Raw genomic sequence first — 72,089 nt, forward strand, 5'->3', positions numbered from 1 at the left:
GAGCTTTGCTGGATAAAGAATTCTTGGTTGGCAATTTTTCTTGCTCAGAACTTTAAATATGTCATGTCACTGCCTTCTCACCTCCATGGTGGCTGCTGAGTAGTCACTACTTAGTCTTATGCTGTTTTCTTTGTATGTGGTGAATTGCTTTCCTCTTGCTGCTTTCAGAACTTGCTCCTTCTCTTCCATATTTGACAGTGTGATCAGAATATGTCTCGGAGTGGGTTTATTTGGATTTATTCTATTTGGAGTTTGCTGGGCATTTATGATTTGTGTATTTATGGTGTTTAGAAGATTTGGGGAGTTTTGCTCAACAATTTCTTTGAATACTCTTCCTAGACCTTTACCCTTCTCTTCCCCTTCTGGAACACCAATGAGTCTTACATTTAGACGTTTTATATTATCCTTCATATCCCTGAGGTCCATTTCAATTTTTTCAATTCTTTTCCCCATTCTTTCTTTTTTTCTTTCATTTTCCATTCTGTCATCTTCCAGGTCACTGATTCGTTGTTCAACTTCCTCTAGTCTTGTACTATGAGTATCCAGAGTCTTTTTAATATGGTCAACAGTTTGTTTAACTTCCATAAGATCGTCCATTTTTTTAATTTACTCTTGCAATTTCTTCTTTATGCTCTTCTAGGGTCTTCTTGATGTCCTTTATATCCTGTGCCATGCTCTTCTTCATGTCTTTTATATCCTGTGCCACGGTCTCATTGTTCATCTTTAGTTCTTTGGTTAATTGCTCCAAGTACTGTGTCTCCTCTGATCTTTTGATTTGGGTGCTTGGGCTTGGGTTATCCATATCATCTGGTTTTATCATATGCTTTAAAATTTTCTGTTGTTTTTGGCCTCTTGGCATTTCCTTAACTTGATAGGGTTCTTTTAGGATTTGTAGACCAATTAAAACCCTTATCTCTAATTTGTCAGATCTACAGCTTCATGGAGTCCACTTTCTCTAACTAACCAGCAGGTGGCATCCACGAGCCACCTGTTCCCCTCAGGCCAGTTCTCCCCTGCTTTGCCTTTGTGGTGAGTGGGGATGTGAGTCTTGTGGGGCCCAATTGGTGTACCAAGCTTGCGTGTGTATTTGGTATTGCCTGCCCTGTGTATGGGGCATGTGTCTGGGTGGTCGGGGGGGGGGGGGTGCAGCTCTAACAATCAAATTTCCCAGGTGTTCCTGGAGATTTAAAGCTGCTGCAATAGTCTAATCCTTCAGTTCAATCCTGCCGCAGTTTGTCTCTGCTGCTGATCCACAAGTCCTTGGTATCAGCATATGGCCCCTGAGACTTGAGAGTGGGTCCCTCTTCCAGGCTGTGCACCCCCAGGTCCTCTGTTGAGGGATGACTGTGCTATGTCACAGGTGAGCACTGTCCCCCCAGGGCAGTTCTGGGCTGCAGGACTGTGTAGGGGGGCTCCCAGTCTGCTGAAAGGATGGCTGACTGGGGCATGTTAATTCACATTGCTCCACATTCCCAACTCTGGGACAACCAGCTGAGGATGCAGGGAAGGCTAATGTCCACACCCAATTTTGTGGTGTGTGAGTGTGTTATTGGAAGTACTTCCCATCCCACTGGGTTATCTGGGGCAGCTCTGGGCTGTGGGGCCAGCAACAGGCAGGAGTGTTCCCTGTCCACCGGGAAGATGGCTGTGAGAGGATGCCCCCCTTTTCTTGGGAAGTTGTGGTGTTTAGTGAATTTTCTCAGCCACTGGACTTATTGCCTTGTGTCTCAGAGCTCTCTTAGTTCTGCTCTTGTCTTGACTTGCCCAAATTGCAAGTCTTTGAGGCTTCCTGTATTGGGCTTCTTAGAGTAATTGTTTTAGAAAAAGAGAAAAAGATAAAAAAAAAAAAAAAAAAAAGGGAAAGGCCCTCCTTGCAAATCTAATGGGTTATTGAAGTGCTAAGAGACAAGGCAATTAGGGCCATTAAGGAATGGTCCAGGGGGCAGAGAAACCGGTTTTTCTTCTGGATTTGCATATGAGCCTGACTCTGCCTGAGCTCTGCCCTTCCCCGCTGTATGTTCACCAGAACTCCAAAAAGCCTCTGCTTTTATTTTTGGATTTTTCTTGCTGTTTTTGCTATCCCTATCTCCTCTCTGCTGGGCTGGCTGCTCCCAGATTCTCTGGTGTCTGGTATCAGTCTATCTGTGATTGGAGTTTGGATCAGTAGAATGAGTTTCTGATAAGAGCCGCCACTGCAGTTCTCCCTTCTCCTTCCCAGCGCTGAGGGCCCCTCCTCCCACGGGACTCAGCCTGGCAGGGAGGGGCATGGGCCCTGTGGTCATGAAAACTGCAGATTTCTCTGATCTCAGCAGTTCCACGTGTTCATGAGTGTTGTATGAATTATGCCCAAAGTCAAATTGCTCTGCCGTGTCCGGTCCACGCAGCTCCTGGCTTTCTACACACTGCCTTGGAGGAGTAACTAAAATGTACACCTCACCACTCTGCCATCTTGCCCTGCAGAGTCAGCATGAACTATCATATCAAACTGATTGGCCCAAGGCCTCAGGCATACAAAAACACTCTTATCGGGCAGGATATTCTGAGGGCTCAGAAATTATATCCCAGGTCATAGGCCAGTCCTGAAGACAGGCTTTTCTTTGCAACATGCTTGGCTTATCAGCCAGGCCTGTTGAGCTAAAACTTTACAGCACAGGGTTGTTTCCACATTGGGGCTATTATGAATAATGCTGCTAAGAACATATGTATACTTACGTGTAATTATATTTTTAGAGGTGGCCTAATTCTTCTAATTTGACTCCCAGAACTCTGTTTACCTTCCTGTCCTTGATACTGACATCAGCTACTAAGTTAGGTCCTCCTATAATACACACCCCATACTTGGAGTTGTTTGTTTAAGGCCTACAAGCTTTTCACAGGTTGAAAACTCCATCAGAGAAGAGACCATACCTGTATTGTTCACTCAGCACTTAACACAATGTGTGATATGTTATTACCCCAATAAATACCTGAATAACTTTTTCCTAAGAAACACACAAATACACAAGATATATTTAGAAGGATTTAATTGCAGCACTATTGGTAATAGTAAAACTAGGTGCAAACTAAATGCCCATCAATGGGGAAAGAGTTAAGTAGATCAGATATCTCTGTGCTAAGGAATAATATGCCTGAGCAAACCAAGAAGGGGAGAAAAAAACCTTACAATTTATTTCAAAGTCAAGCTTGGTATTAATGCTGGATTATGTCCTGCCTTGGATAATCAATGCCATTGCCCCTCTCTCCATGTCACACAGATAATAGTTGACAACTATCTTTGGAGGCTCAAGCTCAAAATGTGAAATTCACCACACTCTAATGAATTCTTTCAAGGGACCTGATGTGCATTGGATTATGTAACCCAGTTTGGACATGGCCGTGGTCTTGGTCCTCACTCTGGTGGGTGCAGACCCATTTTAAGGTGTGGCCCAACTCAATCAGGCTGGCGTTTAATCTGGATTGCTAGAGACCTTTATAAGCAGAATGAAAGTCAGATGGAGAGAGAATTCATAGGAAGTAGCTAGAAGATAGAAGTCAGTGGAACCTGGAAGAGAAAGGAGAAGATGCTTCCACATGCATTGCCATGTGATGGAAGAGTCAAGGAATGCTAAAATTTGCCAGATACTGACCCTGGGAGGAAGCAAGCCTCTGAAACCATGAACCAACAAATTCCTGTTTTTGAGCCATCCCATTGTATGGCATTTGTTTTAGCAGCCAGGAAACTAAAACAGAACCCATGATTTAAGAAGACGGTAGGAATGTACTGCATATCCATTGGCCATCATCATCATCGTCTCTTACATTTATTGAATGCTTACTATGTGCCACTCACATGCAAACACTTGACATAAGTTATCTCATTTTGCATCCACACAACCACCCTGTAAAGTAGGTATTTTTATGCCAATTCTACAGACTAGGCTCAGGGGGTGTGGCAGACAGACCCTAAGGTAACCCTCAATGATCCCCAATTCCTAGTGTTCACATGTTTGTGTAATCCCCTTCCCTGAGTGGGTGGGACCTGTGACTTGCTTCTGATACAATATGGCAAGGCTGATAGGATGTCATTCCCATGACTATATTATAAAAGATAATTTCATTTTATCAGACTGGTGCTAGAGACTCTCCTTGAGGGTTTGTTGAAGCAAGTAGCTATGTTGGAGAAGCTCACATGACAAGGAATTGCAGGAAGTCTCTAGCCAGAGGGAAGCCAGCAGCCAACAAAGTGGAGACCTTCTGTTCTGCAACCTCAAGGAAATAAATTCTGCCAACAACCTGAATGAACTTGGAAGCAGAGTCTTCCCCAGTCAATATTCCAGATGAAAACCAGCCTAGCTGACACCTAGATTGCAACCTTGTGAGACCCTGTGCAAAGGACCCAGGTAAGTAGTGCTTGGAACCTGACCCACAGAAACTGTGAGTTCCTAAATGTGTGTTGTTTTCAGCCGCTAAGTTTCTAGTGATTTGTTATGCAGCAAACTAATACAGGGAGGTTAAGTTTCTAACCCTAGATCTGATAGAAATAAATTGTAGGACTGGAAATCCAAGTTTGTTGATTCTAAAGTCCATGCTCATTAGGGCCATGCCCTGCCCTGTTGCTCTCAAATAGTACTTGCAAGATTGTTTTAGGTCCAAGCCTTCATTCAAAAACGTGATACCACTGAGTCTTTCTAATTGCTCAAACCAAAACCTCTTCCCTGATCTGGGTCATCAGCTCTTACCCAATCTATCTTTTCATGTTTCCTTAAGCTGCCTGATAAAGCAACTCTAATATGAGTCCATCTTGGGATCTACTTAAGAAGTTTCCATCACCAATAGCCCTGGAAGGACCTCTTTAAAGATGTGTGGCTCCGACACATAGTCATGATGCCCCTCAGTGGGTTTGATGTGTGGATGCTTAGTTAGTTTCTCAGTGAACTGGATGGCAACAGACAAATTGTAGCACTTTGCTTTAGAAGATTTGCAGCTTGGTGGCATCAGTATAATATCTACTGGTATCCTATTAATCAGGATGGGCAATCACATAGTCTCAGGTTCCCAGAATTCCCTGAGGATATCAAATTATGAGAAATAATTATGGCATTTAGATCTGGTGCTGTGCCCTTCTATTTCTCTCTGGTGAAGGCATTTGTAAACTACACGAATCAATTTACTATTACAGTGAAGGCAGAATATAGTTAACAAACAGATGAATATCTCTGTCATACATCACAAAGGCATAAAACTATGGTACCCACTACCCAACATCACATCAGTAACCAGGATTTTCAGATTTATTCTTTTACAATAAGCATTCAGGAAAATATTTTCCTTATTTCATTGTCATCCTGTAAACATGGATTAAAAATTCAATAAGCAGGCATGCAAAAAGGAAAAGGAAATAAATATATGTTGTACTCTGTCATTGATCTCATTACATTGGGAGCATTTCAAGAAGCAAATGTGAAAAATAACATTAAATAAGCACCTACTTTATGGCTTATTTGTAAATACTTTCATTTGTTAACTCAACCCACATTTTTCATATGTTTGCCAAGTCCGGAAGTTTACTAGGTATCTGGGAGGAATATAGAAGAAATAGAAATATGGTTGCTGCTTCCACAAGCTTTCAACAATATGGATCTAACAATAACCACGGGGGCAGAAGAACAGAGAGCTACCAAGATGTGTCCATGTATTCTTGCACATACATTTCATCAACATGTGTGGGCATAGAAAAATCCCTGAAGGATGTACATCACAAGGTTAACTGTGGTTTCCTCTGGGGGTATGATTATATGTAATTTTTAAAAATTATTTGGATTGTTAAAATAAGAATAGCCCTTAACAATGAAGACAATAATGTATTATCAGTTAATGATTTTTTAAGCCATTTGATCCAATGTTAACTAAGCAGACCAGGAGAACAAGGAACCCATCAAAACAATAATGCACGTCTTCTTTGAGCAAAGAACCAATTAAGGGAAAAATAAAGACTATATTCAATCCACCTTCTTTCAAAGGAATTACGTCTTCTTAAAATTGAGCTATACCTATGATCATGCTTAAGTATTCCTTCATTATTTTCCTCTCAGTGAAAGTTTCAGTTTCTTTTGTTTTTGTTTTTTGCTTTGAACAGTTTCAAAACTTTATAGCAGTGTATGTTCTGAAATATCTGATTGTAATGCAGCACGTTTGAATTAGTTTACATGAGATGGACCCCAAGAAAGCTGGAGGAAGGGGTTCAGGGGATTGAGAGCTGAGGAGATATCTGGCTCCAGAATTCAGCCACAGATTTAGGGCACACCTTGTAGACCCATTAGATACTATTGGAAGAAGTGGCAGTATAGAGTGTGAGAGAGCATGAATGAATGCAAAATGCTCTGTAAATGACTATTTCTTTCTCTGCTGTCTGTGGATAAAATAGCAAGAAGGGGATGTTCTTGCTGCAACAGTCTCCAGAGGAGAAATGGAAGGGGGGCTTTGGTCAGTCTTCTTGAGTGTGCAGATGTCTAGCTCTCCCCCATGCTGTTACAGGCTATGTACACTCTGTCTGGATGCTCCAGCCTTGGTCTAGACTTTGGCCAGGAGGGTTGACTGGAATTAGCTAATCCACAGGTTTTTTTTTTTTGTTTTTTTTTTTTTTAAATTCAGTTTTATTGAAATACATTCACATACCATACAATCATCCATGATATACAATCCACTGTCCACAGTATGATAACATAGTTATGCGTTCATCACCACAATCTATCTCTGAACATTTTCCTTACATCAGAAAGAACCAGAACAAGAATAAAAAATAAAAGTGAAAAAAAAACACCCAAATCATCCCCTCATCCCACCCCATTTGTCCTTTAGTTTTTTTTCTTTTTTTTTTTTAATCTTCATTTTATTGAGATATATTCACATACCACGCAGTCATACAAAACAAATCGTACTTTTGATTGTTTACAGTACCATAACATAGTGGTACATTCATCACCCAAATCAATCCCTGACACCTTCATTAGCACACACACAAAAATAACAAGAATAATAATTAGAGTGAAAAAGAGCAATTGAAGTGAAAAAAGAACACTGGGTATCTTTGTCTGTTTGTTTCCTTCCCCTATTTTTCTACTCATCCATCCATAAACTAGACAAAGTGGAGTGTGGTCCTTATGGCTTTCCCAATCCCATTGTCACCCCTCATAAGCTACATTTTTATACAACTGTCTTCGAGATTAATGGGTTCTGGGTTGTAGTTTGATAGTTTCAGGTATCCACCACCAGCTACCCCAATTCTTTAGAACCTAAAAAGGGTTGTCTAAAGTGTGCATAAGAGTGCCCACCAGAGTGACCTCTCGGCTCCTTTTGGAATCTCTCTGCCACTGAAGCTTATTTCATTTCCTTTCACATCCCCCTTTTGGTCAAGAAGATGTTCTCCGTCCCACGATGCCAGGTCTACATTCCTCCCCGGAAGTCGTATTCCACGTTGCCAGGGAGATTCACTCCCCTGGGTGTCTGATCCCACGTAGGGGGGAGGGCAGTGATTTCACCTTTCAAGTTGGCTTAGCTAGAGAGACAGGGCCACATCTGAGCAACAAAGAGGCATTCGGGAGGAGGCTCTTAGGCACAACCATAGGGAGGCCTAGCCTCTCCTTTGCAGCAACCGTCTTCCCAAGGGTAAAACCTGTGGTAGAGGGCTCAACCCATCAAACCACCAGTCCCCTATGTCTGTGGTCATGTTAGCAACCATGGAGGTGGGGTAGGCCAATACCCCTGCATTCTCCACAGGCTCCTCAAGGGGGCACTACATCTCTTTTTTTTTTCCTAGTTTTTCTTTTTTTTCTGTTTTTTTTTTTTTAACTTTCCCTTCTTTTTTAAATCAACTGTATGAAAAAAAAAAAGTTAAAAAGAAAACAAACATACAATAAAAGAACATTTCAAAGAGACCATAACAAGGGAGTAAGAAAAAGACAACTAACCTAAGATAACTGCTTAACTTCCAACATGTTCCTACTTTACCCCAAGAAAGTTACCTAATATAGCAACATTTCTGTGAACTTGCTCCTACTATATCCATCAGAAATTAACAGACCATAGTCATTCCTGGGCATCCCCAGAACGTTAAATAGCTTATCTGTTCTTCTTGGATTATTGTTCCCCCTTCCTTAATTGCTCTCTATTTCTAGTTCCCCTACATTCTACATTATAAACCATTTGTTTTACATTTTTCAAAGTTCACATTAGTGGTAGCATATAATATTTCTCTTTTTGTGCCTGGCTTATTTCGCTCAGCATTATGTCTTCAAGGTTCATCCATGTTGTCATATGTTTCACGAGATCGTTCCTTCTTAGTGCCGCGTAGTATTCCATCGTGTGTATATACCACATTTTATTTATCCACTCATCTGTTGAAGGACATTTGGGTTGTTTCCATCTCTTGGCAATTGTGAATAATGCTGCTATGAACATTGGTGTGCAGATATCTGTTCGTGTCACTGCTTTCCGATCTTCCAGGTATATACCGAGAAGTGCAATTGCTGGATCGAATGGTAACTCTCTATCTAGTTTTCTAAGGAACTGCCAGACTGATTTCCAGAGTGGCTGAACCATTATACAGTCCCACACAGGTTTTTCATTGTGGGTTTACTTGGGTGAGAAAGGCTATTTGTATGTTGACTTTGATACATTGAGTTCTCTCTTCTCCAAATTAAATCTCACCAAGTGGTGAAGAAGGGAGGGCTCAGTATCTCATGCACAGACACAAAACTGCATGCTCCATACAGCAGGGTCTATGTCTATCTTAGTCACCACTGAAGACTTTCAACACCTCATGCTGTGCTTGACATATCACAGGGGCTTGATAGGCAGTTGGGAAATGGTGCAAAAGGGAAAGAATGCAAACTTTCCTTTGGTCACTTTGAAAACTTCTCACCTGGATAAAATCAGTAGTCTCCTAACTGGTCTGGTCCTTTCTACTTTTGCCCCTTATGATGGTTTGAAGCTGTATGTACTCCAGAAAAACAAGTTCTTAAAGCTAATTCCTGTGGGTGTGGACCCATTTGTAAGTAGGATCTTTTGGTGAGTAGCATCTTAACTTGAGATGTGACCCATCTCATTCAGGATGGGTCTTAATCCTCTTACTGGAGTTCTCTGTAAGAGGTGAAAGACAGAAGACACTGAAAAAAAAAAAAAAAAAAAATCCCAGAGAAGCACACAGAAAAGCTAAAAGAGAGAAAAGCCAGAGAAGCTGAGAGACAAGGACACACACAGAAGCTCAGAAAGGAAGCCACTGAAGCTAGAAGCTGGAAGCAACAAAACCCGGTGGGGGGGGGGGGGGAGAGAAGGGAGAGACCAGCAGATGTCACCATGTGCCTGGCTGTGTGACGGAGGAGTTGAGGATCACAGGTAGCTGGTCTTCAGGGAGAAGGTACCTTCCTGTTGATGCCTTGATTTGGACATTTTCAGAGCCTCCGAACTGTAAACTTGTAAGCTAATAAATCCCCACTGTAAAAGCCAACCCATTTCAGGTATATTCCATTTCGTCAGCTTTAGCAAACTGAAACACTCCTCTACGATCCATTCTCCAAACAAGAGCCAGACTGATCTTTCCAAAAACAAATCAAGGCTAAGAGCATGGTGATGGCTGCATAACTCCAAAGTACACTAAAAACCACTCAACTGCACACTTCACATGGCTGAATTTTATAGTATGCAAATTATATCTCAAAAAAGCTGTTAGAAAAAGAACAAAACTAGATTGTCACTCCCCTGTCCACTGGTCTGCGCCCCCACCTCCCTTGCACTTACAATTCTCCAGACTTATTGTAACCTGCAAAATCCCACCTAGTCCATTCAGGTTTGAGTTGAGAGGTCATCTCACTTTCATTCATGTTATTGTGTATCACCACCCACAACTCTACCACCTCAATCACTTTCTATGACATTATTATAATTTTATAGCACTCTCACTATTGGAAATTATCTTATTGATTTAATGCTGTGTTGTCTCCTTCAGTAGAATGTAAACTCTATGGTGATAGAGAATCTTTCTGTTTATCACTGAATCCTTAGACCTGGAAAACTACCTGACACATAGTAGGTACTAACAAATATATGCTAAATGTTGACTGCCCAGTGCCTGCATAGAGTTTATTCTGCCAAGTTTGTCAGGAAAGATTAACATTTACCTTAGCAAATCTTTACAAAAAAAAAGAAAGGCTGAAAAAACCTACTGCTTTTAAATGATTTTCCATTTTCACATAGCGTGGCAAATGTAGTGAGCTCCTAGCTCTGAACAGCTGGTTTCCACAGCTGGGAGATTAAAATAATGTTCATATTCCACTGTACAAGATGCATTTTAATGCTGCTACAGTTTTAATCATGCTCACTTTTGGTAGGGAAACTGGGGAGTGGTCTTCTAGTCCAGACCATTGCTAAATGGCACTTGCAGACTTACAAGCATTTGAATACTTTTAAAAGCATCTGGGCCAGAAGAAATGTTTCCTCATTCAAATCTAAACATGATTGTTTAGAACTCTTAAAAAACCAAGGTATTATTTCTAAAATGCATACTTAATCAAGAAATTTTCCTTTTAATGACACACTCTAGGTAATTATAATTTCAGGAATGATCTGGCTCAATTGTAGCCACCCATTCTGAACCATTTTTCGTAACACCTAATATTCACATAGGCCTTTGCTACTTCAAAGTACTTCCATAAGAACCATTTCACGTGACCTGCACAACATACGGGAAAGGCAGGTGTTATTATTAGTACTTATTTTAGGGAGGAGGAAGCAGAAGTTCAGAGTTGAAGTGACTCACCCAAGGTCCCACCACTATTAAGGAGGGACTAGCCAAGTATTTCTGACAAATCACTTGTTCTTTCTTCTTAAGACCTTCTTGGGAAACCATACCTGTTCTTACAGATTAGGCAATAAGAAGTGGCAGCAATCAAATCACTCCAAGTAATTAAGAACCAGAAATAGGATTAAGAGAGATTAAGGATAAAGAGATTTGCTTTCATTTAAAAATAGTTTATCTCACTTTAATAGTCAATATATTCCTGAAGTCATCAGTTTGACCTTCAGTATCACAAATAACACATATACACAATCTGATGCATTTCTTGTTGGCATGGAAAATCACTAATGCTTAGCAGAAATTGCTGTTGTTGATATTTTTAAGGTTTGTGTTCTTGCAGTCTTACAAGTCATCAGTTCAACTTTTAAAGCTTTTCAGAAGGAAATCAGTGTTTTAATAAGTAACATTTTACAACAGGAAAAATGCCTTTACTCTAGCATTTAAGAAGTTCTTGCTTACTTTCAAAGAGTTAATAAAATACATTAATTTAGGGGTTTTTCAAGATTTTACATTTTAGATGGAACCTCTTTGACATTAAATAATTGGCAGCTTTTTCTATGCCCACAGGATGCCTGAGAGTGATTTATGTTCTAGTTCTTACAAAACACATTCATTTCTCAGAAAGTCTTCAACAAATCTATGAAACTAATCTCCAAGAATTTTTCTTTAAGCTCTAAATATTCAGCATTCCCATCCCCTTATCCCACATAGTTCCCCAAAGCAATTCTAAAAACTATATCCCTACATAGATTAATCTTTAGACACACATTTTGGGCTGCTATTGCAGCTAATATTTTTATGTATAAAAACTTCACTAGAAACTATAACAATTTGTCCCTTGAGAGTTCTTTTGAATACTTGGGATGAGAAAAACCTTCAACTGGTTTATTCACTATTCATGTTTTATTCCTATTCTTGGTAACCATCATTTAGGAACCAAGCAATAACCTAAGTAATATGCATTTTCCCAATCTTTGTATATGCTTCTTTTTTAGTCCCTATCTCTGCACAGGTCCATCACTCACCTCACTCCACCCCACTCCCGAGAAACAGGAACAAAACCAAACCTTTAATTTCCATGAATGAAGAACATGTTCCCGTTATTGTAATGACCAGTTTTATCTATTCTATGCTTTTTAAACTGGAGAGCTGCTGTAAGTATCATTAGTCCAGTATCTGATTTTCCTAACTAGAATCCAAGAAGCTACCAGATCTCAAACTGCCCTCTGAATCAAGGATTTAAGGATGTTCTGTGGAATTTTTAGGTTAAATATACTTTATTAGGTTCTAACTGTTTGAAAGTTTGGAACATATGTGTCATAAAAATCATGTGCTAGTTCACCAGAATAGGTATCTTCATTTAGTCATCTCATGGCTACTTTGTGTGTGCCATATATAGACACAGATATATCTGTTCAATAAACCGTGAGATGCAGCAGACTAAAACACCCATACTCTGTGAAAGCATTAATCACACAACATGTGATTTCAATAAACTGACAATGACTACATTCTCCCAGAATGGTTTAATTATAAGCATACCAGCTAATCAACTTTGGATTGGGCACCACCTAATGGCAGAATTTTTTTTTTTTTTAATTCTACTTTTCTTCTTGGTACTTGCTAATTTTTGTATTTTAGCTTATACCGATTTAGAAGATGTCTGCTCTTTCTTGGTCTATTTTAACAGTTTGCTCTTTAAGTGTTCAGCTTTCTTAAAAAGATTAAGCCTTTCCCATGCCTACTTTGGAATAATAAGCTGTCTTTTACAGTGGGAAAATATACCAACGAAATAAATTCTCTTAAAAAAAAAAAATCTATTCTACCCTTAATTATTTAAATTTAGCCTTAAATTAAGAAACACATTTTAATTAAAAGTTCTCAAACTCTTCTGCACTGTATGTGCCTGTAAACTGTCACAAGAAAATAATGTATCTTTCTGTAAACATGGTGCTTATTAGAATTCAGTAATTTATCATACCTAATTAGTTGCTAACATTAATTCTGAATGTAAAGCGACACACATACTTTTAAAACCATACAAATTTAATTCTTTTCAAGAGGTCCTTACCTGAACCTGAAGTTTGTTTTGTGATTCAATACAGAGGCAAATATTTGGGATAATACAGAGCAGATAACCAACATTTTAAGAAAAGGTATTTATTATTTACACAACTGAAATAGTCCCATAAGAACAATATACCCCATGTTTATTTGAAAGGCTCAGTTTCCTTTCAAATACAAGAACTGTATAAAGCAATACTGTAAACATTAACAGTGGTCATACCACATATCTACAGTGCAGGCTTAAGAACTGCATTTTTTTTTTTAATCTTATGGCTAGACATTTTCAATGAAACGGTGTTTGCAACACAGACACGGTATAGCTGGAACAGAACAATAACTTTCGTTCAGGATTTTTAGGAATGAATCACTGATATGTTCCATTGAAATATTTACAGTGCCTTTATTTGCTTTTATGACAAAAGGTTTTAGGCAGACGTGCTTCTATTTAGCCATGAAAAAGAGACACACTCTTGTTCCTTAGTTTTATTCTTCAGTCTTAAGGTTTCTATTTCCCATACTGTAGTTGTATCGCAGCTGACATTTTCCAGTTTTACTCAAAGAACACGGATACAGATACAGACCAAATTGAGACAGTTTAGAATTCAGAGATCTAAACAGTAGAGTACAGAAGAGAAATTGTGTGCATGACAAAGGGATAAAAAAATTCTTGGCAATTTTAAGCATACTGAACTAGTTTCCTTACTTAAAAACTTTTGTTTTTCCTTTTGGTTTTAAAAGGAAAAACACTAGTTTTAAGATCGGTTTGGTCTTAGACCTAGCGAGACAAAAACACAGTGAGACAAATATAAGAAGTAACTTGTTTCCAAAGTCAGAAAATGATAGTGAGTATGCATTTTTCCCCATTTTTTTTTTTTTTTTTTTTTGTGGAAAAAACTCAGTAATCAATACTGGAGAAAATATTTTTCAAGAGTAACAGTATATACATAGAGGGAAAAAATGGATTTTTTTTTAGCATATTGCTATGACCTTCAAAAAATATAAAATTAAATTTACAAAAAACTGGAAGACCAAGTATAAGCAGTGTGGCATTTGCTTCAGTGTCCAGCACTATCATAGTGATTTCTAGCATAAAAGCAAGAAGTTCATGGACCTTAAGTTTCTTCAATAACTGCCAGTATAATTTACAACTACTGTCCTTGTTTCTTTGAGAGATACCTGCAAGAAATAAAGATGTTAAAGCTGTATCATGCTAAAATCATAACAATCTAACTCTCCTCTCAAAGGGAAGTAGTTTATCTTAAAGATACAACCAAAGTTTCAAGATGAGTAATAACTGTTAATGATCACTAACACCTGGTGATTGCTTGTGCCAAGCACTGATCTAAGTGCATGTATGAATTGATTTAGTCCTCACAACAGCTCTATGAGTTTTCTATTATAAATTATTCATCTATTCTATGATAAATTATTCATATCTTACAGGCATAAAGAGGTTAAATAATTTGCTCAAGTTCATACAGCCAGAAAATGGCAGAGCTGAGATTCAACACAAGGCTTTCCGGCTCTAGAAACCGCACATTTTAACCAACCCTCTGTATTGCCTTACTTGCAAATGTGGAAGTAAATATAATAAGTAGCATTGTAATTCCTAATATAACTGAAACTCCCTTCAAGGATCTTATTTTTTATGCTTTACTGAAAATAAGCACAGATAAGACTGTGGGCCCAAGATGCTAAAGGACTTTGAACAAGAGTGTAAAAGATGAAAAGATGCAAATTTACTACGCAAACTTTTCTTCATATTATTTAATAGGAATCTAACACTAAATTAAAGCATTTATTTCTCTATTGTTCACATTTACAAACTACTATAATCAGTGTTGTGGAGGTGGAGAAAGAGTTCTTCATGTCAGGAAACCTGGACAAAGTCTGATGGTGCAACTTGCTCACTTTGTGGCACTGCATTAAGCATTTATTATTTCTATGATTCAGTTACACCATCTGCAAAATGGAGATGGGGATAAAAATACCTGTCTTAGCTTCCTAACAGATTATGAAATTCAAATAAGAAGCTATATGTCAAAGTGATCTGAAAAGCCAAGTGTAATTTGAAAATCCAAAATATTATTACATGAACAGTTTCTTTTGTTGCTATACAATTGGAACTAGATTACAATGCAACATTTTCAACTTTAAAGAGCTAATTCCAAAACGTACCTGCAGTACATAATAATCCCTTCCACTTCTCCAGAGGTTCACCTCCTCTGAAAATCTTGATGTCTATATGCAGTCTACATATAGACTTATGCATTGAGTTTGTGTATAGATTTGTTTAGACAAAAGCATGGAAGACTATACACAAAGATGGTAATCATGGTTATTTTTGTGTAGGAAAACCGTGAGTAATTATTTCCCTAGCAGAATAAAATTTTCTAATTTTTCTGCCACCAATATTAGATAGAGTAATTTTTAACATTTTTCAGGAATTTTTTTTAATGTATCTTATTTTATCCTGATATTTCAGTTTATGAGAAGAGGGATTACATTCCCATATGAAATAGTGACCTACCCTAATGTCACAAAATAATTAATATGTAGTGTCACAAATATGTATCAGTCTTTAAAATCCTTTCTGTTAAGAGTATTAAAGAGCATAAGAGAAGTGGGTTAATGTACAAATTAGAGGTTAAGACAAAAGGGAATAGTACTTTCGAGGGGGATGTCATTGGATTGGGCTGGAAAATATTTTTAGAACTTACCATTTTAAACCAAAATTTAAGAGTTATGTGTATACTGGGGATACCATTTTTTTCCTATTCACTAGCGTAAAGAGGAAATCAATAAGTAACTTACTACTTACCTTTCCCAATATTTGTGATTTAGCTCCAGGAAGTCATCTAATTTTGCTATTTCCTTGAGGTACTGAGTTAATTTTAAAAGTTCTTTGTCTTTATCTCGATTTAGGTGAGCTTTCATAAAAGGCCTTATCTATTAGGAAACAAACATTATTCAACACATCACATTGCAATAAGGAAAACTTGTGCAAATCTAAACTATCATTCAAGTTAGAGTTAATGAGGTTAAAAGATCAGCAAGGTGGTCAATACTAAAAATTACTTTTACCTTAGCCTTTGCTTAATAAATTGACAATCATGGTGTAATGTTTACATAACAAATTAAGAGTTCGTCCACCAGTTTTTACTTTACAGTAATCTTTTCAGTCAAACCTTACACCAACTTCCTTTCTTATGGCACTTGACTCCCAATGTGGCTATTCTACTTTGCAAAACTGCTTATACTTTCCCCTTCTATCACTCCAGTTAATTCTTACTAATTAAACAATTTCATTCATACCACTCTATTTGCAAAAAGTTAGCCCAAATACAAGCTGGACCTTATGAGGAAGTAAAATAAACACTGATGAATTTCATTTCGGTGTTTTTCTAGGACATTTTTACATAGCTGAGATATCATTATGTATTTATTTTATCTGTTTTTTCCACACATTTTGTCATAAGCATTTTTACTTTTAAAGTTTCCATTAAAAAAAATCGTTTTTAATTACATAAGTTTTCCCATAAAAAGGAGTTATATTTTCCAAAATTTTAAGATTGATATATTTTATAGTGAAAAGCATAACTTAAAAAGCATTAACTCAAAGAATAAATGTCAGGATAGTAGACAGGGCTGGGGGATTGTAATTGGAAAGAGGTATTATTTCTTGACTTGGGATGTGGGATGTAGTTACATGTGTTATTTTTACAATTTGCTAAACTACAATATAAGTTTTATACAGGTTGGGGCCAGAGACCTCCACAAGTATTAGTCAGCTGGGTTCTCATGCTGTTTTCGTTTTTTTTTTTTCTCATGCTGTTTTAAGAGCAACAATAAGAGTCCTCAGGGTGAGTCTACAGAAGATTGCACAGAAGCAAGCACATTGCCCAGTTGTCTGAGGTCCCACTTTCAAACAGGTAAGTGAAGGCAGTGCCATTTCACAGCAGCAGTAGTGAGTGGAGGATCAAGAAGATACTCTACAGGGCCCTGCTTGCATCCTGGTGGTGGGAGGAAACAGATTATCACCATTTAGTGACATGAGTTTCTGCATTATCCTGGGGAATGCTGCAACGTTTTGATGTAGTCCTTCAAATTTCTAATGATTTTAAAGTAAAATACATTATAAATTTTAAGTTTTTACTATATGTGATTCCAAGTATAAACAGCAGGAAGGGATTTAGAACTGAAAGGGAAAGTACAGTTTCAGCGACTGGTAAATAAGATTTTCAATCCAAGGTCTTGCTTAAATTTTAGTTCCAACCATTTTGGCCGTAAGCACTATTAGACAACAAAAGAAAAATACTCCAATGATTCTGGAACTAAATGTTAAACTAAACTCATAAAGGAAAAAAAAATCTATTAATCATCTAATTGACTCTACTTGTTCCAGTACAATGATTGCTTACAGCAGAGCATGCAACCTATATGACCAATACCTTGTCCCACATCAAAGAAACATATTTGTAGGAACTTAAAATTGTTTAGATTAGCTGAATTCTCTTGCATAATCATTTCCTTATATATATAATAAAAATAAAGCTTTCAGAACATCAATTGATTCATTCAGGACACTCAAGTTCTTTTAATTCAATGCTACATTCATAATTCAGTATCTTCCATATGATATTTCAAACCTAAAGACTGGTCAACTTAATTTTATTAGAAGTTAACTACTTTGAAATAAGCAGTCTTATTTTGAACATCTCTATGAAATCTTTTTTGAGATTTCTACCAAGTGCCTTATGAAACCAAGATAACAAAACACAGTATTTAAGAATATTTCTAGTCTCAGGAGCCATACGCCAATACCAAGGACTCTGGAAGAGGGGCCCACTTGCAAGTCTCAGGAGCCATACGCCAATACCAAGCAAGGACTTGTGGGTCAGTGGCAGAGACAAACTGTGGCAGGACTGAACTGAAGGATTAGACTATTGCAGCAGCTTTAAAACTCTAGGATTACCAGGGAGATTTGATTGTTAGGGCCACCCCCCCTCCCTGACTGCCCAGAAACACGCCCCATATACAGGGCAGGCAACACCAACTACACACGCAAGCTTGGTACGCCAATTGGACCTCACAAGAATCACTCCCCCACTCACCAAAAAGGCTAAGCAGGGGAGAACTGGCTTGTGGAGAACAGGTGGCTCATGAACGCCACCTGCTGGTTAGTTAGAGAAAGTGTACTCCATGAAGCTGTAGATCTGATAAATTAGAGATAAGGACTTCAATTGGTCTACAAATCCTAAAAGAACCCTATCAAGTTCAGCAAATGCCAAGAGGCCAAAAACAACAGAAAATTATAAAGCATATGAAAAAAACCAGACGATATGGATAACCCAAGCCCAAGCACGCAAATCAAAAGATCAGGAGAGACACAGCACCTAGAGCAGCTACTCAAAGAACTAAAGATGAACAATGAGACCATAGTATGGGATACAAAAGAAATCAAGAAGACCCTAGAAGAGCATAAAGAAGACATTGCAAGACTAAATAAAAAAATGGATGATCTTATGGAAATTAAAGAAACTGTTGACCAAATTAAAAAGATTCTGGACACTCACAGTACAAGACTAGAGGAAGCTGAACAACGAATCAGTGACCTGGAAGATGACAGAATGGAAAATGAAAGCATAAAAGAAAGAATGGGGAAAAAAATTGAAAAAATCGAAATGGACCTCAGGGATATGATAGATAATATGAAACGTCCAAATATAAGACGCATTGGTGTCCCAGAAGGGGAAGAAAAGGGTAAAGGTCTAGGAAGAGTATTCAAAGAAATTGCTGGGGAAAAATTCCCAAATCTTCTAAACAACATAAATACACAAATCATAACTGCTCAGTGAACTCCAAATAGAATAAATCCAAATAAACCCACTCTGAGACATATACTGATCACACTGTCAAACACAGAAGAGAAGGAGCAAGTTCTGAAAGCAGCAAGAGAAAAGCAATTCACCACATACAAAGGAAACAGCATAAGACTAAGTAGTGACTACTCAGCAGCCACCATGGAGGCCACAAGGCAGTGGCATGATATATTTAAAATTCTGAGTGAGAAAAATTTCCAGCCAAGAATACTTTATCCAGCAAAGCTCTCCTTCAAATTTGAGGGAGAGCTTAAATTTTTCACAGACAAACAAATGCTGAGAGAATTTGCTAACAAGAGACCTGCCCTACTGGAGATACTAAAGGGAGCCCTACAGACAGAGAAACAAAGACAGGACAGAGAGACTTGGAGAAAGGTTCAGTACTAAAGAGATTCGGTATGGGTACAATAAAGGATATTAATAGAGAGAGGGGAAAAATATGACAAACATAAACCAAAGGATAAGATGGCTGATTCAAGAAATGCCTTCACGGTTATAACGTTGAATGTAAATGGATTAAACTCCCCAATTAAAAGATATAGATTCACAGAATGGATCAGAAAAAATGAACCATCAATATGTTGCATACAAGAGACTCATCTTAGACACAGGGACACAAAGAAACTGAAAGTGAAAGGATGGAAAAAAATATTTCATGCAAGCTACAGCCAAAAGAAAGCAGGTGTAGCAATATTAATCTCAGATAAAATAGACTTCAAATGCAGGGATGTTTTGAGAGACAAAGAAGGCCACTACATACTAATGAAAGGGGCAATTCAGCAAGAAGAAATAACAATCATAAATGTCTATGCACCCAATCAAGGTGCCACAAAATACATGAGAGAAACACTGGCAAAACTAAAGGAAGCAACTGATGTTTCCACAATAATTGTGGGAGACTTCAACACATCACTCTCTCCTATAGATAGATCAACCAGACAGAAGACCAATAAAGAAATTGAAAACCTAAACAATCTGATAAATGAATTAGATTTAACAGACATATACAGGACATTACATCCCAAATCACCAGGATACACATACTTTTCTAGTGCTCATGGAACTTTCTCCAGAATAGATCATATGCTGGGACATAAAACAAGCCTCAATAAATTTAAAAAGATTGAAATTATTCAAAGCACATTCTCTGACCACAATGGAATACAATTAGAAGTCAATAACCATCAGAGACTTAGAAAATTCACAAATACCTGGAGGTTAAACAACACACTCCTAAACAATCAGTGGGTTAAAGAAGAAATAGCAAGAGAAATTGCTAAATATATAGAGACGAATGAAAATGAGAACACAACATACCAAAACCTATGGGATGCAGCAAAGGCAGTGCTAAGGGGGAAATTTATAGCACTAAACGCATATATTAAAAAGGAAGAAAGAGGCAAAATCAAAGAACTAATGGATCAACTGAAGAAGCTAGAAAATGAACAGCAAACCAATCCTAAACCAAGTACAAGAAAAGAAATAACAAGGATTAAAGCAGAAATAAATGACATAGAGAACAAAAAAACAATAGAGAGGATAAATATCACCAAAAGTTGGTTCTTTGAGAAGATCAACAAGATTGACAAGCCCCTAGCTAGACTGACAAAATCAAAAAGAGAGAAGACCCATATAAACAAAATAATGAATGAAAAAGGTGACATAACTGCAGATCCTGAAGAAATTAAAAAAATTATAAGAGGATATTATGAACAACTGTATGGCAACAAACTGGATAATGTAGAGGAAATGGACAATTTCCTGGAAACATATGAACAACCTAGACTGACCAGAGAAGAAATAGAAGACCTCAACCAACCCATCACAAGCAAAGAGATCCAATCAGTCATCAAAAATCTTCCCACAAATAAATGCCCAGGGCCAGATGGCTTCACAGGGGAATTCTACCAAACTTTCCAGAAAGAACTGACACCAATCTTACTCAAACTCTTTCAAAACATTGAAGAAAATGGAACACTACCTAACTCACTTTATGAAGCTAACATCAATCTAATACCAAAACCAGGCAAAGATGCTACAAAAATGGAAAACTACCGGCCAATCTCCCTTATGAATATAGATGCAAAAATCCTCAACAAAATACTTGCAAATCGAATCCAAAGACACATTAAAAAAATCATACACCATGACCAAGTGGGGTTCATTCCAGGCATGCAAGGATGGTTCAACATAAGAAAATCAATCAATGTATTACAACACATTAACAAGTCAAAAGGGAAAAATCAATTGATCAACTCAATAGATGCTGAAAAAGCATTTGACAAAATCCAACATCCCTTTTTGATAAAAACACTTCAAAAGGTAGGAATTGAAGGAAACTTCCTCAACATGATAAAGAGCATATATGAAAAACCCACAGCCAGCATAGTACTCAATGGTGAGAGACTGAAAGCCTTCCCTCTAAGATCAGGAACAAGACAAGGATGCCCGCTGTCACCACTGTTATTCAACATTGTGCTGGAAGTGCTAGCCAGGGCAATCCGGCAAGACAAAGAAATAAAAGGCATCCAAATTGGAAAAGAAGAAGTAAAACTGTCATTGTTTGCAGATGATATGATCTTATATCTAGAAAACTCTGAGAAATTGACGATACAGCTATTAGAGCTAATAAACAAATTTAGCAAAGTAGCGGGATACAAGATTAATGCACATAAGTCAGTAATGTTTCTATATGCTAGAAATGAACAAACTGAAGAGACACTCAGGAAAAAGATACCATTTTCAATAGCAACTAAAAAAATCAAGTACCTTAACCAAAGATGTAAAAGACCTATACAAAGAAAACTACATAACTCTACTAAAAGAAATAGAAGGGGACCTTAAAAGATGGAAAAATATTCCATGTTCATGGATAGGAAGGCTAAATGTCATTAAGATGTCAATTCTACCCAAACTCATCTACAGATTCAATGCAATCCCAATCAAAATTCCAACAACCTACTTTGCAGACTTGGAAAAGCTAGTTATCAAATTTATTTGGAAAGGGAAGATGCCTCGAATTGCTAAAGACACTCTAAAAAAGAAAAACGAAGTGGGAGTACTTACACTCCCTGACTTTGAAGCTTATTATAAAGCCACAGTTGCCAAAACAGCATGGTACTGGCACAAAGATAGACATATAGATCAATGGAATCGAATTGAGAATTCAGAGATAGACCCTCAGATCTATGGCCGACTGATCTTTGATAAGGCCCACAAAGTCACTGAACTGAGTCATAATGGTCTTTTCAACAAATGGGGCTGGGAGAGTTGGATATCCATATCCAAAAGAATGAAAGAGGACCCCTACCTCACCCCCTACACAAAAATTAACTCAAAATGGACCAAAGATCTCAATATAAAAGAAAGTACCATAAAACTCCTAGAAGATAATGTAGGAAAACATCTTCAAGACCTTGTATTAGGCGGCCACTTCCTAGACTTTACACCCAAAGCACAAGCAACAAAAGAGAAAATAGATAAATGGGAACTCCTCAAGCTTAGAAGTTTCTGCACCTCAAAGGAATTTCTCAAAACGGTAAAGAGGCAGCCAACTCAATGGGAAAAAATTTTTGGAAACCATGTAATGAAAAATGTTCAGCTTCACTAGCTATTAGAGAGATGCAAATTAAGACCACAATGAGATACCATCTAACACCGGTTAGAATGGCTGCCATTAAACAAACAGGAAACTACAAATGCTGGAGGGGATGTGGAGAAATTGGAACTCTTATTCATTGTTGGTGGGACTGTATAATGGTTCAGCCACTCTGGAAGTCAGTCTGGCAGTTCCTTAGAAAACTAGATATAGAGTTACCATTCGATCCAGCGATTGCACTTCTCGGTATATATCCGGAAGGTCGGAAAGCAGTGACACGAACAGATATCTGCACGCCAATGTTCATAGCAGCATTATTCACAATTGCCAAGAGATGGAAACAACCCAAATGTCCTTCAACAGATGAGTGGATAAATAAAATGTGGTATATACACACGATGGAATACTACGCGGCACTAAGAAGGAACGATCTCGTGAAACATATGACAACATGGATGAACCTTGAAGACATAATGCTGAGCGAAATAAGCCAGGCACAAAAAGAGAAATATTATATGCTACCACTAATGTGAACTTTGAAAAATGTAAAACAAATGGTTTATAATGTAGAATGTAGGGGAACTAGCAATCGAGAGCAATTAAGGAAGGGGGAACAATAATCCAAGAAGAACAGATAAGCTATTTAACGTTCTGGGGATGCCCAGGAATGACTATGGTCTGTTAATTTCTGATGGATATAGTAGGAACAAGTTCACAGAAATGTTGCTATATTATGTAACTTTCTTGGGGTAAAGTAGGAACATGTTGGAAGTTAAGCAGTTATCTTAGGTTAGCTGTCTTTTTCTTACTCCCTTGTTATGGTCTCTTTGAAATGTTCTTTTATTGTATGTTTGTTTTCTTTTTAACTTTTTTTTCATACAGTTGATTTAAAAAAGAAGGGAAAGTTAAAAAAAAAAAAAAGAAAAACAAGGAAAAAAAAAGATGTAGTGCCCCCTTGAGGAGCCTGTGGAGAATGCAGGGGTATTGGCCTACCCCACCTCCATGGTTGCTAACATGACCACAGACATAGGGGACTGGTGGTTTGATGGGTTAAGCCCTCTACCATAAGTTTTACCCTTGGGAAGACGGTTGCTGCAAAGGAGAGGCTAGGCCTCCCTACATTTGTGCCTAAGAGCCTCCTCCTGAATGCCTCTTCGTTGCTCAGATGTGGCCCTCTGTCTCTGGCTAAGCCAACTTGAAAGGTGAAATCACTGCCCTCCCCCCTACGTGGGATCAGACACCCAGGGGAGTGAATCTCCCTGGCAACGTGGAATATGACTCCCGGGGAGGAATATAGACCCGGCATCATGGGACGGAGAACATCTTCTTGACCAAAAGGGGGATGTGAAAGGAAATGAAATAAGCTTCAGATTCCAAAAGGAGCCGAGAGGTCACTCTGGTGGGCACTCTTATGTACACTTTAGACAACCCTTTTTAGGTTCCAAAGAATTGGGGTAGCTGGTGGTGGATACCTGAAACTATCAAACTACAACCCAGAACCCATGAATCTCGAAGACAGTTGTATAAAAATGTAGCTTATGAGGGGTGACAATGGGATTGGGAAAGCCATAAGGACCACACTCCACTTTGTCTAGTTTATGGATGGATGAATAGAAAAATAGGGAAAGGAAACAAACAGACAAAGGTACCCAGTGTTCTTTTTTACTTCAATTGCTCTTTTTCACTCTAATTATTATTCTTGTTATTTTTGTGTGTGTGCTAATGAAGGTGTCAGGGATTGATTTAGGTAATGAATGTACAACTATGTAATGGTACTGTAAACAATCGAAAGTATGATTTGTTTTGTATGACTGCATGGTATGTGAATATATCTCAATAAAATGAAGAGTTAAAAAAAAAAAAAAAAGAATATTACTCTGTTTCAGAGCCATTCTATATCAATGTGGGCAGATCATTAATAAGTACCTAAAAGGTTTTCAAAAGGAGACATGCAAGTGAATCACCTAAGGAATGCTGAATTAGAATTTCTGGAGGCGAAAGCATATGTATTTTTAGGAATTCCTTCAGTGACTGTACTGAGTACCCCTGGTTTAAAAAATCTCTGCTCTAAATTAACTTGAAGAGCTAGAAATTTACATCACCTTTCTCTGCATTAAAAGATGAGTAGGGTCTACATGTTGGCTGGAAAAATAAAGTGTCTTTTAAAACATACAAAACTAATGATTGTATATTAAAAAAAATCTAAAGCTCTGTTCAAAAATCATTCCTTGAATATCATGACTTCATCTCTTTGCCAGAACAGGTAGTAACCATTAGTTGCACAGAAAATAGTTTTACATCAATCATATCTTTTCTCTAGGCTGAAGAACACATTTTGTACTTGTACCTGGGTGAACCACCCACAAGAAAAGTACTTTCCCAAAGCCTCAAACAGAAACCATTTTTGAAGAGGAACATGACATCAATTTATCCCAAGTACTCTTTTTCCAAGTCACATAGCTTTTATATTTGTGCTAATCTGCTAAGTTAGCATTGTGGCCCTAAACTATTCTCATTCCACACTAAAGACCACATCAACAGTCTGTAAGGAAAGCTTCAAAAATGTACTTCATCAAGACTTTTTCTTACTTTTTAAAATTACCAAGAACCTAACTTGCTGGGAAAAGTTCAGGATCAAGAATAAAAATATCTTAGTGTCAGGATTTCCAGTTCAAATGGAGACTCTTTTCCATAAGAAAGGGCTATCTTTTCTATTTCAATATTGTGCCAACACATAAGCAACCACAGGTACCAGAAATTTTAAGTTTCAAATTTCTCCCATACCTATTTTATGCTGCAATAGGATTAAATGTCACTATCATGTCTACGCATATGACTGCATACTGAGATCATCACTGGTCTAGGAACCAAATTCTGTTCGAACCCAAATTCTGTTATTACTCAGTTACACACACGATCTTATGCAAGTCATGAACTATCTGATTCTTGGATTGTTTCTATAATGAAAAGAAAGTGGACAAGATGACTGAGTTGGTTTCTAGGTCTGGCATTTTATGATTCTAAGATCTCTGCTGCCCCAAGTGAATTTTCAAAAACTTCTTACTGCCAGCTCTCCAGATAGCCAAAGCATTAGATATTCCAAGATTTGTATCCCTAATAAAATATCTGATGATTTCACTTTTGATGCTAAAGTTCAGTAAGTCCACATTGCTCCACAGAACTAATTAAAAATAAAACACATGGATGAGTTGGCTAACCAAAGAGATATCAATGCAAAGAGGAGAGTGTTCAATTTTCTATGAGTTTTTCTAACACTAAAGCTTTTCTTGCCAGTGACCATAAGAATATGGTACCTTCAAAGCTTTATGAAATTCCGTCAGTCTTTAAAGTTCTACAACATCTTTCAAATTACATAAGCATACAGAAAGCAAAGTTGTGTCTTACCTTTAGTCCATTCTGTGGGTTCATTAGAAAATTTCTTCCTATGTCATCAAACATAATGGTATTTTTTTTGCTGTAAAACTCCGAAAACTTTCCCCATATAACACCAAGAGGTTTTACCTTAGAATAAGATTTAAGTTTAATTCAAAATTTATCAACAGTTCATCCTTTCTTAAAAGGCACAAATACTGCAAAACTATGTAAATATGATTTCTCTTATACATTGATAATGGCTGGCAGGTGCTGGGTGAACTGATTATAAATGAGTTGCAATACACATTAAAGCACTATATATCTCAAGAGGTTAACTTTGGAATGGTTTGTTCATGTTTAAATGATTAAGACATTCCATAATTTTAACACAAAGATTTCCGGTCCAATAAAGAGCAATTAATTTTAAAAGTAAGTATTGAAAGTAGCCATCTAAAAAATTACTTTACTGAGCTAAAACATACACCCAAAGAGCTTGAGGGTCACAAGCGGTCTGTTTTCAAAGCTAGAAAAAGCCTTAAGGGAGGGACAATGCACCTGGTTCTTTTAATTCAGAATTAAAATATTTTGCAAAGGAAAGATGATTTTTTCTTTACTTCAGTAGCACAGATATATAATTTCTAGGGTAACTGGTTGCTTAAATCAAAACCAGAATTTGTAAATTAACTGAATCCTTAAACTGAGGCTTCAAAAAAGTAATCCCATATATATATTCATATTTGTTGGTACTTGCATCAAATATCTGTAAGATCACAAAAGAAATAACAGTGATTGCCCATGGGGAAAAGAATAAGTAGCTGTGGGGCCCAGGTGAGAGGAAGACTTTTCATTACGTCTTTATTTTATTTTGAATCATGTGAATGTATTACAAGTTCAGAACATTTTTAACATAAACTAATTTTTAGAAGAAAATTACTTTTTGCTGAAGGCAGGAATTTCATTTATTAATTGGTAATAAATAAATGGTGACAAAGTCTTCTTGATGAATTTCTATTGACTTCCTTAAAAATGTTAAGTTTTCTTTTTCTCCTTTCATAACTTATTTTAATATGGAGAAAATCTCTTTTTTCCCCCTCGTATCCCATTTACTGCAAAAAATATCATTGAAAAATTTTACTTTTACTAAAATGTTATTTGCCTGCATTTGTTTTCACGATTTATTACTGAAACAAACTCCCCAAAAACTTGAAGGTAAAGCCTATGTCCTCTTAAATAGTGCTGCCATGTTGTAATTACGACAAGTACAATTTCTTCCCCCAAACATGAACTACTTTGTTCTTAATTATAAAAGTGATATTGCTAACTGTAGAAAAATGTGAAAATATAGAAATGCACAAAGGTAAATTTTATATCACCTATAAACCAGAATACCAAGGATAACAACTAGATATTCTGATGTATTCACCTCTAGTCTTTTACAAACAGTAGCAGCCTCAGAGTTCACATATCCTTTGTTAAGCTAAGGAGGCTCTGAATCAAATAAAGTTTAAGAACTGTTTTCTAATGGCTTGCAAATACTGCCCTCTAAAATACTTTCACTTTAATGATGTATCATAAAAAAAAAAATTAATATCATTATATAGTCTACTACATCAAATGATTAGATGATTGCCATTATATGTAGTTCTCTACTGTTGGATATTGAGGATTATTTTTATCCCTGATTTTTCTATTATAAACACTGTAATGTTAACATTTTCTAAACCCGTTTTTACCATTTAATTTGTACTCTTTTAAAAAAAATAATTTTCCCACGATTTATGCAGTATTTCCTTTATTGAACAAGTACTCATGCACTTGAACCACTTTATTTACGACTTGTTAATTTATGACAATTTTAATACTGTCTCCCCTAAGTTAAGAACCTACTATCGGAAGTTCTCTCTAATTCCTATTAGTTTGTGTGCTTCCAGAAGGCCTGGACCACATCCCACTCATTTATTCTTAACAGTGCCCATAACAGAGCCTTGCAGATATTAGGTGCTCAATAATATGACTAGTTGGTTGATAAGTAAACAAAGTGAAGAACCCGCATCTTTTAAGGTCAATCCTTTTGTCTAATGGCTCTTGTTGCTCTTACCTAGGGCTATCCATACATCACTGAAAGGACACGCATCAAGAAATTCTATTTTAACCAGTTTCCTATAAGGCAGGGTTAGTAAATTTTGGTTTGCTTCTAGTATGTTCCTTGAAGATATTTGGTATTTTTCTCACCTACTGTGTCTTTAGCAACACAGTGCTACCAGCATCATGAAACAATTACCTGTGACCACTAGTTCTTTTCTTAATCATCCTGACTCAAGATCTTTAGTTTTATCATTAAAATTTGGATCTTTTAACCTTACATACATTTTCCTATTCAGAACTCAACTGCCACCTCCTATCAACTCACATGAATTTCTGAACTCTCCCTGTAGTTTCTTCCATTGGTATTTATATACAGTAACTTTATATTAAAAGTACACTGGAACATAAACCTTTAAAAGTAAAGTAATTGTGAAAACCTTGTGGATCTCACTCCCTTTATCCAGTGTATGGATGGATGAGTAGATAAATGGGGACAAAAACTAAATGAAAAATAGGGTGGGATGGGGGGATGATTTGGGTGTTTCTTTTTTATTTTTAGTTTTTATTCTTATTCTGATTCATTCTGGTATAAGGAAAATGTTCAAAAATAGATTGGGGTGATGAATGCACAACTATATTATGGTACTGTGAACAGTTGATTGCACACCATGGATGATTATATGGCATGGGAATATATCGCAATAAAACTGAATTAAAAAAAAAAAAAAAAAAAGACAAACCAATTTTTAAATGGGCAAAAGTCTAGAATAGACATTTCTCCAAAGAACAAATACAAATAATAAAAAAAAGCACATGAAAAGATGCTCAACATCATTAGCTATCACGAAATGTAAATCAAAACCATGAAATATCATTTCAAACCCACTAGAAGTCTCCTGTTTTGGTTTCGAACTGCATGAAACTCCAGAAAAACATGTTCTTAACATGAATCCATTCCTGTGGGTGTGAACCCATTTTAAGTAGGACCTTTGGTTGAGGCCACTTCAGTTGAGGTGTGACCAACCTCAATCAGGATGGGTCTTAATTCTATTATTGGAGCCCTTTATAAACAGAATGAATACAGAGACAGTGAGAGAGAACACCACAGAGGGAGCAGCCAGAAGCTGAAATCAATGGAATCCAGAAGAGAACAGAAGGATCAGGAGACACCACCTTGCCATGTGACAGGAACCAAGGATCATCAGCACCCTCAGAATTCTGTTCTTTGGGTCAAAAGCACTGCCTTGATGAAACCATGATTTGAACTTTTTCTACCTCAAACTGTGATCTAATAAATTCCAATTAAGTCAAAAAAAAAAAAAAAAAAAGTAAAGTAAAATGACTTCTTACGTCTATTAATCCTCTCCTTGGAGTATGCACTGTTATCATAGCAGCACTGTCCAACATGAAGGTAATCTTATAGTTTGCATTTGTGCTCACTCCCAGCTCCTACAAATGCAAATATTCATGTAATTAAAATAGAATAATGTGGAAAACCCCAGGCTTTCTGAAGAATACAGCTGTTTTTTCCCATAATGCTAACTTTCTACCCTATTGGCCACCACATCTTTCTAAATATCTAGCAAGTATTTTAGCTTCATTTAGCTAAGTCAATAAATGGGAGTCCAAGGAAAATAAACTAGAAAGAGGTTACTTCCTAGTTTATATCATCCCTTTAAGTATTACACATCAGATCAAAAGAAGGAAAAGAAAGCATTACTGTAAAATGGGGGAAAAGGGAGGAAAGGAGAAGCTTTGCAGCACTTTTCATTAAAAAGACTTACGTATTCAATACAATTCACCAATAAGCAATCTTTAAACACACCTTTACTCCTGATATTGGTATTTATCTACTAACAGTCTTCCAATGTGAATGAAATTAATTCAATTTCTAGACCTTCTAACAAAGACAAATGCAGTTTCATAATATTTTTAAACGGATTGTTTTCTAACACTTACTTTCATTTTAGCTTCAATCCACTTCATATTTGTTGCAGCTAAAACATGAGGAATGATAATACAATACACATGAAAAGCTTGAATTTCATTTAAAAAAATCTTTCTTTTGTATAAATAAATTAGTTTTCCAAGCAAGACTATAAAAGTTTCAATGCATCACAAATAATAGTCCCTAGCATAACTGGTGGTAATTTTCTTTCAAATATTTACAAAAATAAATTTATTTTATGTGCCTTTAAGAATAAAATTTAAGCTTTTATCCATATGTTATTAAGAACCAACGCTCAATAGAGCACTGAACCTAAGAAATTTATAAATCAAGATTCAAATCCCCTTTTTGAAACAGCCCTGCCACTATTCTTCACAATTCCAAGCTTAAAACTTAAATTTAGGATGCCTGGATCTCAACTTTCCTCCATGTTTCTGCTTCTAGGTAATGCCCAGATACAGATAGTATGACAATATAAGCATATTAATATGTGTCAAAAGTTAATGATGAAACAGAATATAGATTAGATGTTACCAGGAGCTGGGGGAGGGGGAAATAGGGAGTTATTGCTTAATGGGTAAAGAGGGTCTGTTTTGGGTTATGAAAACGTTGCAGTAATGGAAGGTGGTGATGATTTAAAAGCAATTAATGCCCCTGAATTGTATATTTAAAAATGGTTAAAATGACAAATTTTATCTTACATGTTACCAGAATAAAAAAATAAAAAAAGTAAGCACCTAAAAAAAAGTTAATGTTGAAGACTAGCTAGGTCCACTGAAAATTAACACTTTGTCAGGCTCAACAAACTTAGTGCTCACTGAGTCAACCATCCTTTAACAAGGAGTCTGAGACAACTAAATTCATAAACTGTACCTATATTACATTTCTGCTCATTGTCAGAAACATTAACTAGTTTTGGGATCACTGATAGCTATCCTCAGCTTTACGTGCTTTCCTGATCCCAGGTTATTTCATTAAACTATACATAGGTATATTACCAAGTAAATTATTTTAAAAAAGATGAAGTAGTTAAATTATTTAAAATATGTATTTTTTTTTAAAGTAAAAGATGTACCTGAGTTCTCAAAACTGGAACCACACACACACAAAAACCGAAAGGACTACACCTTACACGCAAAACTGGTCATGCTAAAATATTAAGAGATTGATATATGTACAATGAAAACATTCGTGATAGGGAAACAATTTTTAAAAAAAGTATCTATTTTGTGACTATAATTCCCAGATGAAAACCAAAAAGACTCCCAGCCAATAAAAATAGTTTCCAATTAAGTAACTAAACTATTATATTTCAGACATGGAGCTAGCTGCTGTACTGATGTATTTATACTCTCCTGAAATACAGGTTAAGTTATATTTATTCCTCAGATGAAAAAATTAAGTTTCAGAGAGATTAGGTGATCTGTGCAGTGTCACACTGTATTAAAACCCTAGTCTATTTAGCCAGAATTAAAACCCTACACTATTTAGCTCCAAAGTGAAGTGACCTTTTCAACATACTACCATGAAATAATAAAATATATAAAAATAATGTTTTAAATATATTTTAGAAAGGTTTCTGAATATCTAAATCTAATTTACTAACATTTGGAGGATAAAGGTTTTCTCAAATGTCATCTCAGATGTCAAAGTCGCCAAACAAAAATTTGCTTCCCAGGAAGCTTTTGTCCCTCTATCTTACTAAACCAGAAAACTGTCATATTTTAACTATGTATTTAATATTAATATTAATGGGTGTGAACTAATATTGACACTGAACAATGGAAATACTCTGATTATAAGGAAGAATACAAAAGAAATTTAAAGATTGCAGTAACAACTATGAGACTTTCTCATTAAAGACCTAGTACAAGGAAATATAACATCTCTTAATTGATGGGATTTTGTTTCACAATCAGGTTAGCTCTCCTCTGCTTGTGACACTGCCAAGTGACAACTTAAAATGTTTGAGGGGAGGATGTAAATCAATACATTGCCTCCTTTTTCAAAGAAGTCTTGCTACCAAAAAATGTCAGTTGAACTGAACAGTCTGCCTAATATTACAGCTGGATTTACTTTCTGAAGTGAACTCATTATTTTATCACAGAACTGTAAGTTCTTAGAATAGCTCAGTGACCAAAATGTGAGTAATACTGCTTTAATCTGTGTATTAATTTTTTCTTAAGCAAATTCATATTGTGTTTTTTTATTTCTGAAAAACCACATCACTGATTTTTTTAAAACATATCTTTCTCCAGGAGTTTTGAAACTGAAGTGAGGAAGAAAGGAGAAGGCAATGATACCTTAAGGTGTCAAGAAATCTTCAGTAAAGATTTAAAAGAGAAATTCCTAATCAGGAAGAGGTCGTTGTGAAAATAAGGACATTTTTATTCAAACACTATAAACTACTCTCTTGCTATACTTATCTCAGTGATATCTGGCAAATGTGTATATGTTTATATTGTGATTCACAAAAATGAAATGTTTCATCAGATATTTGCTAAAAAAAATGAAGAACGTATCATCTTTAAACAAAGGTCATTTTAAGCCATGTTTTATAAAGCAAATAATATAAGGAGCAACTTTACTTCCAAGGAAATCTAAACAAAAAATAGAGCTTACACCATATAACAATGTCATAATCCTCATATGCAGATGTTAGGAATTCATGAAGATATGGCCGCATTAATTCTACACCAGTCTCTGCACAAGACCTATGGTCTAAAAGAAAATCAATCAAATAGATGATTATTAGTTTATTATCCCAGAGAAATACCTAATTATCAATGAACCTTATAAAATGTAACAGTCACATTCAACTGCAAACTGCTTCAGATTAAATTATATTGGTTGACAAAGAGATTGATCAGTTTTTCCCCCTTTGCAAACAGCAATACCCAGAAACAGGCTTATAAAGTAAATTACATATTTTTTCTCATCAAATCAATAAAGTACAGATGTTATTTTATGATAATGAAAAATAAACTAGGGCAGCTGTATGCATTTTTGCCATTCTCCTTCCAGATGTAAAAACACCTCACCAAAATGACACGCTCAATTAATTTAATAATTAAATTTTAAAATAAATATACATTAACTTATGGATACGTTCAAAGTCTAGAATTATAGGTAAATAAGCTCATTGTAAAATTGGGAGTTAACCAGTCATTTCTTGGCAATCTTACAGCATGAAATGAACATATTTTTAGTTGACATGAGCAATTTTAAATTCAAGAATCTGCCCTGAACATAATTCTAAAGAAAACCAGGGATAAAATATCTAAAATGATTTTTAAGTATTTTCTATGAAAATTTAAGTGTTAATCAATAGGGAATGACTTGGTTAAATGATAATGCATCCATAAACTCAACACTGTGTTGCCAAAAATATATATATGTGTATACATACACACACTGCTGAAGAATACTTAATGACTGACAAGATGTTCAATAAATCATTAAGTAAACGGAAAAAAGCAGATACATTCAAACACACCCCAGAAGATACACATCCAAATATTAAGAGTGGTCATCTTTGGGTCTTGGGATTAAATGACTTCTTTTTTTGCTTATCTGTATTTTCTACAATACATGATTTACTCTTGTAATAAGAAAAGATGTAAAATTTTCATGTGAATTCTGAGTTGCTGGGAAAAAATAAACAAGAGAAAAAATATTGTTTTGGGGAACAAAAGATGGAAGAGAATTATGGGTGGACTTACCAAATAATGTATAATCAACATCTAAAACCAAAAGCTTTTTCCCTTCCCTGGGAGGATTCAAAATTTCCACTTTGTACTCTTTAACTCTGCGAGAAATTTTCAGGAGGTTTTCTTCCCTAATGGAAAACAGTAAAATCAGATGAAACATTCACCCTTTGTCACATTAAAACCAATTTCCTTCAAGAGTGGAAAGCACTCACCTATTTTCTACTTCAACTACTTCATCTTCAATATCAAAATCGTTGACAACATCATCATTGTCAGGTGGTGGACCTAAGACATCTTCCTATTAAGACGAAAAAAAGTTTTGTTTTACCATATTATCATAAACATAACATATATGTGCATAGCATAAAAATCAAGTCAGAAATACAATCTGAGTTCAAGAATCTTTCAAGCACATACTGTGGAAACAGTTCCACACTTAATAATTTGTTATGTATGTCCACTGGGCAGATATACCATGTTAAATTTGACCTCTTGATTTACTTCTATTCTTATAGCTGACTATATACTACAAAGTTCCCCAGTATTTTATTTTCTGAGAGTTAATACCACATCCACAATTACAACTATGATACAACAGTGAATAAATCACAATCTCTTCAAAGGGACAAATGGTAACAAAAGTAAACATTTACCAAGCTCTCCTCACGAGTTCCCATCATCATGATTTTAGTATTTGGTTTCAGTTTGAGAGCTCCAAGCTTAACATCATTTTCTGCAGGTTTGCCTACAATACAAGCAAATGACTGTTTTCTCACTAAAGTTCAGATGCTAATTTCACTATTCCATTACACAAAACCCTAACATTAAAATGTTTGGTACAGATTCCACAGCAGCTTTTTTTTTTCCTCCTTAAATTAACAAATTATTACTGCTGAATTAGTCATATCTAAGACAGTGAAAAATAGCAACTAATTCAAGGGTTGTTTTTCCCCCAGACACCATCCTAGAGGAACACCTTCAATGAACTAAAAAAAAATAAATTCATGTTTTGTTTTGTTGTTCAAGATGAAGAGACCCCTTTTCCAAAAGTCCTGAAAATTGAGTGCCTAAGAAAAAAACTGCAGATTTATTGCTACTCAAAACTCACCCTTCGAAGATATGACAAACACTAACATGAAAATCTCTTTTAGACTGTATTTGAATACCGCCTGTGGTTTGTAAATACCATCATTACTTTCAAAACAGAAAAAATAATTTGGGGAGTATACAAGCCCAAGCTGTAATGAAGAGGCTATGCTAGATGGTAAATACACAAAAATAAATTACACTCAGTTTCACCTGAGACTTCAGTGTTAATAGTTTAAAAGTGAACATCAACAGTCGGCAGAATCAAACATAATCTTAACAGCAGTGGTATTTTCCAGAAACATTAATATTCTTATTCTTATTTAATATTAATACAAAATTCTTAATTTTAATATTATATATTCTTAACTGTAATATTCTTATTCTTATTTAATAGTCTTTACCGCTAAAACAATTTTAGGAATAGCTCTCTCAAAGAAATCTCCAGGGGAAGGACTTATTAAAGGAAACGAGATTATAGCAAATATAAAAATACATGAATATATCAATGAAAAAATTGGGAAGTGGGGAGAGAATTACCTTTAACTTTGAGTCCAAGTAACTTTTGACGTTCTGGCAGCACTCCTGTAAGGGTCTTGAGAAACTGTTTAAGATCTAGTACAGTATCGTCTTCTGAAAGTGTAGTCACCGAATATTCCTGTCCACCCCATTTTATGATGAGCGGAAGAGCCATCCTTTAACATATGACGAAAGGACTTTCAAAAGGAAAAAACCTAGAAAGGAAGGCATATACAAATAAGTTAAAATATATCGAACGCTTAACTTTAAATTTTCCCAGCATGTGCCATTTGAGTTGTATTTTACAATTTTATGGTAGAGAAACAGGATGTTCTACTCACAGGAATGCTACCAGAAAAGGTATCACGACTCAAGGTGAAAGGCAATTCCCTGACTCCCCAATCTTTGGCTGTGAGTTACTACTTCCTAACACTCTATCAGATTGCTTGCTGTTCTACTGGAAAGGTGCACTGATGAGCCACCAATCCCTCAGTTCTATTAGATCAGCTCTATGCTACAGGAAAGTTAAATACCATCAGTGTTCCTTCAGCACTTGAGAGATAGCGCAGAATAGTCTTTAAGTGCACAGACTCTGGAACTAGACTACCTGGACTCAGATCCCTGCTCTTCTTTTAATTAGCTATTAGACTTTGGGAAGTCACTCTACATCCTAGTGGCTAGGATGATACTACCTATTTTATAGGGTTCTTAGGAGAATTAAATTAGTATTTATAAATCAAATAGTGTCCAACTCATAGTAAACACTATGTAAGTGTTGGTTATTAAAATTTTTTTTAAAACCTGAAAGCTAATGATGTTCTGTAGTAAACAGTAAACAGCCACCATTTGTTCCATATTTTATGAATTGCAGAGTTTTCACACAATCTCATTTAATCCTCACAAGGCTGTGAGATAAAGTTTTCCCTCCTTTACAATTAAAGACTCTGGAGTTCAGAGAGGCTATGTAATCTGCTCATGAACACACAGCTAGTAAAAGAAACAGGTCTTTTGATTAAATCTCATGTTTCTTCATCTACACCACAACTGTCTTTCTTGGATTAGACCTACAGGAATTAAGGCATCAAAGGTTAGCAAATACAAAACTCACAGTCCCACAGATGTACGCACACAAAGATTATATAGCAGCCACTACTCTCATCAACAATAACATGTAGGTCTCTTCTCCCATTAGTTTTCTACAAATTTCCATAAGCTTGCTCTCTCACAGAGCAGAGAAACAGATTTTCTAATCTTGAAGTATTGGCATTTCCAAATGCTTTAATTTAGTTAATGGAGCATATGATTGCACTCTTCATGTATGACCAATTGCAAGAGATGGCAAATTTTGACTCTCAATATGCAAAAATATTTGGAAATGTGTCTTCAACATGCCCGTTAGGAGGGCAAATAAATTCATTTATATTCACTCTCTTATGTGTATAATCTGCCACTGGATATTCAAAGGAAGTGTGTTAATTTAGGGCAATGTATGCCATTTCACAGAGAGCTTGCCTGAACAAATGTTATAATCTTCAAGAACAAGACAAATGGACCTTTTGAGTCAAAATGGAATATGGTTTAAATTTTTTTTTTTTTTTTGGTAAGAGGTAAGAATAAAAATGATAATATATAGGAGCTAGGAATGCAACCAGCACTAATTCAGTATATGGTGTGACGAGCAGAACAGAATTTAAAGATCACCTAAGTCATTTCACCTCTAGGCCAGTGGTTCTCACAGTGTGGTCCCTGGGTCAGGAGCATTGACATGACCTGGGAACTTGTTAAAAATGTAACAGAAGATGGAGGGAGGGGACCTAGAATTTGTATTTTAACAAGCCCTATAGGTGATTCTGATATATGCTGAAGTTTGAGAACCACTACTCTTAGGCTCTTCAGTTTTCGCAGCTTCATAAAAGAAAACATGCCAGATAGCACAGGATCTATGTGCTTAGTAAAGCAGTATACAAATGTCATAAATCACCTATGCCACAGTGGACATTTCAAGTTGGTAACTGATGGAAAAGACCAAGCATAACAAAACAAACAATGTACTAAATGCATGACTTTTTCAAGTCACTGACCTCATTTCTTCAACAGTCAGATCATTCACATTAATGGAACAGCACAATACAAATTTATGTCATATTGTTTTCTTCACATTTAACCTTCTTCCTCACTATTCTAGCATTTTGTGTCATTTTGAACCCTAGCAGACTTACAAATTTAAAGAAATGATTCGTAAGGTGGGGCAATCAAACCTAAATAAGTAAACAATGAGTAAACCGCTCAGGCTTATATCTTACAGGAACACATATTTATGCTAAAACTAGAGTCAAGAACAGGTGTTTACGTTCCAGTTCCTCTTCTGCCTAACATAATGTGTGACCCTGCCTCCTCAATTCCTCAATTCCAATTCTGGGCCTCAGTCTGCTGATCCACAAGATGAGGTTATAAATATTTACTTGACAAGAACCGTGAAAGGCTTGAAATAACAAGTGTGACAGAACTTCATAAACTGTAAAGAGCAATACAAATGGTGTGGTAGAATGATAGCATGCAAAACAATTTAATCTTCAGAATCCTAAAATAACAACCATTCTCATTTTACAGATTAGAAAACTGAAAAAGAAGTTAAATAATTTGCCCAAGACCACAGAATTAGAAGGTGGTAAAGGGAGAAATCTGACAGTAACAGTAGACAAAGGAACATCTTAGGAAATGACGGGAAGGAGTTAGCTTTTCCAAACTCTCAGTAAAAGGTAACTGTGAAGTATTGTCAACTCCTGGCCACGAGCGTACAAAAGCAACTGCAGGATGGTGCAGCGGCGAGAGGTGTGCAAAGTGACAAGGCGCATGGGGTAGCATGAGAAGGCAAGAAGAGACTCCAAGAGCACCTAGGGCATGGATACTTTGAATAGGGTGAGTGAAGGGAAAAGATGGAGTAACCGAGAAGAGAGAGGAATGAAGTCTGGGAATGCAGAATCCATGGGGGCCAGGGAAGCCCCCCAAACAAACGAAAAGGCCCAGTGGGAAGGCGGCGGTCCCAGGCGTCTGAGTGGCGGACTCAGACGCGGCCCGGGGCGCCCAGAATCGGACCCTAGTCCGACGGGGTCGGCAACAGCGGATGCCACGCAGCGAAGACAGCAAATCCCCCAGCCCCAGTAGCGTCTCGGGGGGCACCGTGCCGGGTACCTCGCGTTCCCTCACCTGGAGCGCGGCGGAACCTGCCGCAAAGAACGCAGGAACCACCCGCAGCGGAACTGAAGGCGAGCGGAAGTGAAGGACGCGGACCGGAACCGGCACACGAACCGGAAGTTGGTGTTTTGATAAGGAAACGTGCTGGGGACTGGACGGAAAGGCTGCTTCCCTTGTTTTTCTTTGGGTGCTAATCTCAGATAGCTTTTGCTAGGGGTCTCCACGACGATAACTAGTAAATCAGACTTTTCCAGGCCTGTGACTGCTGTGTAGATGCATACGATCCCTGAGGGACTGCTGGACCGCGCCAACTCGGCGCATGCGCTTGCTAGCGGTTTCAGGCTGAGAGGCAGGTGCGTAGTGATGTGACGTCTGAAGTATTGTTTCGCCGAAGACGGAGCGGTGTCAGGGGCTGTACGTTGGCTTCCCCAGATGTGCTGAGATCTTCGTGGGACGCGGGACTAGGACTCGTGTGGCTGTATCGTGTTCCGAATGAAATCTGAAAGGTGACCTTTCAGGACCTTTTCAGGACTTTTTATAGATCTCTCCCTGGCCGTAGGGTCCACCAATCCTAGGAATTTTAGGGATTTAGGATTCTCCTCATTTTACCCTACCCAAAGGGAAACTGAAGAGCGTCGGGCAAGGGAAGGGTTGAGTCTAAGTGACTCAGAAAGTCAAGGAAGCAAATCACAACGTGAAAGCTGCGCTCGAGTTGTACTATATATAATACTACACATCCTCCCATCCGCACCTCCATTACCTCTTCTCTGAATGCAAGGAAAACTAATTACAGACCCTGGCAAGAAAAAAAAACCCATTGTCGATAGATTGATTTATGTGGCGCCAAATAAAAAAGGTTTTAAAAAGTAAGAGAAGAGGAAACCCAGAATTAAGATAGTTTGTACAAAAATCACACATTTTCAATCCAGCCAAAGAGACTATCAAAACACAAGGGACTGGACTCCAGAATGAATCAATTTTCTTTCAGCCCAATCTCTTCCTTGCTTTGTTCACCTGCTAAGTAACTGTTTTGGCTACTTTATATTTTACACTTATGATTTGAGAACATTGTTTTTGTTAATCACGAAGTCAACTAAAACATGGTTAAGCTTCACTAATTTTGCCATAAGCAACAGCATTCATAAAGAGGCTCTTTTAAATAATCGAATAGCCATGTTACAAAGGGTCTGAAAATTTAGGTGTTAGGAGAGTGTAGATAATTTAACAATTGCCAAGTGCTTAATGGTAGTATTTTTGGAGATTAAGGGTAGCAGAGTATTTTGGACAAATGGTTCGTCTAACGGGTAATTTCAAGTTATCTTATGCCCATGTCACAGTTCCTCCAAATCCATTACCATTTAGCTAAACATTCATGAAATAAAAAGCATTATTAAGTAAGGAAATGCAGTGGGTTGGAAGGTATTATTTAAATAGAGAAACTTGACTCTTAGTTAAATAAATACAAACTGGACCTAGGAAAAGACACAGGAACTCAGAATTGTTAGTAGGAAGACAATAGGAATAGACAATAGGAAGCTACTGTTGCTCCTTTGAGCGTCTGTTTTCATTCATGGAGGAAATACATTGTACCTTACTCATACCCCTGTATAGCAGTTAAAGATTTTGGGAATTCATCCCTAAGGTTTGGACAGGTTGTTAGGTCCTAGAGCCTAAAAGAAATATAGAACTAATTTCACAAGATCTGATGATAATCTGCTAATATCACTAGGGTCATGTTTGAATAGAAAGACGAAAGGACATGCTTGCACATGGGCCTGAAATCCACTTCTACCCGAGTTTGTCTCCATTTCCCCCAGCCTTGTTTCTTACCCTTTTCTTTCCCAGGCTATTTTCTTCCTCTGGTCACTGCCTATTCTTGCCCAACTCAGATCTATCTCCCTCATAAACCTTTCCCTCTGCTCCCAATTGTAAAACAAACCCCTCTCCTAGTTTGGTGTAGCACTTTGTTTCTCTCTTTAATAACTGCTCTCTTGCTTTTTCTTGCCTGTTGAAGATGGTTGGAGATAATCTGCCCGACAAAACAGACCTCTTCAGGTACTTAACTCAGCCTGGCAATTGTACTACCTTTCTCTATTCAGCTTATTTTCCCAAAATGTCCGCTCAAAATCTCCATTCTCTTCATACCTCAGACCTTCTAATTTACGCTATTGCTCTTAGCAGATGACATTGCCCCGTTTGACTAACAAAAAAGACTTCAAAGAATAATCGCCTCAACTTCAAACCTCTAAATCTACAAATCAGCCTGTATCTGCACTCATCCTGTCTTCTTTTGCATGTTACAATTGAGGCAGTTTGCTTCTACTTGAAGCCAACCCTTAAATTTATGCTCTAATGTCCTCCTCCAGAAGCTTCTGTAAATTCAGTATCTCCTCTCTTGCTCTTGTATTTTTTACCTCTTTCTCTTTACTGGCTCATTCTCATCAATTATAAGCATGCCATGGTATCTCCTCACTCTAGCTACCACCCTTTCCTTTCACAGTTGGATATTTCAAAGTACAGTTGTCTAAACTTGACACAATCTTCAATTATGTTTCTTTGAGAGATTATTTCTTTAGTGACCCTTTATCCCAGTATACTGTAAGTTTGTGAGAAAACTGGCCATGTCTGATGTATTCATTTTAATTGCAGAGCCTAACATGAGGCTGGCTAAAGTAGGTACTCAATAAATTATTAAGTGATGAATGAGTGAATGAAAAGAGTGTTAAATAATGAAAGCAGATTATATAATAGTACATAATGGTTAATTGTTCCTTTACGATATAGATGTAACGATGCATAGAAAAGGTTTGAAATCACATTTACAAAAATGTCAACAGTTTATGGCATCATAGGACACCTTAAGTAGATATTTGTTGAATGAATGAAATTTACCTCTTGATAGCATCATTGAACAGGTGATTTTTATCTTGTTTATATTTCTATATTTTAATTTTACAGTGATTTTGTATTACTTTTTTCTCTTTTTAATTATATAAGAAATTCATGAAGCATTATTTTAAAGGAATTAAAAAATGCTCTGTATCCTTACCACTCATAACTTTTATCCTTGCAAAATTTTTTGTAAGTTTTTATATGTATGCATATATGTATATATAGTTTATATGGGGTTTTCTTACAACTTTAGTTTAAAATAATTTTAGATTCATAGGAGGTTGTCCTTACCCATCACACGATGTTTCCCATGTGATTACATCTCATATAACTATAGTACAATAGCAAATGAAGGAACTGACATTGGTATGATGTGTATATGTGCGTGTGGTTTTGTGCCATTTTGACACATGTCGATTTGTGTCACCACCACCATAATCAGGATACAGAGCATTCCATCTCCACAAAGAGATACTTTGTGCTTCCCGGTTATAGTCACACTCACCCCCATTCTTCCCACCAGAAATTCATCTCTAACCCCTGGCCACCACGAATCTGTCTTCTAAATATAATTTTTTAATTTCCAGAATGTTATGTAAATAGAGTCATATAATTTGTGCCTTTTGAGATTGGCATTTTTCATTTTAAGGCCCTTCAGGTCTGTTTAAGCTGTTGTGTGTATCAATAGTTCATTCCCTTTTATTGCTGAGTAGGAGTTCATGGTATAAATGTACCATAATTTGTCTAACCATTCACGTATTGGGGGACATTTTAGTTTTCAGTTTGGGGCTTTGACAAATATAAAATAGAGCATTTACATAATAATTGTAATAATTGTAATAATTACATGTAATAATTGATATGCTAAGGCTTAAGTCTGCATTTTTTTGTTTTCTGTTTATTCCCTCTATTTTTGGTTTTTCTGTTTTCTTTTGCCCGACTTCCTGTTGGTTACTTGAATGTGTTTTTAGAATTCCATTTTGATTCATCTCTAGTGTTTTTGAGTATACCTCTTTGAATAGATTTTTTTTTAGTGGTTCCTATAGTTAACTACATGATATATACATAACTTATTATGGTCTACCAGTGTCATTTTACCTGTTTGAGGAAACTGTAGAAACTTTACCTCCTTTTAAGTCCCTTTACCCACCTGTGCCAGTTTGAATGTATTATGTCCCCCCAAATGCCATTATCTTTTATGTAATCAAAGGTGGGCAGACCTATCAGTGTTAATTAGATTTTAATTCTTTGAGTGTTTCCATGGAGATGTACCCCACCCAACTGTGGGTGATGACTCTGATTGGATAATTTCCATGGAGGTGTTAGCCCTCCCATTCAGGGTAGGTCTGAATTAAATTACTGGAGCGCTATATAAGATCAGACAGAAGGAGCAAGCTGCTACAGCCAAGAGGGACACTTTGAAGAAAGTACAGGAGCTGCAGATGAGAGATATTTTGAAGATGGCCATTGAAAGCAGACTCTTGCTCCGGAGAAGGTAAGAGAAGACAAATACCCCAAGTGCAACTAAGAGTGACATTTTTGAGGAGCTGAAGCCTAGAGAGGAACATCCTGGGAGAAAGCCATTTTGAAACCAGGACTTTGGAGCAGATGCCAACCACGTGCCTTCCCAGCTAACAGAGGTTTTCCGTACACCGTTGGCCATCCTCCAGTGAAAGTACCCAATTGCTGATGTGTTACCTTGGACACTTTATGGCCTGAAGACTGTAACTGTGTAACCAAATAAACCCCTTTTATAAAAGCCAATCCATTTCTGGTGTTTTGCATTCTGGCAGCATTAGCAAACTAGAACACCACCCCAGTTTATAATTGTGTTAAATATTTCTTCTATGTACATTGAGAACCACATCAAACAGTGTTATATTTTTTGCTTTGATCATCAAACACAATTTAGAAAATTCAAGAGGAAGGGAAAGTCTATTATGCTTACCCATATTTTTACTCCTTCCACTGTTCTTTCTTCTTTCCTGATGTTCTAAGATTCCTTCTATTATTGTTTCCTTTCTGTTTAGAAAGCTATTTTTACCCATTCTTTTATGAAATATCTGCTAGCAACAGATTCTCTTAATTTTCCTTCATTTGAAAATGTCTTGATTTCGCCTTCATTCTGGTAGATATTTCCACTGAATATAGAATTCTGGGTTGACAGTTCTTATGGCACTTGAAAAAATGTGCTACTTCCTTCTGGCTCCATGGCTTCAGAAGAGGAATCTTTTATTATTTGAATTGTTTTTCTCCTGTAAGTAAGCTGTTCTTTCTTTCTTGTGGCTCTCAAAATTTTTCTTTGTCTTAGTGGGGAATTATTTGGGTTTACTGTATTTGTGGTTTACTCATCTTCTTAAACCTTAATGTTTATGTGTTTTTGTCAAAATGGGAAATTGTTAGCCATTATTTCTTTAAATACATTTTCAGTTCCAACCACTTCCTCCTTTTCTTCCTGGACTTCAATGGCACAAGTATTAGCTCTTTTATTATATACCACAGGTCCCTTAGCCTCTCTTCACTTTTTTTTTTTCAGTCTGTTTTCTCTTTGTTGTTCAGGCAGGATAATTTCTATTGCTCTATCTCCAAATTCACTGATTTTTTTCCTGTCTCACCTCCATTCTTTGCTGGGTCCATCCATTAATTTTTTTTCTTAATTTTGGATATTGTGTATTTCAACTCTAAAGTCTCCATTTGTTTTTACTTTGTATCTTTTATTTTTTGCTGAGAGTGTGGTTCTTTAAATTTGTTTCAGGTGTGTTTGTAATTGCTTGTTGAAATATTTTTATGATTGCTTTAAAATCCTTGTTAGGAAATTCCAAAATCCGTCTTATATTGGTTGAGATTTTCCTGGTTGTTGGTATGATGAGCACTTTTCTATGTATTCTGGACATTCTTGGTATTATGTTATGAGAATCTGGATCTTGTTCAAATCTTCTGTTTTAGCAGCCTTCCTCTGATACACTGTATTGGTAGATGAAGGGAGATGCTGCCTCATAACTGTCTGGTTAAGGTGGAAATCCCAACCTTCTTTCATCTCCTTTGATATACCAAGTTGCAAGGAAGGGCACCTCATTACTTCTGGGCAGGGGTAAGAATTCAGCCTCCCCATTAGGCCTCTGCTGACACTACATTGGCTGGGAGGAAGAGGAGTATCTCATTACTACAGGGAGCAGTACAGGGCAGGCTAATTACCATTGGAAGATGGTTAAAGTTCTATTTCCCACTCAGCCTTCTCTAATGCCATCCCAGCAAGGGGTTTGGGGTGCCTCTTTATGGTATGGCAAGGGTGAAAATCTAGGCTTCCCACTCAGCCATTACTAACGGATGGGGGTGGGACCACAGCTTTTTCTGTGGTATTCAGTTGGATTAGGGCAGTGTATCAGGGGTCCCCACAATCACCCCCAGGTTAGTGATTTGCTATGCTAAGAGGACTCACAAGACCTTATAAGATAAGGCCTTATAAATAAAATTTATTAGAGCAAAAAAGTAAAAAGCAAAATCAGCCAAGAGAAATAATCCATGGGGTGAAGTCTGGAGGAAACCAGGCATAGACTTCTAAGAGTCTTCTCTCTCAGTGAAATCACACAGGTCTTGCTTAATTCTGCTATGAATTGTGACAATAGGTGTGAAGTGTTGTCTACTAGATAAATTCATTAAAAACTCAGTACCCAAGATTTTCGTTGGGGGCTGGTCATTTGAGCACCCTCTAGCAAGCATGTACCAGCATTCCAGACTTACAGAGGAAAGCTCGTGCGCAGCATAAACCGTATCGGTTGCACTAATAGTCTAGGTACTGTGATACACAACATTTAGGACAAGTTTCATATCAGTGTACAAAACGGTTTGCCAGTCAAATTTGCAAACATCAGAAGGGTCTTCCTTGCAAGCAGGATTTTCTAAGGGTAGCACATGTGGTTATTATCTAAATGCTTTCTGTCTTGCTAAGCTGCCCTTTTCCTGGTTCTTTGTCTACAAGAGCAGGCTTTTGGAGGAGCATTTTTAGTCTGCAACTGTTGATGTTTCTGTGTTGCCTGCAACTCCAGCACCCAATCTGGTATATATGAAGCAAAAAGAAAACCCAGGGAATTCACTTCTGTGTCTTTTGAAGTCCCTAGAAGATCTGCTTTCTCTCCATCTTTCAGAGTCTTATGTTCATTTTACACATAATGTCCAGGGATTTTAGTTGTAATTAGCAGATGGAATAGGGAGAAGTGTGACTATTTCATCTTGTCCCGGAACTGGAAGTTTCTGTGTTACTTTCATAATTAGGGAAAAAAGCTGTTTTTAATTTTCATTTTGGAAAAAAATATGTATGTGTGTATGACATAGCAGACTGAACTTAAATATAGGGTCCAAAAATTGCCAATGGGAAGGGAAAATGTGAGCATGATTGATTCCACTTTTTCTAATAAATAGTGAATTTCATTTTCCCCAATTATAAAAACAATATATATGCATTATAGAAAAAGGATTCTACTTTTCTTGACCTAGATTAATATGTTATTTTTCTCTCTGTAGTGAGTGTGATGAAAATTTCAAAGTTAATAAAGATTACAGAATGGGGGAGATCCAGATTCATTTAATTTCTCCACCATTTTGTAGGGAAAATATCAAGAAAAGAGGAGAATTTTTCCTGCAGTTGAGGTTTAGAGCTAGAACAGGCAATTGAGGTTTAGAGCTAGAATAGGCCCCATAGATGGCCTTGTAGGCGGTGTTCCATGACACATTCTTAATAGAAACTGTAAAGCTTGTTCTTCTTGTTTATATCCGCAGTTATGTGCATAGGAGATACTATCTCCTCAGTCATGAGAGTAATTATAAATGTTCCTATCTAAAACATTCTAGACTAATGAAACTATTTCTGAGATGAAATTTTGAGCATAATATGTTACTTCCTAATCAACATTCAATTTGAAATCTTAAACAAGAACATCAAATTATGTTACAGTATTTCACATTATGAAGGCAATTTCATTTGTTTGGTTTTTATATCCACAGTAAGTCATAAGTGGATAAATTAATATCTCCCATGCTTCAAGAAATATTAGTGAAATGTCTGGACTGTCACAGTCTAAACATTTACAACTTGATGAAGCAAACTTTGATCACAAATAACAAGCTATCTATAATGAATAGGCTGCTATTGTTTTATTCATTACACTTCCTAACTTTAGGAGGCATTTCTTTAGCAATGCCTGTATGTCAGAGTGTTAGGTGGGGTTATAGAAGAAGCCTTGCCTCAAATCATCCTCCTGACCTTGAGGAAATCAATTAATTTCCTTTAAACATCAATTCCACTGTTTGTAAAAATGTGCATATTGAATAGCCAAAAAATTAGAAGTTCTGTATTTCTCTAACAACAGCCTACAGATCTCTGCTAGATTTGGACCTGTGTCCATCAGTCTTCTACTTGCAAAATAAGAAATATCAGGACTGTATAGTACATTGTACTTATAGCCAACTGCGAAAATTATATTTTTGTTCTTTATTAATAGTTATTATTACTTCTATCATGTCTGTATGACATATTACTTCTGTCTTTTCAGCATGAATTTCCAGAACTTTCTTATGCATACTGAAATAAAATTCTTAGAGAATTTACATTTGGTTTTCAGAATTTTATTGATAACATCAAGGCGGTAAGTTTTTTCTTGATACTGTACCTTACTGTTAATTAATAGTGTTAATCTTTTCTCGATAGGTCTCAATATTACTCTTTTCTCTCTTAATATTCTTAAATTCAACTATTCGTTTACCTACTCTTTTCTTTAATATTAGTCCGATTTCATCAGTAAACAAATCATTCATTTTCTTCCTATCCACCCATATCTCTGTTCTTTGGATTAACATTATTTTTAAATTCTACCACCTGCATATGTTTTATATACTATCACTGTTACTAGCATGTATCAGGAGTATGCATAGTTCCAAATTAGTTCATGATTCTCAAATCTTGAAATGTTTCATATTTTAAATTAACAGGAACCTCCACATTAGTTTTTTTCTTAGAATTGCTCTCTCTGAATTTTTGTATCTCCAATTTTGACATGGATCATGGTATTATTCTCTTTTGGGCATAGTGAATCTAACTTATAACTTTTTTTCTGCTCATTTCTTCCCCATAATAATACTCTTAATTAATATTTAAGTTAATAATAACAGCTATTATTTATTTATACAAGTGCCATAGATGTATTATTTTTTTAATTTTTAAAAAAATTTTTTATTTTGAAATAATTTCAAACTTACAGGACAGTTGTAAAAACAATTCAAACCCATACAGAGAACTCCAACATACTCCCCGTTCAGATATCCAGATCCACCAACTTTTTACATTTTGCCACATACATTGATTTATCCTTTCATTTAATTCTCACAACAAACTTACAGGTGTCAAATTAAAACATTCTTGTCCCAAAATGAAAAATGGGCAAAATGTGTATTCTGTTTGAGAAAATAACTGGCAGCAGTCTATTTAAAATCAGAATTTGTTGCTTGATTCTCTGCCTCTGACCTCTGCTTATTCAGTATCTGCTTCCTCAGCAATGCTGGGGAATGAAACCTTGGTACTCCAATTAACAGCCACAGATGCATCCCAGTCATTGCTTTTTGAATGTATTCATTTTTATTTCCAATCAATGGTTAGCATATTTGGCATCCAGTACTGTCGTCTCTCCCAGATTTCCTCTGTAACAATGATATGGACATAATGCTTTCATGACCATGAGAAATGAAACTTCAAACTTTACTTAATTAGTGACTTGCTTACTTTTTGTAGTTATTGTTGGCTTGTTGTCTTAAGCCACACCCTTCCATTTGTCAGCTTTATCCCACCTCCCAATGCTGTTCCCTCTCTGAACTGGTCTACCCTTTGGTCATTCTTCTGGTTCCCTTGCTATAAAGTTACTAGTCAGTGACGCTTGCCCGAGATCAATATGTCTAAGAAATGCTTTTAATCCAGGTTAAGTATTTTCATTACACCCATTGTGCAGATAAGGAAACAGACCTAGGGATGTTCAGGGCTTAAGTTCACACAGTAGTGTGGGTTGGCACCCAGGCAGTTGGAATCTAAAGATAGAAATACAGTGTAAGCCATAAAAATATGTATTTTTAAATTTTCTAGTAGCCTCACTAAAGAGAAAAGCTAGGATAGATTAATTTTAATAATATATTTTATTCAACCCAACATATCCAAAATATGATCTTTTCAACATAACCTATATAAAATTACTGATGTATGTCATGTACTTTTCTTCATACTAAGTCTTTGAAATCTGTTGTATATTTTATATTTAAAGCACATCTCAATTCACACTAGCCACGTTTCAAGTGCTCAACAGCCACATGTGGCTGGTACTACTGTATTGGACAGTAGCAGCTCCAGAGTCTACCCTCTTACCCTTTATTCTCCTTCTCACAGTATTCTGTGAAATGACACAGACTGTACTAGTTGGCAGAAGTAATACAAAGACAGGTCTTAAGAAGGGTATGCGTATGTGAGACACAGAACTTGGTTGTGAGCAAATTTGCTGTGGGGAGTTTTAGCTCCTTTTCCCAGTTTCCTTCCACAGTGAAATCCTAATCTTAACTGTGAGTGTGCACTACTACCTCAAAGACACTTTGAAATAGATTTTAGGCACCTTTTTCTTTATTTTAAAGGTATATTTTCTCTTTAGTAGGTGTAAGTTTGTAACGCTTAAAGGAAAACCCAGATCCCTGCTGACTTATATTATAGTTAATAGAAAAAATTGGAGAATGTAGCTTTCTCCTCAATTGCCCCCCACAAGTCATCCAGAAGAGGACATTATTTTGTCAGCTTTTTTAAAAACTAGAATTTATTTAGATAAACATGTTAATCCTTAAGTAGGGTAAATTCAGTCCCTGGTATGCCAAAATAGATGTGCAGTTTCAAATGCCACCATGTGTTATGCTGCTCGTGTATAACTTGTCCAACTATAGTTGTGTTATTGAAGACTTTTTAAACAACAATGGATACCATCCTCACTTTATCTAGGAGATAGAAGAGAATAAAATTTACTTTTAAATGAATTTATAAAATACTGTCCTAAAACTTATAGTTTTATTGAACTTCCATTTGATTTATGTAATCTTATAACTATACTAGTGAAACAAGAAGAGAATATCAAAAAGTATGTCGGGAGACAAAATTATTGCTGTTTTCTTGGATCAATAGAAGAGATTTGTTAAATAATAACAAAAATAATATCCTTTATCTAGCAATTGAATAAAATGGAAGCAATTTACTAATAATATACCCATTTAAATAACATACATTTGTAAAATGGTATCCTAAGAATTATAACTCAATCATGTGTTCCATTTGAGCTCTTGTATAATCACTTAACTAATAGCAATAAAACTAAAAATATTCAAAATTATTTCAGAAGATAAAATTCTTACTATTCTTCTGCATTATTTTAGTGGCCTTAACAACAACAAAATGCTGCAATAACCCTACCTACAAATAGAATAAAATGGAAACTGTTTTTAAATAGGCTCACTGGAAGCCTAGATCAAGTCTGAAGGTGCTTCACTTCTGTTGTGTTGACAAAAGACACAAACAACTTGGTGAATAGATGCTTCTTGTTGCTGGTTAAAGGATGTGAGGGGTAATGGACATCTCTCCATAGAAAGGATTCTTGGGGAGGTTCCATACTGGCTTTCCAGAGAAAAGGGTATGAGAGAGGTCCTCTTTTAAGGAATTGTCCCCTGGGACCCATCTGTGATACCTGACTTTTGGTAGGAGGATAAGGTGGAAGAACCATGCTTGGGCCAACTGCCTCCTATTCAGGTGTAAGAATTGAATCAGGTAACCAATCCTGATTCATCTATGGTGTCATTGCTACTGGATTCCATTTCTGAACATGTATGACTCTCAGTGTTATCAAAAGAAGGTCCTGAGCGTCTGCCAGAATGGGGAGTACCAGACAACTCTGTCACGCTTTTCAAGAGGAACTGCTGTCAGACAGAGTTGGCTGGATGGAGGAATCTGATTCACACCAGACACAAAATCCTGGATCCCTGAGCCATCACAGTCTACTCCTCCTCCTTCCTTGGCACTAGAGGAGTCCAGTACCTCTTGGTCTGCTACCAGATGTCCCTTTTGGAACACCGGGGATATAAAGATACTTTCAGAAAAGTTGAAATTTAAATTCTTCCTAAATATTTATCTGAAGTATGCGTTGTATTTTCTTTCTTTTTTATTTTTGTTACTGTGTAACACATACGTAATACGGAATTTCCCATTTTAGTCATTTTAAGTGTACACTCCAGTGGTACTAATTACATTCACAATGTTGTGGTATATATCACCATACATTATCAAGACTTGTTTATAAGCCCAAACAGAAGCTTTGTACCTGTCAAGCAGAGCTCCCATTGCCCCTTTCCTAGCCTCTGTTAACCTCTAAACTACTTTTTGTCTCTTTGAATGTGCTTATTCTAGAGAGTTCATATGAGAGGAATCATACAACATTTGTCCTTTGTATCTGGCTTATTTCTATCAACATAATGATTTCAGGGTTTATCTGTGTTGTAGAAGATGCTGTCAAGTGCATTGCCATGCAACAGAAAAGCCAAGGACAAAGGATTTCCCAGCAGCCAGCCCCAGAACACCAGTCTTCTGAGAGAAAACATTACCTTGCTGAAGCCTGGATTTTGGACTTCTCCTAGCTGCAAAACCGTGAGCCAATAAATTCCTGTTATTTAAGCCAATCCCTTGTATGATATGTGTTGTAGCACCTAGGAAATTAAAACAGATGTGTTCTGATGCAGCTTCCAAAGACTGAAGCTCTCTTGTACTGTCAGCCAGCCATCAGCTCAACTTGTTACAAATGCTTGGCTTTTTCTTAAAACTCTCTCTTTTAGCTCCAAATAAAGAATTAGATATTTCCAGCTTTTTATTAGTGGCCATCAGTTTTTGTATTTGTGATAATTTGTTTTTAAGACTGGCTTATGTTAACGAAGAGCCAAAGCCTCCAAATTCTTTTTGAATGAGGCTAATGTTAAAAGTCTTTTCTCCTTAGGGGCAGAAATTCCAATAGTCAGTTCTTGGTGTCTATTTGTATAGAGTTGGTGTCTTAGTTTGCTAATGCTGCAGAATGCAAAACACCAGAGATGGATAGGCTTTTATAAAACGGGGGTTTATTTCACTACACAATTACAGTCTTAAGGCCACAAAGCGTCCAACGTAACACCTCAGCAATCGGGTACCTTCACCGGAGGACGGCCAGTGGTGTCCGGAAAACCTCTGTTAGCTAGGAAGGCAGCTGGCGTCTGCTCCAAAGCTCCGGCCTCAAAACGGCTTTCTCCCAGGACGTTCCTTTCTAGCAAGCTTGCTTCTCTTCAAAACATCACTCCCGGCTGCACTCTCTCTCTTCCCCCCAAGTCAGCTCATTTATATAGCTCCACCGATAAGGGCCCACCCTGAATGGGCAGGGCCACGCCTCCATGGGAACATCTCATCAGAATCATTGCCCACAGCTGGGTGGGGCACATTCCAAGCAAATCCAACCATCACCAAAACGCCTGCCCCACACAAGACCACAAAGATAATGGCATTTGGGGGACACAATACACTCAAACCGGCACATTCCACCCCCTGGACCCCAAAATGACATTATCTTTCCAAATACAAAATATATTCATTCCATCACAATATCACAAAAACTTAAATCATTTCAGTAACAAAAGTTAAGTACAAAATCCCATCAAAATCAGTTTAGGCTTGGTCAGTTCTAAGGCATAATTCCCCTCTAGCTGTGGATTTGTGAACTTAGAACAAGTTATATGCTTCCAATATACAAAGGAGGGACATTCATAGGATAAACATTTCCATTGCCATAAGGAGAAACAGTAAGGAAAACAGGGTTAACAGGAGCAAAACAGTTCCTAAAACCCACAGGACAAAGTCCATTAGATTTCAAAGTCCAAGAGTCATTTACAGAACAATGTTGCATCCTTGGGGCTTGAGAGAGTGGGAGCCTAACCCTTCCCAAGGGCCTTTTCTGCAGCCCGTTCCTCTCCAAACACTTAGGTGAGTGCTCCAACATTTCCACACATTGGGGAGACCACCTTCTTGGCCCCACCCTCCTCAAACATCGGGGCAGCTCCCGGATTCCCTTCCATCTCCGGGTCACATGCTCAACCCCTTCAGAACAGTGTGGTGGCAGCCAGGCTCTCCCCAATTCCCTGGAAATGTGCTCCACCCTCTTTGGGACCTGAGGTGGCAAAACTCTTCCAGAGCATCGAGGCGGAAAGCCCGCCCTCGACCTCCAGGGCAAACTCACCCTTTCCATGCATGTGGGCTGCTCCGCTCTCCCAGCCCTAAACCTCTTGACTCCAGACCTCAACCTCCATGGCTCTGTCTTTGAAGAGATTTTTCCTTTAATTTTTTCCTTGTCTGTCTCCTCCAGTCCAGACCGGCAATGGCTCCGTCTATAAAGATCTCGCAAAAATTCTGTTGGCTTTGCATGAAGCATGCAGGGGTCAAAGCCATCAGACAATAGGAGTTTCCACAAATCCTTTCTGCTTAACTCCTTATCCAATCTTGGCTTGTCCTCAGGTTGGGCTGTAGCTTCTGGGATTCTACCCACTGGAAGCCCGTAATTTTCCAAGCCATCAACTTCTGGTTTCTTTGAACCCAAGAGTTCAGTTCTAAGTTTATCTCTCTCTGCTCGCATTTTACTATAAGCTGCAAGGAGAAGCCAGGATATGTCCTCCACACGTAGTCTGGAAATCTCCTCAGCTAAGTATTCCAAGTTGTTGCTTCCAGATTCTTCCTTCCATCTGACACCAGGACTCAATTTTGCCAAATTCTCTGCCACTTTAAAACAAGGATCGCCTTTCTTCCAGTTTACAACACATTCATCATTTCTGTTCAAGTCCTCATCAGAAGTATCTTTAGAGTCCATATTTCCACAAACAGTCTCTTTAAAGCAGTTTTGGCCTTTTCTATCAAGCTCCTCACAACTCTTCCAGAAATTCCCCCTTATCCATTTAAAAAGCCGTTCCAACATGTTTGGTATTTGCAAACTCAGCAGCAAAAGCACCCCACTTCTCTGGTACCAAAATCTGTCTTAGTTTGCTAATGCTGCAGAATGCAAAACACCAGAGATGGATAGGCTTTTATAAAACGGGGGTTTATTTCACTACACAATTACAGTCTTAAGGCCACAAAGCGTCCAACGTAACACCTCAGCAATCGGGTACCTTCACCGGAGGACGGCCAGTGGTGTCCGGAAAACCTCTGTTAGCTAGGAAGGCAGCTGGCGTCTGCTCCAAAGCTCCGGCCTCAAAACGGCTTTCTCCCAGGACGTTCCTTTCTAGCAAGCTTGCTTCTCTTCAAAACATCACTCCCGGCTGCACTCTCTCTCTTCCCCCCAAGTCAGCTCATTTATATAGCTCCACCGATAAGGGCCCACCCTGAATGGGCAGGGCCACGCCTCCATGGGAACATCTCATCAGAATCATTGCCCACAGCTGGGTGGGGCACATTCCAAGCAAATCCAACCATCACCAAAACGCCTGCCCCACACAAGACCACAAAGATAATGGCATTTGGGGGACACAATACACTCAAACCGGCACAGTTGGGTTTTAATAATTAAAAATATGACTATGATTGTAAATACCATTATATCCCACAGCAGTTGGTGAGGATTTTCACTCAGCTTTGAGAAGCACTACCCTAATGAACTCTCATTTTTCAGCTATCAGTTCAAGTGCCCTTTCCTCAAGGAGGCTTTTCGGACCCCACAGACAAAGTCAAGTCCTAGGTTATGAACTCCACAGAAGTACACGTCTTTCCTTCAGAGACTTACCATAGTTTATAATACTTGCTCCGTCTACACCCGAAGGTAACCATTATTCTGAACTTGGTGTTAAGCACGTCCTTCTTTTCTTTAGAGCTCACTATGTATGTATGTGTCTCTATACAAAATATTACTCAGTTTGGTCTGTTTTTTTTTTAATTAAATCATAATGTGATTTTCTGTGACTTAATTCTTTGTTTCCACTTTATGTTTTAGGATTCATCCATTTTAAGTGTATAGTTGCAATAAATATATGTATTTTTACTGCTGAATAAAATTCCACGAGACGGATAGATCACAATTTACTTACCTATTTAACTGTCCTAGAAATTTGAATTGTGTCACCCATCTTTTCCAATTAGGAACTATTATGGGCTATAGAATGATTTCTTATAGTGTCTCTTGCTGCACATTTCCAAGAATTTTTTGAGTTTATCCTCAGGGGAAGAATTGCTTGGTATATGATATGTGCTTATTTGACTTTACTGCGTGATACCAAATTGTTTTTCCAAAATTGTAACAAATAACACCTCTACCAGGAGTGTATGGATTTTCACTGCTCTACATTCTTTTCAGAACTTGGTACTGTCTGATTTTTATATTTATGCCAGTCTGATGAGTTGAAATGGTTTTTCATTGTAGTTTTAATTTGCACTTCCCTGATGACTAATGAGATTGAGCCTCTTTTCTTGTGTTTCTTTGCATTTGGGTTTCCTCTTCTGTGAAGAGTCTTTTTTGCCTATTTTCTATTAGGTTGTTTATCTTTTTCTTATTGATTTATAGGAGTTATTTCTAGATTCTGGATACTAATCCTTTGTGTAATATATATGTTGTGACTATCTTTTCCAAGTTATGGTTTTTCTGTTCACTCTCTTTATGATGTCTTTTGTTGAACAGAAGTTCTTAATTTTAATGAGGTTTAATGTATTACCTTTTCCATTAAGGTTTGTTCTTTTTGTATCTTATATAAGAAATCTTTCCCTAATTTAAAGTCATAAAGGTATTTTCCTATATTTTCTTCTAAAAGTTTTAAACTCTACCTATCATACTTGTTTGATCTATACTAAATCAAATTGTAAATATAGTGTGAAAAATGAATCCATTTTCACATGCATTTATTTTTAATTCATTTTTTAATTTAATTTTTGATTAGAGAAGTTGTAGGTTTACAGACAAAGCATAAAAAGGGGATGGTATTGGGGAAAAAATATAATCAAAGCAAGCTGGAGTCTATGGTCAACAATAACATTGTAATATGCTTTCATTAAATGTAACAAAGGCAATATACCAAAGCTAAATGTGTATGAGAGGGGCATATAAGGGAGGGATATGAAATTCTTGGTAGTGGTGTTGTTGTCAGACCCTACTATTGTATTGTATGATATTTCATTTTTCTTTTTATCTTTTTTATTATTCTTTTAAAAGAACTTTTTCGTGGTAATCAATATGTTCAAGTGCTGACTGTGCTGATAAATGCGCAACTATATAATGATACCGTGGGGGAAAAAAAAACAATGCGGCATCCCCATGTACTGCCCCTATTATTAACACTTTGTATTAGTGTGGTACCTTTGTTATAATTGATGAAAGAATATTAAAATTGTATTATTAACTATAGTACAGAGTTTACATTAGGGTGTTTTTTTTTTCCAATATACCATCCTATTAATACCTTGCCTTAGTGTTAGTAAATTTTTTACAATTCATTAAAGAATATTTTTATAATTGTACTGTTAACTGTAGTCCATCATTTACAATAGATTTCACTATGTAGTACAGTCCAATGTATAATTGATTAATTTTTATTCTAGTAACATACATATGACTTGAAATTTTTCCTTTTAACCACATTCACATATATGATTCGTTGCTGTTAATTACACTCACAATATTGTGCTACCCTCACCACCATCCATACCAAAACTTTACAGTCAACCCAAATAGAAATTATGTATACAAATTAAGCATTAATTCCCCATTCCCTAACCCCAACCCAACCCCTGGTAGCTTATGTTCTAGATTATAACTCTATGCGTTTGCTTATTCTAATTAGCTCGTATTAGTGAGATCATACAATATTTGTCCATTTGTGTCTGACTTATTTCACTCAACATGGTATCTTCAGGTTCATCCATGTTATTGCATAAACCATAACTTCGTTTCTTTTTAATGCTGAATAATATTCCATTGTATGTATATACCACATTTTGTTTATCCATTCATTGGATGATAGACACTTGGATTGCTTCCATCTTTTTGCAAATGTGAATAATACCATTATGAACATAGGCATTCAAATATCTGTTTGAGTCCCTGCTTTCAGTTCTTCTGGGTATATACCCTAGTAGCAGGATTTCTGGGTCATATGGTAAATCTATACTTCACTTTCTGAGGAACTGCTAAAATGTCTTCCACAGCAGCTGCCCCATTTTACATAACCACCAGCAATGAATGAGTGTTGCTATTTCTCAGCATCTTCTCCAACACTTGTAAGTAGTCATTCCAATGGATCTGAATTGATATCTCATTGTGGTTTTGATCTACATGTCCCTGAATAGTAATGATGTTCAGCATCTTTTCATGTACTTTTTAGCCATGTGTATATCCTCTTTGAAGAAATGTATATTCAAGACTTTTGCCCATTTTTAAAATTGTGTTGTTCATCTTTTTATTGTTGAGTTGTAGGATTTCGTTATCTATTCTGGATATTAAACCCTTATCATATAAGTGGTTTCCAAATATTTTCTCCCATTGAGTAGGTTGGCTCTTCACTTTTGTGATACAGTCCTTCGATGTACAAAAGTTTTACATTTTGATGCGGTCCTATTATCTATTTTTTCTTTTGTTGCTTGTACATTGGGTGTAAAGTCTGAGAAACCATTGCTTAACAAAAGATCCTGAAGAGGCTTCCACACATTTTCTTCTAGGAGTTTGATAGTCCTGGTTCTTATATTAGGTCTTTGATCAATTTTGAGTTAATTTTTGTATATGGTGTTTCCTTCATTTTTTTTGCATATGGATATCCAGTTCTCCCATCACCATTTCTTGAAGAGACTATTATTTCCCAGTTGAGTCGATTTGGCAGCCTTGTCAAAAATCAGTTGGCCATAGATGTGAGGGTCTATTTCTCAACTCTTAATTCAATTCTGTTGGTCTGTATGACTATCCTTGTGCCAGTACCATGCTGTTTTGACTAATGTAGCTTTGTAATAAGCTTTAAAGTCAGAAAGTATGGGTCTCCCAACTTCATTCTTCTTTATCAAGGTATTTTTGGCTATTTGAGGCCTATTACCCTTCCAAATATATTTGATAATTGGCTTTTCCATTTCTGCAGAGTAGGCTGTTAGAATTTTGGTTGGGATTGCATTGAATCTGTATATCATTTTAGGTAGAATTGACATTGTAATGATATTTAGTCTTCCCATCCATGAACATGGAATGTCCTTCCTTTTATTTAGATCTTTGATTTCTTTTAGCAGAGTTTTGTAGCTTTCTGTGTGTATGTCCTTTGCATCCTTGGTTACATTTATTTCTGGATATCTGATTCTTTTAGTAGCTATTGTAAATGGAATTTTTTTTCTTGATTTCCTCTTCAGATTGCTCATCACTAGTGTTTAGAGACAGTACTAATTTTTGCCCCACTACTTTGCTAAATTCGTTTATTACCTCTAGTAGCTTTGTTGTACGTTTTTCAGAACTCTATATACAGGATCATGTCATCTGCAAACAGTGAAAGTTTTACTTCTTCTTTTCCAATTTGGATACCTTTTATTTCTTTTTCTTGCCTAGCTGTTCTGGCTGGAACTTCAAGTACAGTGTTGAATAACTGGTGACAGTGCACAACCTTGTCTTATTCCAGATCTTAGAGAGAAAAATTTCAGTATTTCACTATTAAGTATGATGTTAGCTTTGGGTTTTTCATATATGCCCTTCATGTTGAGGACATTTCTTCTATTCCTTTCTTTTGAAGTATTTTTCTCAAGAAAGGATGCTGTATTTTTTCAATGCCTTTTTTATATCAATTGAGGTGATCACGTTGTTTTTCCCCTTTGGTTAATGTGGTGTATCACGTTAATTGATTTTCTTGTGTTGTACCACCAATGCATACCTGAGATAAAACCCACTTGATCATGGTGTATATTTATTTTAATAGGTCATTGAATTCAATTTGCAAATATTTTGTTGAGGATTTTTGCATCTATTTGCATAATAGGAATTGGTCTGTAATTTTCTTTTCTTGTAGTGTCTTTATCTGGCTTTGCTATTAGAGTGGTGTTGGCCTCACAGAATAAAGTTGGTAGTGTTCCCTCCACTTTTGGAAGAGTTTGAGTTAGATTAATATTAATTAATATTAATATTAATTCTTCTTGGAATGTTTGGTAGCATTCACCTGAGAAGCCATCTGGTCCTGAGCTTTTCTTCTTTGGGAGATTTTTATGACTGATGCAATCTCTTTACTTGTAATTGGTCTTATGAGGTCTTCTCTTTCTTCTTGAGTAAGTGTAGGTTGTTTGTGTTTTTTAGGAATTTGTCCAATAAATTTAGATTGTCTAATTTGTTGGCATACAGTTGTTCATAGTATCCTCTTCTGATCCTTGCTATTTCTGTGGTGTCAGTAGTAATGCCCCCCCCCGTATCTGATTTTAATAATTTGTATCTTCTCTGATATTTCTTCGTCAGTCTAACAAAGGGTTTGTGAATTTTATTGATCTTCTCAAAGAACCAACTTTTGGTATTGCTAATGCTCTCTGTTGTTTTTTTATTCTGAATTTCATTTACTTCTGCTCTAATCTTTGTTATTTCTTTCCCTCTGCTTGCCTTGGATTTAGTTTGTGGTTCTTTTTCTAGTCCCTCCAGGTGTGCAGTTAAGTCTTTCATTTTAGCTCTTTCTTCTTTTTTAAGGTAAGTATTTAAGGTAAAAAATTTCCTTCTCAGCACTGCAATCATTACGTCCATAAGTTTTGATATGTTATGTTCTTGTTTTCATTCTTCTTAAGATAATTACTGATAATAACTTTTAATTTCTTTTTTGACCCACTGATTGTTTAAGAGAGTGTTATTTAACTTCCCTATATATTTTTTATTTTCCAGTTCTCTTCCTGTTACTGATTTCCAGCTTCATTCCATTATGGTCAGAGAAGATGTTTTGTATAATTTCAGTCTTTTTAAATTGATTAAGACTTGTTTCATGACACAACATGTTATCTGTCTTAGAGAACAATCTATGTACACTTGAGAAGAATATATATCCTCTCTTTTGGGGGTGCATTGCTCTATATATGTCCGTTAGGTCTAGTTCATATCGTATTATTCAAGTTCTCTGTTTCCTTATTGATCCTCTGTCTAGATGGTCTGTCTATTGATGAGAGTGGTGTCTTGAAGTCTCTAACCATTATTGTAGAGATATCTATTTCTCCCTTCAGTTTTGCCAGTATATACCTCATGTATTTTGGGGCAGCATGGTTAGGTGCATAAATATTTATGACTTATTTTTTCTTGGTACATTGCCTCTTTTATTAATATATAGTGTCTTCCTTTGTCTTTTTAAACAGCTTTTGACTTAAAGTCTATTTTGTCTGATTTTAGTATAGCTACCCCAGCTCTTTTTTTTTGGTTACTAGTTGCATGAAATATCTTTTTCCATTAGTTCACTTTCTTTTTATTTGTGTCTTTGGGTATATGGTGAATCTCTTACAAACAACATATAGTTGGATCATAGTTTTGTATCCATTCTATCAATCGGTGTCTGTTGATTAGGAAGTTTAACCTGTTAACATTCAATGTTATTATTGTATAGGCAGTACTTACTTCAGCCAATTTGTCCTTTTGTCCTTTGATTTTTATATGTCATGTCCTTTTTTTTTGCCTCTCTTTTCCTTTATTGAAACTTCCTTTTCTGTATAATTGATATTTTGTAAAGTATCTGACTGATCCCTTTCTCATTTTTGTTTCCGTATGTATTTTAAATACTTTCTTTTTGATTACCCTGTGGTTTGTATTATATAATCTACATCGATAAGCTGCTAATTTCAAAAGATACCAATTTAGCTTTGATAACATATACATTCTCTCCTCCCATATCCCTCTGTTTCCCACTCTTTGGGTTATTTTTGCCCTATGTTACCTCTTTATATTTTGTGTTTCCATTATCAGGGAACATACCTTTTTCTTCTTCAATTGTATTCTGACTCTAATAGGAATTTAAGAGCAGAGTTGTATATTGAGGATATATTTACCTTTTAGTTACCCTTGTTGAAGATCTTTATTTCTTCACACTACTCCAAGCTCTGCTCTCCTGTCTTTTCCTTTCAACCTGCAGAACTCCCTTTAGTAATTGTTGTAGGGTAGGTCTTTTGTTGCAGAATTCTCTCAGTTTCTGTTTATCTGTGAATATTTTAAAACCATCCTCATTTTTGAAGGACAGTTTTGCTGGATAAAGAATTTGGGGCTGGTAGTTTTTCTCTTTAAGTACCTTAAATATATCATACCACTTCCATCTCACCTCCGTAGTTTCTGATGAGAAATTGACGCTTAGTCATATTGAGGATCCCTTAAATGTGAGTAGTCACTTTTCCCTTCGTGTTTTCAGGATTCTCTCTTTATCTTTGGCATTTGACATTCTGACTATTATGTGTCTTGGAGTAGGTCTATTAAGATTTAATCTGTTTGAAATATGGTGTGCTTCTTGCATATGTATATCTATGTATTTCCTAAGAGTTGGGAAATTTTGGCCATTATTACATTAAATATTCTTTCTGCCCCTTTTCCCATCTATTCTTTTGTGACATCCATGATGCAAATGTTTGTATGCTTCATGCTGTCACTAAAATCCCTGCAGCACTGCTCATTTTTCTTCTAGTCTTTTCTCTGTCTGTTCTTCTGACTGTATGATTTCAATTGTTCTGTCTTCTAGTTCACTGATTCTTTCTTCTACCTATTCAAATCAGCTGTTGTGTGCCTTTAGTGTATTTTTAATCTCCATTATGGTGCCCTTTGTCACCATAATTTCTATTAAATTTCTTTTTAAACTTTCAAATTCTTCTTTATACAAACAAATTGTCCCTTTTTTTCTTTATTCCAGGACATTTTATTTCCTCATTTACAAGTATAGAGTTTATTTACTTTAACAGAATTATTGAGGTAAAATGGACATGTAATAAACTGCACATATTTAAGGAATACAACATGCTAAGTTTTAACATATGTAGACACCGATGAAACTAATGCCACAATTGATATAGTGAACATATGCATCACGCCAAAAGTTTCCTCATGTCCCTTTGTAATCCTTCCCAACTTTCCTTCTCCACCGCACCCCACCCTGCTCCCAGGCAACCACTGATCTGCTTTCTGTCACTTTAGATACTTTTGTACTATTAATTAAAGTCCATGGGTTTACTTTGGGTTCACAGTTTGTATAGTGTAGTTTCATGGATATTTTTAAAAATTTTTATTCTGTTACCATATGTATATATACAATCTAACATTCCCCCCTTTTAATATATTCAGATGTATATTTCAATACTGTTAATTGCATTCACAATATTGTGCTACCATAAACACCATCCATTATCTAAAGATTTCTGTCATTCCAAATAGGAACCCTGTATATTTTAAGCCTTAACTTCCCATTCCCTATGCCCACTCCATCCCCTTAGAGTTTCTAACTCTAAGAATTTGCTTATTCTGATTGTTGCAAATCAGTGAGATCATACAACGTTTATCCTATTATATTTGGTTAATTTCACTCAACATAATGTCTTCAAGGACCATCCTTGAAGTACTTCATTCCTTTTAACAGCTGAATACTATTGCATTGTATGTAAGCACAGCATTTTATTTATCCATTCATCAGTTGGTGGACACTTGGGTTGCTTCCATCTTTTGACAATTATGAATAATAATGCCATGATCATCAGAGTGCAGATATATGTTTGAGTCCCTGCTTCAGTTTTGGGGGGTTTATATCTATTGGTGAGATTGCCAAATCATACGGTAATTCTATACATAGTTTTATGAGGAACCGCCAACATTATTCCACAGTGGCTACACCATTCCCACCAGCAATGAATGAGTTCCTATTTCATTGCATCCCCTCTAACACTTGTAGCTTTATAGTTTTTTAATAGTGGCCATTCTAGTACATGTGGATACATTTTGAAATAATTGTTGTATAAGGTGTGTGATGGGATCCTCTTTCATTCTTCTGGATATGATTATCAAGTTCTCCAAGCACCATTTGTTGAAGAGAATTTTTTTTTCACAGTTGGATGGACTTGGCAGCCTTGTCAAATATCACTTGTCCCTAGATGTGAGGCTCTATTTGCAAACTTTCAATTCTATTTCATTTCTCAGCATGTTTATCTTTATGCCAGTATCATTGTGTTTTGGTGACTGTAGCTTTGTAATATGCTTTTGTCCTTCTTTTAAGTGCAATTTTATTGAGATATATTCACATACCATACAGTCATCCAAAGTATGCTGTCAATTGTTAGCTGTATCATCACACAGTTGTGCCTTCATCACCACAAGCAATTTTTTGAACATCTTCATAACTACAAAAAATAAGAATAAGAATAAAAATAAAAGTAAAATTAAAAAAGGACACCCAAAACATTTCAGACTCCTTTCCCCCCTATTATTCATTTACTTTTTGTCACCCTTTTTTCTACTCATTTGTCTGTACACTGGATAAAGTGAGTATGAGCCACAAGGTTTTCACAATCACAGTCACACCATATAAGCTATATAGTTATACAGTCATCTTCAGGAATCAAGGATAGTGGATTGCAGATCAACAGTTTCAGGTATTTCCTTCTAGCTATTCTAGTACACTAAAAACTAAAAAGGGATGTCTATATAATGCATAAGAAGGACCTGCAGAATGATCTCTTGACTCCATTTGAGATCTCTCGGCCACTGAAACTTTATTTTGTTTCATTTCTATTCCCCTTTTAGGTAAGGAAGGCTTTCTCAATCCTACAATGCCAGGTCCAGGCTCATCCCTTGGAGTCATGTCCCACATTGCCAGGGAGATTTATACCACTGGGAGTCATGTCCCATGTAGGGGAGAGGGCAGTGAGTTTATCTGCCAAGTGGACTTAGAGACAGGCCACATCTGGGCAACAAAAGGGGTTCTCTAGGGGTGGCTCCTAGGCACAATTATAAGTAGGCTTAACCTCTCCTTTGCAGTAACAAGCTTCATAAGGGCAAGCCCCAAGATCGAGGATATGGCCTACTACAATGGTATTCCCCAATGCTTGCAAAAATATCAGGAGTTCCCCAGGTGGGGAAGTTTAATGTTTCCAAAATTTTCCCCAGACCCTCAAAGGGGCTTTGCAAATAGTTTTTATTCTCTGCCCAAATTACTCTGGGATGTATTGGGGTTTCATGCTACCCTGTACAAACCAACCAGATCTTGCCCCCTATTCAAGGTTCCATGTAATTATGGTGTTTAAATAAACTGACCATACAAGTTAAATTATATAGCGTGCTTCAGAAAGTATAAATTTTGCACCAAATAAATATCTCTTCCTTTGGTCTCACACAGAAGTTGAAGTCTTAAAACACAGTCACTATCATCCTTTTCCCTTTAGTCTGGTTTACCTTAGTTCTAATCAATTCTGTTTCATTCATATCTCTAATTGAAGTTTGATCTCTTTTTCAGCTTTTTTAACATTTTCTGTATGGGGTAATGCTGACATTCATAGCTGCTGAACTCTGACTTTGAGTCTCAGGTGTCACATAGATACCCAAAGTTACAGGGACTGACCAGAGTATACACAAACAGCTCAGCATCTCCTAATTTAAAGATAACCATTACAACTCCTGAATAGATGTGACTGCTGTAAGAGCTTACAATCTAGGTACCTTTACCATAAGCCTTCCCCTGATAACTTATGCTCTGAAATTCAATTCTCAGAGTTTGCATATTATAGTTAGTCCATATTAGTGAGGCATTATAATGTTTGTCTTTTCGATTCTGGCTTATTTCTCACAATGTACTGTCCTCAAGGTCCATCCACCTAGGTGCATACCTCACAACTTCATTTCTTCTTACCACTAATCACTATTCCATTGTATGTATACACCACAGTTTACCATTCCGTTCATCAGTTGTACCCTTAGGCCACCTCTATCCACTGTGAATCATGAATATGGCTATCATAAATCACCAGTGTGCAATGTCCACTCATGTCCCTGCTCTCAATTCTTCCAAATATATACCCAGTAACAGGGTCACAGGACCATATGGCAACCCCCTGGTTAACTTCCTGTGGAACCACCACACTGCCTTCCAGCTGGGTTGTGCCATTCTACTTCCCTACCAACAGGGAATAGGTACATCCTTCTCTCCACGTTTTCTCCAGCACTTGTATCCCACTGTTTATTTTTTAACAGTTTTATTCACACTCCATAGAATCCACCTTAAGTAAACAATCAGGGATTCACAGTATAATCATGTAATTATGCATTCAGCACCACAATCTATATGAGGACATTTCTATCTCTTCCTTAAAAAAAGAGAAAAAGGAGAAAAAAAATTAAGAATAAATATACAAAAGATAGAAGAAAAATAAAAATATAATACAATGAAAAGGTCAGACAACACTTCCACCACCAGGAATCCCATATCACTGCCTTATATCCCCCTTGTACATTTAGCTTTGGTATATTGCCTTTGTTACAATTAATGGAAGCATCTTACACTGTTACTGTTAACTGTAGACTCTAGTTTGCATTGACTGTTTTTTTCCCTATACCATCCAGTTTCAACACATTGCAATGTTGACATTCATTTGCTCTCCATCATTTAAAAACAGTCTTATATTTGTACATTTAATCACCATCATTGACCACTCTAGGTTTCGCTAAGTTATAAATCCCATTCTTTATCTTTCCTTCTGGTGTCATACATGCCCCTAACCTTCCTCTTTCAATTGTACTCACACTCATCTTTGTTCAGAGTACTTACAATTTTGTGCTACCGTCACACAGTATTGTGCTGTTTCAGGATCTATACAGTCAATCCTTCTGTACTCCTTCAGCATCAAATACCGTATTTCTTACCTCTTTCTATCTTCTTATAACCTGTGATCTCAACTCTCAAATTTCTCTCATCATTGTTAGTCCATATTAGTGAGACCATACAGGATCAGTCCTTTTGTTTATGGGTAGTTTCACTCAATGTAATGTCTACTGTCTACCATTTTGTATTTTGGGTTTTATATGTCATATCTTACTTTATTTTTATTTTTCCCTGTCTCTGTTTTTTACCCTTATGATAGCCTTCATTTCTACACTCTTCTCCAAACACCTCTCTCCTGTCTTTTCCTATCTGCCTGTAGTTCTCCCTTTACTATTTCTTGTAGAGCAGGTCTCTTGTTCACAAACTCTTTCAGTGTCTGTTTGTCTGAAAATATTTTAAATTCACTCTCATTTTTGAAGGACAGTTTTACTGGATATAGAATACTTGGTTGGCAGTTTTTCTCTTTCAGTATCTTAAATAGATCATACCATAACCTTTTCGCCTCCATGGTTTCTACTGAGAAATCCACAGATAGTCTTAGCAAACTTTCTTTGTATGTCATGGATCGCTTTTCTCTTGCTTTCAGAATTCTCTCTTTGTCTTTGACATTTGATAATCTGATTATTAAGTGTGTTGGAGTCGGTCTATTCAGTTCTGTTCTGTTTGGGGCAAGCTGCGCTTCTTGAATCTGTAATTTTATGTCTTTCATAACAAAAGGGAAATTTTCAGTGATTATTTCATCCATTATTTTTTCTGCCCCCTTTCCCTTCTCTTCTCCTTCTTGGATACCCATGACATGTATATTCATGCAATTCGTGTTGTCATTCAGTTCCCTGAGACCATGCTTCTATTTTTCCATTCTTTTCCCTTTCTGATCTTTTGTGTGTAGGAGTTCAGATGTCCTGTCCTCCAGTTCATGAATCCTTTCTTCTGCCTTCTCAAATCTGCTGTTGTATGTCTCCATTGTGTTTATCATCTCTTCTTTTGTGCTTTTCTTTGCCATAAATTCTGCTGATTGTTTTTTAAACTTTCAAGTTCTTATGTTTGCATAATGACTTCTTTATATCCTTCATCTCTTTTGCCATATCTTCCCACAATTTGTTGATTTGATTTTTTAATTGATTTAAGAGATTTGTTTGATTAATAATTAGTTGTTTCAATTCATGTATCTTAGTTGAAGTGTAAGTTTTTTCCTTTGACTGGGCCATATCTTCATTTTCCCTCATGTGATTTGTAATTTTTGGTTGTCTAGGCATCTGGTTTCCTTGATTACCCCAATCAGACCAGATGGGCTCAGGTCTCAGGAGGAGGCTGTATTCAGTATCAGGTTTCCAGTTCATGCTGCAATCTCAGCTGTTCCACCCATTCCTGACTGGCGTATGATGTTGTCCAGTCACGGATGTCCCCCCATCAGTTGTTCCAGACTGTTTTCTAGTTGTTAGTTGCACTTGGGGACTAACAAAATCCACACCTCCCTATGTTGCCATCTTTCCCTGCCTCCTCTTCTACTGTTTTTAAAAGCTGTGTTCTCTTGATTTGGTAGTCATCCAGTTATTCCAGTAGTTTAACTGTTTTGCAGCATTCTGAGGAAGATGTCTCTTTCAGTTTTTGCTAGTTTTTCACAGATTTTGCGTGGGAAGGTGCCCTGGAATGTCTTATGCCACCATCTTGTTCCATTGCCACCTATTTTGTTGTAATATGCTTTATCATCAGGAATTGTGAGTCCTCTGTCTTGTTCTTCCTTGTCAAGCTGGGTTTTTGTGGGTTTTTTTGTCTATTTGAGGCCCCTTCCCCTTCCAAATACATTTGATGATTGGCTTTTCCAATTTTGCAAAATAGGCTGTTGGAGTTTTGATTGGGAGTGTGCTGAATTTGTAAATTAATTTGAGTGGAATTAACATCTTAACAATATTTTGTCTTCCAATCCATGAACACAGAATGTCCTGCCATTTATTTATATATATTTTTTTATTTCTTTAAGCAATATTTTGTAGGTTTCTGTTTATAGTTCCTTTACATCCTTGGTTATATTTATTCCTAGATATTTGACTATTTTAGTAGCTGTTGTAAATGGAATTTGTTTCTTGGTTTCCTCCTCAGATTGCTAATTACTGGTATAGAGAAACACTGCTGATTTTTGTGTGTTGATATTGTATCCCACATGTTCTGGTTTGCTAATGCTGCTGGAATGCAAAACACCAGAAATGGATTGGGTTTTATAAATGGGGGTTTATTTGGTTATACAGTCATAGTCTTAAGGCCATGAAGTGTCCAAGGTAATGCATCAACAATTGGGTACTTTCACTGGATGATGACCATTGGTGTCCAGAAAACCTCTATTAGCTGGGAAGGCACGTGGCTGGCATCTGCTCTGGAGTTCTGGTTTCAAAATGGCTTTTTCCCAGGACTTTTCTCTCTAGGCTGCAGCTTCTCTCCAAAATGTCACTCTCAGTTGCTCTTTGGGTGTTTGTTCTCTCTTAGCTTCTCTGGAGCAAAAGTCGGCTTTCAATGGCTGTCTTCAAACTCTCATCTGCAGCAAGCATCAGGGCCTGTATGGCTCTTTTAAAGTACTCCAGTGATCCAATTAAGACCCATCCTGAATGGGTAGGGCAGCAGCTCCATGGAAATTATCCAATCAAATGTTTCACTCACAGTTGATTGAGTCACATCCCCATGGAAATACTCACGCAAAGAATTCCAGTCTAATCAACACTAATCCATCTGCCCCCACAAGATTTCATCAAAGATAATGGCATTTTGAGGGACATGATACATCCAAACTGGTACACCACAATTTTGCTGAACTCATTTATTAGCTCTAGTAGCTTAATTGTAGATTTTTCAGGGATTTCTATATATAGGATCATGTCATCTACAAATAGTGAAAGTTTTACTTCTTCCTTTCCAATCCAGATATCTTTTATTGCTTTTTCTTGCCTAATTCTCTTGCTAGAACTTCTAGCACAGTGTTGACCAACTGTGGTGACAGTAGGCATCCTTGTCTTGTTCCGGGTTTTAGAGGGAAAGCTTTCAGTCTTTCACCATTGAATGATGTTTGCTGTTGGTTTTTCATGTATGTCTTTAATCATGTTGAGGAAGTTTCCTTCTATTCCTATCTTTTGAAATGTTTTTATCAAGAAAGGATGGTGGATTTTGTCAGTGCCTTTTCTGTATCAGTTGAGGTGATCATGTGGTTTTTCCCCTTTGATTAATGTGGTGTATTACGTTAATTGATTTTCTTGTGTTGAACCACCTTAACATGCCTTGGATAAAACCCACTTGAACATAGTTTATAATTCTTTTGATGTGTTGTTGGATTCAATTTGCAAATATTTTGTTGATTTTTGCATCTATAGTCATAATAGAAATTGGTCTGTAATTTTCTTTTCTTGTAATATCCTATCTGGCTTTGGTGTTAGAGTAATATTAGCTTAATAGAATGAGTTAGGTAGCATTCTCTCTCTTCCATTTTTTGGAAGTTTGAGCAGTATTGTTATTTATTCTTCTTGGAATGATGGGTGGAAAGCATTTGTGAAACTGTGTGATCCTGGGATTTCTTTGTTGGGAGTTCTGTGATGACTGATTCAATCTCTTTACTTGTAATTGGTCTATTGAGGTCTTCTTTTTCTTCTAGAATCAGTGTAGCTTACTTGTGTGTTTGTACAAATTTGCCCATTTCATCTAAGTTTTCTAATGTGTTGGTACACAGTTGTTCATAGTATTCTCTTGTGATCCTTCTTATTTATGTGTGGTGAGTAATGAGGTGCCCCTTCTCATTTCTGTTTTTATTAATTTGCATCTTTTCTCTTTTTTTCTTTGTCAGTCTGTTGTAGTTTGCTTATGCTGCCGGAATGCAAAACACCAGACATGGATTGGCTTTTATAAAGGGGGTTTATTTAGTTACACAGTTACAGTCTTAAGGCCATAAAGTGTCCGAGGTAACACATCAGCAATCAGGTACCTTCCATTGGTGTCCAGAAAACCTCTGTTAGCTGGGAAGGCACGTGGCTGGCATCTGCTCCAAAGTTCTGGTTTCAAAATGGCTTTCTCCCAGGACATTCCTCTCTAGGCTGCAGTTCCTCAAAAATGTCACTCTTAGTTGCACTTGGGATATTTGTGCTCTGTCAGCTTCTCTGGAGCAAGAGTCTGCTTTCAACAGCCATCTTCAAACTGTCTCTCATCTGCATCTCCTGTACTTTCTTGAAAATGTCCCTCTTGGCTGTAGCTCCTCTTCAAAACATCGCTCACAGCTGCACTGAGTTCCCCCTGCCCATCAGCTCATTTATATGGCTCCACTGATCAAGGCCCACCCTGAATGGGTGGGGCCACGCCTCCATGGAAATATCTTATCAGAGTTATCACCTACAGTTGGGTGGGGTGCATTTCCATGCAAATCTAATCAGCACCAAAACATCTGCCCCACAAGACTACATCAAAGAATATGGCTTTTTCTGGGGAACATAATATATTCAAACCAGCAAACAGTCTGTCTACGACTTTGTCAATTTTATTGAACTTCTCAATGAACCAACTTTTGGTTTTGTTTATTCTCTCGTTTTTTATTTTTAATTTTATTTATTTATGCTGTAATCTTTGTTATTTCTTTCCTTCTGCTTGCTTTGTTTTTAGTTTGTTGTTCTTTTTCTAGTTCCTTAGATGTGATGTTAAGTCTTTGATTTTAGCTCCTCTTTTTTAGGCATTTTGGGCTGTAAATTTCCCTCTCAGCACTGCCTTCACAACATCACACATATTTTGATATGTCATGTTCTTGTTTTCCTTCTTTTCAAGTTATTTACTGATTTCTATTGCAATTTCTTTTTTGACCCACTGTGGGTGTTTAATTTCCATATATTTGTGAGTTTTCCATTTTCCACCTGTTACTGATTTCCAGCTTCATTCCATTATGTTCACAGAAAGTGCTTTGTATAATTTCAATATTTTTTATTTATTGAGACTTGTTTTGTGTCCCAACATGTGGTCTATTCTGGAGAATGATCCATGAGCACTTGAGAAGAGTGTATATTCTGCTGTTTTGGAGTGCAAATGTTCTGTATATGTCTGTTAGGTCTAGTTCATATTATTCAAGTTCTCTGTTGCCTTATTGATCCTCTATCTAGATGTTCGTTTCTATTGATGAGAGTGGTGTATTGAAGTCTCCAATTCTTATTGTAGAGGTGTCTATTTTTCCCTTCCATTTTGCCAGTGTTTGCCTCCTGTATTTTGGGGCACCATGGTTAGGTGCCTAAGTAATTAGGATTGTTATTTCTTCTTAGTGAATTGTCCCTTTTATATATATATAGTGTCCTTCTTTGTCTCTTATAATCGTTTTGCATTTAAAGTTATTTGTCTGATATTAATATAACTATCCCAGCTCTTTTTTGGTTACTGTTTGCATGGAATATCTTTTTCCAACCTTTCTCTTTCATCCTATTTATGTCCTGTGTCTAAAGTGAGTCTCTTGTAGACAGGATTAGAATGGGTCATTTTAAAATGCAAATCTGTGTCTTTTGATTGGAGAGTTTAATCCATTAACATTCAGTGTTTTTAATGTAAAGGTAATGTTTACTTCGACCATTTTATCCTTTGGCTTTTATATATCATGTCTTATTTTTGTCTCTCTTTTTACTCTTTTAGTTACTCTTCCTGATAATCTTCATTTCAGCATTCTCTTCCAAGCCTCTCTCCTGTCTTTTCCTTTCATCCTACAGAACTCCCTTTTGTTTTTCTGTATAGCATGTCTCTTCTTGATGAACTCTCTCACTTTTGTTTATCTGTGAATATGTTAAATGCTCCCTTATTTTTGAAGGATAGTTTCGCTGAATAAAATTTCAGTACCTTAAATATATCATACCATTGTCTTCTCATCTCCATGGCTTCTGATAAGAAATCAGAACTTAATCTTTTTTAGCTTTCCTTGTATGTGATGAATCACTTTTCCCTTGATGCTTTCAGGATTCTCTCTGTATCTTTGGCATTTGATGTTCTGATTAATATGTGTCTTTGAGGAAGTTTATTAGGTTTATTAGGGTTTAATCTGTTTGGAGTAGGTTGCACTTCTTGGACATGCATATATACATCTTTCATAAGAGTTCAGAAATTTTCAGACACTATTTCCTCAAATGTTCTTTCTGCCCTCTTTCCCTTCTCTTCTTCTGGGAACACCTATGTTGTGAACGTTTGTGTACTTCCTACTGCCACTCAATTCCCTGAGACCCTGCTCAATATTTTTCTATTCTTTTCTGTATCTCTTCTTTCTGTATGATTTCAGATGTCCTTTCTTCTAGTTCACTGATCCTTTCTTCTGCCTATTCAAATCAGCTATTGTATGCCTCTAGTATATTTTTAATATCTTCTATTGTGCCTTTCATTCCTATAAGTTCTGCTGTTTTTTGCACACTTTCAATTTTTTCTGTATGCTTACCCAGTGTCATCTTAATATCCTTTATCTCTTTAGCCATATTTTACTTTATCTTCTTGAATTGATTTAGGAAATTTTTGTGAACATCTTTAGTTATTCCAAATTCTGTGTCTCCTCTTTTTAATTTGTTCCTTTGACTGGGCCTCATCTTCCTATTTCTTTGCATGGCTTGTGATTTTTTTGTTGATGACTAGGCATCTGATTATTTTGATGAAGTTACTCTAATGGTCAGTTTCTATCTCTTGCCTAAGGTTTTATTGTGGATTGGCTTTGAGTTAAGTGTCTTCTTTGATACTTGGTAAGTTTATTCTGGATCTCTAGGATTGCCTTTGTTCAGCTGATCTAAACAGGGCCAGAGGCTCATGAAAGGGGTACAGACCAGTTCCAAAGGGCCCTGGAGAGAGGGTCAGGAAGGACCACAAAAGCCTTTTTTTTGGCTCCTAAACTTTGCTTTCCTGGCCTTCCCAGAAGATGGTGCTCTTTAGGAAACTATTCCCCACAGCCCTAAGGAGGGAGTGTGTTTTATCAGCCTCTGCAGGCTCCATCCCTTGTAAGGGTTGTGTTGAAACAGTATGCACAAGGAACCCTGACCAGGCTCTGAACTGGGACCCAGCATTC

The 72,089-nt window shown here is 36.6% G+C and overlaps 1 protein-coding gene and 1 long non-coding RNA gene across 3 annotated transcripts; one reads left to right on the plus strand and one right to left on the minus strand.

The window, feature by feature from the left end:
- Positions 1–12,350: 12,350 nt before the first annotated feature.
- On the minus strand, positions 12,351–38,388 carry UBLCP1 (ubiquitin like domain containing CTD phosphatase 1). The gene is made up of 11 exons (XM_037799417.1): positions 38,309–38,388; positions 35,123–35,316; positions 34,150–34,241; positions 33,709–33,794; positions 33,509–33,624; positions 32,409–32,507; positions 29,798–29,835; positions 29,189–29,287; positions 25,784–25,900; positions 15,720–15,847; positions 12,351–14,074 (listed from the first exon to the last, which is right to left on the minus strand). Exons 2-11 carry the CDS (start codon positions 35,274–35,276, stop codon positions 14,047–14,049), a joined length of 957 nt encoding a protein of 318 aa, XP_037655345.1. The 5' UTR covers positions 35,277–35,316; positions 38,309–38,388; the 3' UTR covers positions 12,351–14,046.
- A 55-nt stretch (positions 38,389–38,443) lies between these two features.
- Positions 38,444–54,010, plus strand: LOC119506230. Of its 2 annotated transcripts, none has more exons than XR_005210951.1 (3): positions 38,444–38,802; positions 50,733–50,894; positions 53,923–54,010. It is a non-coding gene; the product is annotated as an uncharacterized LOC119506230 (long non-coding RNA). The 2 variants fall into 2 exon arrangements; XR_005210950.1 differs by having other exon boundaries at positions 50,751–50,894.
- Positions 54,011–72,089: the final 18,079 nt, after the last annotated feature.

Source organism: Choloepus didactylus, chromosome 11 (genome assembly GCF_015220235.1).
Source record: "Choloepus didactylus isolate mChoDid1 chromosome 11, mChoDid1.pri, whole genome shotgun sequence".
Taxonomy (NCBI): domain Eukaryota; kingdom Metazoa; phylum Chordata; class Mammalia; order Pilosa; family Megalonychidae; genus Choloepus; species Choloepus didactylus.

Coding starts and splice junctions, on each gene's coding strand:
- UBLCP1 (XM_037799417.1), bottom strand. CDS start 35,276: ATGGCTCTTCCGCTCATCATAAAATGGGGTGGACAGGAATATTCGGTG. Junction 34,242..35,122: donor ACTTGGACTCAAAGTTAAAG/GTAATTCTCTCC, acceptor CTTGTATTGTAG/GCAAACCTGCAGAAAATGAT. Junction 33,625..33,708: donor GTAGTTGAAGTAGAAAATAG/GTGAGTGCTTTC, acceptor GTTTTCCATTAG/GGAAGAAAACCTCCTGAAAA.